At 43.1% G+C, this 72,089-nt stretch overlaps 1 protein-coding gene across 1 annotated transcript; it reads right to left on the bottom strand.

Moving 5' to 3' along the window:
• Nucleotides 1-13,738: 13,738 nt before the first annotated feature.
• LOC139388387 (neuropeptide Y receptor Y8a) lies at nucleotides 13,739-42,546 on the bottom strand. The gene is made up of 6 exons (XM_071135021.1): nucleotides 42,503-42,546; nucleotides 15,921-16,539; nucleotides 15,548-15,789; nucleotides 15,312-15,458; nucleotides 14,715-14,931; nucleotides 13,739-14,538 (listed from the first exon to the last, which is right to left on the bottom strand). Exons 2-6 carry the CDS (start codon nucleotides 16,227-16,229, stop codon nucleotides 14,323-14,325), a joined length of 1,131 nt encoding a protein of 376 aa, XP_070991122.1. The 5' UTR covers nucleotides 16,230-16,539; nucleotides 42,503-42,546; the 3' UTR covers nucleotides 13,739-14,322.
• Nucleotides 42,547-72,089: the final 29,543 nt, after the last annotated feature.

Raw genomic sequence — 72,089 nt, 5'->3', positions numbered from 1 at the left:
TGTTGGAAGCCATTTTGTAGGTTGTCACACATGATTGCCAATTTTTCTTCTTCCTCACTATAACAGGAAGCAGAAGCGGAAGTCACACTCTGGTTGTAAACATTCGAGCTCTCTGCTTTAAATCCCGTAGGTGTTCTTTTTTGCATTTGTGAATATAAGCAATCTGTTGAAAGGAGAGTCTTGATTTTGTTTTACACTTGACTGAGTTTCCAACTTTTGCAAATCCAATCACTTTTCCAAGTTGATTCAACGTCATCAAAGATTTGGGGGGGTTGAAATTACATCGAAACTACTTTGATTCAACCATTTTTCCCCCAGTGGGGGGTTGGTTTTATTTTAGCCCTGACTTTTCCGGCGTGTCAACTTGACACACCCTGCTCATAAAGAATTTGTTGCTAAATATCCCCAAAATATCTCAAATTTATCGAAACAATTTCAACGACTTTTGGAGAATTGGAGAACTACAGCAATGTTCTGGTGAGAAAATATGGAAATATGGAAAGAAATGTTTCGATGCAGCATAAAACCAGGAAGGGATTTGGAGGGGAACACAAACACTATTTGTGTATTAATGAGCAGGCATGACATCACACATCACTCCAATAATCCAATCCATTTATAGTGTTTGATTGTTTGCACTTTTCAGAACCTACATCAACATAACTATGAAACTAAGTCAAACTATTATATTGTGAGGTTATTATTATATTGACCAACAGCATGCCACCCTGCATCTCACTGCTGGCTTGTGTCTGAAGCTAAGCAGGGTTGGTCCCTGAATGGGAGACCAGATGCTGCTCGATTTGGTGTTGGAGGGCCAGTAGGAGGAAAAATATTCCAATGCCCCAGGGCGACATTGCCCTGTTTAGGGTGCCATCTTATGGATGGCACGTTAAACGGGTGTCCTCACTCTCTGTGGTCACTAAAGATCCCATGGCACTTATTGTAAGAGTAGGGGTGTTCACCCCGGTGTCCTGGCTAAATTCCTAATCTGGTCCTCATACCATCATGGGCGCCTAATCATCCCCAGCTTCCAATTGGTTCATTTATCCCCCCCTCCTCTCCCCTGTAACTATTCCCCAGGTTGTTGCTGTAAATAAGTATGTGTTCTAAGTCCACTCACCTGGTAAAATAATGGTTAAATAAAATCAAATTTTGTCCAAACATGATATATTTAAGCAATACCAAACCCCCGAGGTGCCTTATTGCTATTATAAACTGGTTACCAACGTAATTAGAGCAGTAAAAATAAATGTTTTGTCGTACCAGTTGTATACGGTCTGATATACCACGGCTGTCAGCCAATCAGTATTCAGGGCTCGAACCACCCAGTTTATAATTCAATGTAAATGACAATTGGTGTTGGTGGACACTCCAGACTGAATCTGCCCTGGACTCTCTCTGGAGGATATGAGACAGGATGTGTGGCTCTGTGTCAGTCTGTCTGCCCCGGGACCCCAGGCCTTCCTCCTGGTCCTACCAGTAGAGCATTGTGCAGAGTCTCCAAGCAGGGAGCTAGGACCTCCAGCAGCTTGTAGAGAAATGTGGAAGCAGGTGCCATGTTTTCAACATTAAGGACAGGGCCCGTGGCACTCAGGTCTCAGAGTTCTTGGAGCAGGTAGTGGAGATGTAGGCAGGAAACAGAAAGAGCTTCTACAGCAGTCAGATATACTAGGAGGCAGAGGCCCAGGTCAGAGATATGGAAGTAATAATACACACAGAGAGAGGAAAGAGATGAGACAGAGGGTTGAGAGGGAGCTGCAGGACTCTAAAGTTGAGGGGTGATATATGAGGAAGATACCAGAACACTCAGAGAAAGGCCCACTGAACTGGAGAGACAGGTGAAAGAAGATAGAGAGGAAAAGAGCTGGAGACGGAGCTGAAGAGAGAGAGTCTGATAGTAGGGAGGATATGGAGAGATTTAGAGAGAATGAGAGGAGGGAGAGGAAGGAGAGACGCAGACAGGAGATTGAGGAGATCATGAAGAACCATGAAGGAGAGGCCAGAGATGAAGCAGAGAGAAACCTGCTGAAGATCGTTCTACCTGAGTTACAGAGGAACGTCATGATCTCACAGACAAAGATGCTGAGGGAGTTCAGCAGACAGATGGAGGATAAAGATAGACTGGTGAAGGAGAAGGATAGATAGACAGAGAGACTGAAACAGAACTCGGGAAGATGTCTATATTACAAGTGTGAGAGCAAGGTAGGAGTGTCATTAGCTTTATTTTGCCAACCCTTCAGCGATCAAAGTTCACCGGCATACTGCTGTAAATGTTGAAGCCTTAAACATATAGTATCTCTACAGCAGTCTGATTGTGTACAGACGTGCAGCATGCCGCTCACGTGAGATTTGGTTCCCAGTTTCGGAGACTACTCTACAGTGAAGGATTAATGAGTGATGCATGTGTATATTATGTGCTTGTTCGTTGAATCCATTAGTAATCAGTGATATGAATGAAGCTTACATTTAGCACTGTGTTGTCTCCCATTGATGCGGGGACTCTATCCTAATGGGACACTGACAATCACCACCTGAGACTGATATTGTTTAAAAAAGAAAAAAATAAAGTGTTTATTTTGGAAGACATTTCCTGTTTTTTTGAAGCGTTCTCTACAGTACAGAGCTGACGTGCTGCTTTCATCAGTGAGCTCGTCTAGCAATGGGTCTCTCACCACCAGGTGTCTCTGTTACAACAGGGGCTGGAGGAACTGTGAGGAGTAACGAGCAGCAGTAAGCCAGACTTACCAGTGGCAGTCTGTGGGGGTTCTTCTCTGAGGGATATATCAAACCTGATTTATTTATTATGCACACAAACACCGATCTATGGTATGTCCAAGCGGACAGCTATTAGAACAAGTATGAGTGGAGGGCCATCGTAGTGTCGGGGACAGTTCAAGTGTGCATTGTGTTAACGGTGTTAACACAGTTGCTATGCAGTTATCTTTGCTGTGGCGTTGTGCGTGTGTGTGTGTGTGTGTGTGTGTGCGCTGGTGACTGTGCAAACGTCTCATGCCCAGTTCGCCCAGTCACCACCACACAGAGAGACAGACAAGGTTATAAAAGAGTATGCTTCAATGTTTTAAAGCAAGTGGTTGGCATACACTCAGACCTGGCAGTGTGTTTCCGTGAGTGTGTGGGTGTGTGTGTCTGTCTCACCATGGTGTTGTCATGGTATTTATGGAGGGGACGACAGAGAGAGAGAGGGGGAGGAACAGAGAGGGGATGGGAGAGACAGGGGGGAACAGAGAGAAAGAGTATAAATAAAATAAAATAAATTGTCTGGCACGTCTCTGATGTTCTGTCTTTATTTTGAAGGAAAATAACATGATGAATTATGGATGAGTTATCAAGAGATAAATGAGGAGAGAACAGAGTGTGGGGCCCGGGGAACGACAAGGGGGAGCAGGAAGAAAGTGAAGTCAGGGAAACTGCATTGCATCAGTAATTGCTAGCCTCTCTCTCTTGCTCATCATGTTCAACACACCAGTGAGGTGAGAGACCTGTTCCTGCAGCCATCCATGAAATCTTCCGCCATGCGAGAGGGAGGAAAGAACCACTGAAATATTAGGGACAGACTACAGAAATAGGAGAGAGTAACACCCTAACACAAACACATTTACTCTCTGTCACAAACGCGCACGCAAGCAGGCCCATATGTGCGAGAAAAAAACCCCACACAGATTTACTCCACAGCCACTGTAATCTGCTCCATGGAGACTCAGATCTGCAAGAATTACAGAGGAAGGGAAAGGAATACTAGCAGGAGGCAACAAGCTCTCTTCGAACATGATGATCCTGTTTCTCTAAGCCCTGACTCCTATCCATCCCTCTCTCAACATGACGATCCTGTTTCTCTAAGCCCTGACTCCTATCCATCCCTCTCTCAAGCCGAGTATCCTCACCTGACTTGTGACATTCCAGCAAAACCAAAAAATGACATTTTCAGCTATGAATCCTTGAAGAAACACAAAACCACAGAGATACAGGTTGGACTCTTGTATTCAAACACATTTACAGAACATTTCAGCCTCATAAAAATCTAAAATGGAAAGTATATTAGAAATCAATGAAGACATCTAAAAGGAAAGCTTGGCTCAGAGGCTACATCTGCGTGAGGCTCTGTTACGTTCATCAGAAAACAGAAGAAAAAGAAAGATAAACATTCTTTTTTTGGTTTAAAGTGCATTTGAAAATAATCTCAGTCCACTTCAACATAATAAACTGCTCTCTCTGAAAGTTACGGTACACGGACACACTCAAAAGCACACACATCAATTGTCCAGATGTCTTGTAGTCATGTCCAGCACACTGTAGTGTCATTAAATGTCTGTGTTTGCTGTACCTGCAATCTATGTCAAGGTCCCTGTATGTATGAGTGTGTGATCATTAGTGAGGGCAAACACACTTAGGGTGGTGATTATGCAACACACAAACACACACACACACACGATGATTATGTTTATGTTGTTGTGACTCATACAGCCTTAACCGCCTGTTATCTATCTTTTAACTAATGTCTTTGAGTGAGTATGTGTGTGTGCATGCGCACGTGTCTTAAATTAACCAGCAACATGCATCAGCCTACCAAACACTCCTCCACAACATACAGAGTGATGCACCATGGGGCACCAAGGCAAGGGGGAGATCGTCATATCACAGATAGAAACACAACGTAACATATCTAGAGTTGGCGCCTCTTCTTTTCAGATGAATTAAAAAGGATTGGAAACAAAACCATAAATAACCTGTGATTCTCTCCTCACCTAGGTGTGAGGAGCAAAATGGCTATGTGCATGTATGTGTCACTGTGTGAGTGTCACTGTGTGAGTGTGTGTGCGTGCGTGGGTGTTTAGCCCTTGGAGTTGATGGTTTAAACAGTATATTCTTGGCAAGGAAATCATCCAGAGATGCTGAGTCAAATGTGTCTTGTCAAATTGTTGTGTGCGATTTGAACGGCTGGTGATGGCAGTCTTAACTCCTCTGTGTGTGTGTGTGTGTGTGTGTGTGTGTGTTTGTGTTCGCGTGTTGTGCACACACTGTTGTGCATGTGTGTCGTGTTTCTTTTCCATGGCATGTTTTGTACTCTGACTCGGTGAAGTGTGTTGGAAGTGCCTACACCATAATTACATCTATTCTGAAACAGGAATTCAAATTCAGGATTTCTTATTTCAATGTATGAACATCTACAACAAGTATGAGGCAGGGTTATTCCCAACACTTCAGGATAAGAATGCTCGGTTTCTCAGTACCATATTTCTCAGTACAGTATTTTTACAGCAGCACAGTAATTTGTCAGAATACAGGAAGTGAGTAAAGCATGCAAGTACAGTGGAGAGATACAGTGGAGAGAAAGGATGACAGTTCAAGTCTGGGAGGTAGAGTACAGAAGCTTCCCTCTATCTAACCCTCTTCCATCTGATCCAGGACCTGTTATCCTTTTATCCCCTCTGATCTACAGCCTGATCGTTTCTGCTTAAGACAACTCCTTGTGGATGTCATACCAACCAGTCTGACTAACAGTACTTTACAGTAGTATTCTTTTCATCATTCTGTCTCTCTGTAAACATTTAATCTCTCGCCAATACATTCAGATTCCAATCTATTATCCTCCATGCCCGAATAACCATGAGAACTGGAGCTATATCAATATGTGATACAGGAGTATCAACAGCATGACCAGATAGACTGTGGAATAGAAACATCGTCAATATTATATGACCCTCTGTAGAACGCCTACAGATGTCGGATCTTAAATTTGACCCCTTTTTGTCGCAGAAGGAGAATAATCCTGCAGCAAAAGGGGATTTGAAAGTCTGAAGAAATATTTAGAATCGCCGCCAGGGGACAACTGGAAGCGCCGTTTGTTTATTTGTCACGTTCACTGAATACAACAGGTATTCATTCACCCTAGGGTGAAATGCTTACTTACAGGCTCTAACCAATAGTGCTAAAAAGGTATTAGGTGAACAATCGGTAAGTAAAGAAATAAAACAACAGTAAAAATACAGGCTATATACAGTAGCGAGGCTATAAAAGTAGCAGGGCTACATACATTGTACCTTAGACTGCAGTTCCGCTGGGCACCAGTTCAAGTAGCCTATGTAGGCTACCTGCAGGATACAGCACGTCTCGTGTGAATTCTTATGTGGATTATAATAAATGTGTATTTTATTTTGTCAGGGAAAATCTTTATTTTTTATTTTTAAATATCAATTGTTTTATTATATGTTCAAGGTAAACAATACAGTACATTTCCACTTCCCTTTCACTCCCCCAGCTTCCCCGTCTTCCCAACACTGTTCTATCTCTACAATAAAAGCTACAAAATTACGAACATGTAAAAAAAATACCTTTTAGAAAGAATAAATCATTGGACAATAACAATTTGATTGTGAGCACACGTCCAACATAAAACCTGATTAGGCTAAATACAAGGTAGGCTAAACTGATTCATAGAACATGAACAAATCTAGCAAGCAACAATATATGCTATGTTCCACCTTTGAAAGAGAAAACCAACAAAGAAATAGAAAATAAACTCTGTATGCTGGAATTCAGGTCGAAGATTTTGGAGTAGGAAATGAAACACTTCCGAGGACTTTTAAGTCTTTGATACATTGAACGTTTTCCCTTTGACTTTCGATTCACACACTGACTGAGTGGAAAAGTTTCACGATTGGATCGTTCATTTTTCCAATTCATTTAGGCACACGAGTTAATGAACAAAAAAATAATATTCAAGAAGTAAAACGAACACATCAAAGAAAACTGTCTCAGCTCAACAACATTTTCTTTGGATAGGCTCAAATGCATACGCAACATCTTGACACCTTGACGGAACGAAATGTTAAAGCCACACAATACAGGCTTTAAAATCCACGAGAAGGATGACTTCAAATGCCGGCATCAAACTGAAAGTACAGTAGGCTTATGCTACTGTAGGCGGACTGCTTAGCAAATGGAAATCTCACTAAAAGTAAGGGATATCCACACCAGACCATAACTATATTGTCTTCAGAAAGTATTCACACCCCATGACTTTTTCCACATTTTGTTGCGTTCAATTGAGATTTTGTGTCACAGGCCTATACACAATACGTCACATTATGTCAAAGTGGAATTATGTTTTTAGAAATGTTTACAAATTAATAACAAAATGAAAAGCTGAAATGTCTTGAGTCAATAAAGTATTTAACCCCTTTGTTATGGCAAGCCTAAATAAGTTGAGGTGTAAAAATGTGCTTTACAAGTCACATAAGAAGTTGCATGGACTGACTGTGTGTGCAATAATAGCATTTAACATGATTTTTAAAGGACTACCTCATCTCTGTAACCCACACATACAGATAATTGTAAGGTCCCTCAGTTGAGCAGTGAATTTCAAACAGATTCAACCACAAAGACCAGGGAGGTTTTCCAATGCCTCACAAAGAAGGGCAGATATTGGTAGATGGTATAAAAATAAAAAAAAACAGACATGGAATATCCGTTTGAGCATGGTAGTTATTAATTACACTTTGGATGATGTATCAATACACCCAGTCACTACAAAGATACAGGCGTCCTTCCTAACTCAGTTGCCGGAGAGGAAGGAAACTACCCCGGGATTAAAACATTTAGAGTTTAATGGCTTGTGATAGGAGAAAACTGAGAATAGATCAACAACATTGTAGTTACTCCACAATAATAACCTAAATGAAAGAATGAAAAGAAGGAAGCCTGTACAGAATACAAATATTCCAAAACATGCATCCTGTTTACAATAAGGCACTAAAGTAAAACTGCAAAAAATTTGGCAGAGAAATTAATTTTATGTCTTGAATACAAAGCATTATGTTTGGGGGAAATCCAACACAACACATCACTGAGTACCACTCTTCATATTTTCAAGCATAGTGGTGGTTGCATCATGTTATGGGTATGTTTGTCATCGGGAAGGATACAAAATAAATGAACTGGAGCTAAGCACAGGTAAAATCCTGTAGGAAAACCTGGTTCAGTTTACAATCCAAAAGACACGAGGAGACACATTCACTTTTCTGCAGGACAATAGCCTGAAACACATGGCCAAATATACACTGGGGTTTCTCACCAGGAACATTGAATGTTCCTGAGATGCAAAGTTACAGTTGTAATCACTGCCAAAGGTGACTCTAACATGTATTGACTCAGGGGTGTAAATACTTGTGTATATTAAATGTTTCTGTATTTAATTTTCAATACATTTTCTAACATTTCTAAAAACATGTTGTTTTCTCTTTGTCATTATGGGGTATTGTGTGTAGATAGGTGAGAGAGAAAAACAAAATCTATGTAATAAATTTTGAATTCAGCCTGTAAAACAACAAAATGTGGAACAAGTCAAGGGGTATGAACACCTTCTGAAGGTACTGTAAATAGCCTAACTATAAAACATGGGCGAGCATCCACACTGGAGGAAGGTTTATCGCTCTACAGTAGGCCTACATCTGTCAATCAACCGATGGCTCAAGTCAGCTCATCAACTCAGCCAGGGAAACACAAACAGTAGGCTATTATCGGTTCTCACACCTTTCATTACAGTATGTAACAATGGACAGGCTAACGGGTAGCATAAAGAGTGTATTAGAATATAAATCAAAAAACAAGAGGCCTATTGCAAACCATTGATGGCACCAGATTATCGTCAGTTGATGTCTCGTTAAACCATCAATAACAGCTAAATTAACCCGCACAGCTGATCTCAATTGCAACCATATTGGTTACCTCATTATTGCGCCCTAAAAGATGTCTGTGTTACCTTAGTCCTTCTTACAACCAAAGTCTTTCAAGAGCAACTGCCCCTAAAAAATAACTAATCCCTTTGAAAACAGCCTCTGTGGCATCAAAATGAGTCAGAAACATTTATTCTAGTGACAACATTGACTACAAACTGTAAATAGGATCATTTTTGACATAAAGTTAGTCTCATCTAAAAAGGAGTTTGGAACCTGGATGAGTCACAACGAGTAAATGTTGGGTTGGGTTTGGATGACAATGTCCACGTTTACATGCACACCAATATCCCGTTATTATTCAGGATACTCAAGTATTCTGTTTTCTAAGTTGACGGATATAAACATCATATCCCGTTAACAATAACCCGAAAAAGCTTGTATCCGGACATGAGAAACCCATATAAGTGATATGCTGATCTTAGACGGGATACTGTGGCATGTAAACTTCTTATCCCGCTTACTGTTGTTTTTCACAGTCTGCGCAGGTTCAGTTTCACATATCATGGGTGTTGTGTGATGATGTTTTCATCTGAATATTATAATTTCCGACATTTGGTAAGCCATTTGTATGTCGGACTATAGTTAGATAGGACAGAAGAAAAGCTGCATGTAAGCCTAACTTGTTTCCCCAGAAGTCTCTACTAAATAAAGTAGTCCTCACCAGAATAATGTTTTACATTGATATAATGAATGCATCAGTAATCTAGTTAACACAGGTCAAATTGTCTGTTTCATTTAGGGACCTGGGAGAAATAACAAGAATTTCAAAACAGTGGAAAGATTGGTCCTGTGCAAAATGTCCAATGTCATCAGTTTGACTGGTTTTATGAAAATGAAAAAGCTGAGAAAATGATGAAAGACTTCAGTTCATCTTGGGTGCATATTTTATGTGGTCGAAATACTGTCTGCTTGCATAACAGTGTGAAAGATAACACATTACATGCGCATTTCCATTTTCTCAAGAGACGCTGAAAAGAATCATATTTCTCCTCTCTTGTTCCCAAGACAAAATTAGCATTTGCTGTATAATTTTTCTGCAAGAAGTGCATAATTATATTATATATTATATGCGTGAGAGGTTATAGGCCTATAGTCAGTGTCCATATTTCAGTTGCTATTCCATTTAACCCATACAGTATGAACTTAAATGAGGAATATTCTGTTTTATTCATGGTAATACACGTTCAAAGGATCACGGCCTTGTGAGACTGAAAAGCCCTATATTGATGGACCATGCCTTCAGGATTAGGTTGGACAATGCATGCTTCCAGCAGGATGCACAGCCGAACCAACTATGGTTTGCAAGCCCTACCGAAGGGACCCTAGTATCCTGCTGCCTAGTCACCTTACCCCTACCTATACGTACACATATATAGCGCATTCGGAAAGTACTCAAACCCCTTGACTTTTTCCACATTTTGTTACGTTACAGCCTTATTCTAAAATTGATTAAATATTTTTTTTGTTCTCATAATACCCCATAATGACAAAGCAAAAACTGATTTGTAGAATTTTACGACATTTACCTAAGTATTCAGACCCTTTACTCAGTACTTTGCTGAAGCAGCTTCGGCAGCGATGACAGCCTCAAGTCTTCTTGGGTATGACGCTACAAGCTTGGCACACCTATATTTGATGATTTTCTCCCATTCTTCTCTGCAGATCCTCTCAAGCTCTGTCAAGTTGGATGGGGAGTGTCACTGCACAGCTATTTTCAGGTCCCTCCAGAGATGTTCGATTGGGTTCAAGTCCGGGCTCTGGCTGGGGCACTCAAGGATATTCAGAGACTTGTCCCGAAGCCACTCCTGCGTTGTCTTGGCTGTGTGCTTAGGGTCGTTGTCCTGTTGGAAGGTGAACCTTAGCCCCAGTCTGAGGTACCGAGCGCTGTGGAACAACTTTTCATCAAGGATTTCTTTGTACTTTGCTCATCTTTGCCTCGATCCTGGCTAGTCTCCCAGTCCCTGTCGCTGAAAAACATCCCCACCACCATGGTTCACAGTAGGAATGGTGCCAGGTTTTCTCCAGATGTCACAATTGGCAGTCAGGCCAAAGAGTTTCATCAGACCAGAGAATCTTGTTTCGTTATAATCATTGAACAGTGCAGAGAATTAAGTAAAACCACAAGTCCAAATCCCTATCTCCATCCATGGCTAATTTAGGAAAATTACAATTTTAGCTAGACGGCTAGCTAGTCACCGGAGGACAACACAACGAGATGCAACAATTCAAGTTTTTCTGTCAATGACGTATGCTCTCAATGGGATTTGATAGGAGTGACGATTTCCCGATTGACTGACCATGTCTTAAAGTAATGATGGACTGTCATTTCTCTTTTCTTATTTGAGCTGTTCTTGCCATAATATGGACTTGGTCTTTTACCAAATAGGGCTATCTACCTTGTCATAACACAACTGATTGAATCAAACTCATTGAGAAGGAAATTAATTCCACAATTTAACTTTTAACAAGGCAGACCTGTTAATTGAAATGCATTCCAGTTGACTACCTCATGAATCTGGTTGAGAGAATGCAAGTGTGCGCAAAGATGTCATCGAGGCAAAAGGGTGGCTACTTTGAAGAATCTCAAAAATATTTTGATTTGTTTAACACTTTTTTTGGTTACTTCCATATGTGTTATTTCATAGTTTTCATGTCTTCACTATTATTCTACAATGTAGAAAATAGTACAAATAAAGAAAAACTATGGAATGAGTAAGTGGGCCCAAACTTTAGACTGGTACTATATATTTCGGGAAGCATGGCTTCCCTTGGCACCCATGAATAGACACCACTGATTATACCTAAAGCGGACATTGCCATTGGCTGCACGGAGTCGCATTAACAGAAATCCCATGCAGCCTTGTTTACAAGTTGGAACACTGGAATTTGAGATGTACTATACATCTCGATGAGGATGATAGAAAGCCTCATTATTTCGTTTCATGATTTTCAATTATTTCTATATAGCGTACACTTCCTCGTTCTGAATTTCATAATTCAAGGGTGGCAGGTGTGGCTTCATGACAATGATTGCAAGAGCAGCTGCTCACCATTTGATGGCTCGGGTGCAGTTCCATCTCCAACAACGCCAAAGCATTGGCTATGCGGGTGTCTGCTTTCTCTGGTTAACGATTGATCCGATTGAACCCAGGCCTCTGTCCTTTTCGAACAGACTAAGGGTGAGTTATGTGTTTAACAAATATTCAGTACAATTGAAATCAAGTGTTTCCTCATTTACCACGGCAAATCGACTGTGGCATTTTACCCCCAACACTTTGTACGAATGGAAACTAATGTTGGCGTAGCCTACTGTTATTATTTGATATTCATATTCACATTCACAATTCCTATTTATGTTACCCATTAAATACAAAAGTCTTTCAAATATTAGTGTCTGGTATGGTCTCTTTAAAAATTAAAAAAAGTCAATGTGTCTTTGAAATGTGTCACTAAATCAAGTCAATCGGGTGGTTTGAATGATATGTGTCAGAAGGATGTGGGTGTCAGAAGGACGTGGGTGTCAGAAGGGTGTGTGCCAGAACCAAGCCCGCGCCTACACGGCACTGAAGGTAGCAACCCTGACTGCTAGACCACCCCATGCCACAATTGAACTACATTTCGATAGTTGACTCGTAACCTCTTTGCCTATGTATTCGTTATCAGTCGCTCTCTTACACAGCATAACGTTCCGTAGGCTACCTCACTACCCTCAATTTCACCTTAACATCTCATGTTGTAGGCCTATGTGTGCAATTCATTTAGGCTATAGTTTGGGTGTAGCCTACTGTACGGCTGCATTTCGGATACACTTGTATGTCGTAGTGGACCAATTTCTATTTTTGTTATTAATTATATAAAACTACATTTTTTCACATGTATAGGTTCATTTCAGATACATTTTTGTACATTTGAATGTTGGAGTAATAGGACCTATTACTACAGTAGCAGTAGGGGGGAAAAATATTGTCTGGTGCTTCAGTGTTTGAGCAAGCGAGAGAGGGACAAAAGAGTGATCAAATTCAAATCCGACATCTGTACTACAGTGGTGAGTTCATATCTGCACTAGGATCCTGTTCTAGTTCAGCACTCAAGGCCCAGGAGTTAGGGGCCAGGATTGTTTCTGGACCGGCCAAAGCTAACACATTAGCATGTAGCAGCAGTTACATGTTAACACATGATTGGCTCTAGTGAAGCAGGAAACTGCCTGACGTTAAGATCCAAACAGGCCTCAATGTCTGGAGCAGGAGCCAATGAGAAGGGCTGAGGTGATTATATCCTGAACACACACCTAAGAGGGTTTACACACACACACACACACACACACACACACACACACACACACACACACACACACACACACACCAAAGCTAATACTAATTTTATACATGAGCGATATGGTTGGATCATTAAAATCAGAGCTAACAAAAACAATAACAAAAACACTCCATATATAAAATTACAGATGCACAACATCAAGCTGGAGCCTTGGCACTTTCACCACAAATGGAAAGAAGTGGAATTTTGTTTTACTTTTAGACAAAAATATAAAAATCATGATATATATTTTTTTACATCCATTTCCACTGTTCTGTACAATCATAATTATTGATGAAGATCTACAGTAAGCTAGCCAGCCAATCAGCCAGTCGGCCACCCAGACAGATAGACAGTAGACCAGCCAGACAGTCAGTAGACCAGACAGCCAGTCCGGTCAGCCAGCTCTGTGTATGTACGATCTGTCTGCAATGCGTAAGCAACATCAGGGACTCTCTCTCTCTCCTCCCCTCTTTCGTCAGCATGTCTCAGACTGATCTCTCTGATTACTGAACAGCTCACAGGGAGACAGCGACTAAGAGGGAGGGCTGTCAGTGTCAACAGGGTTATTCTGATGTTAGACAGACAGCTGTCATATCAGCTCAAGGCAGCCCTGAGTTCGGAATTGTCTGACTGACTGACTGACCGTCTGTCCATCCATCCATCTGACTGGCGTGACAGCAGCTTAACACCCTAGGATGATGTCAAACTCTGGTGACGACAATTCTTCTGGGAACAAACTGACTTAGTTCAGAAATACCCCATCACCATGGAAACAGAGCCCACACGTCCCTGGGTCTGTCACTCTGTCGCAGTCTCTCCAGCTGTGTGCTACCTAGCGTAGCTGCATGTGTGCACTCTGTCCACGAGCTGCTCCGTTGATTAGCTGTATGGATCTGTTCGTTCATTTTTATTTTAGCTAAGTGCATACATCAGTCCTGCGTAGTCTGCTCGGCCTGCAATGCTTTATAGGAATTCAGAAATGGATTGAACCTCATGGAAACTGGGGCCAACTAGCTCTGTCTGTCCTGTCTGTCCAGCTGCTTATTTCCACTCTGTCTCTCTTTAGCATCAGCCGCTAGCTCTGTCCATTAGCGTTAGCTGCTCTATGCCAGCTCTGTTCATTTGAGGGTTTGTCTGTTTGCTGCTTACTTGATATGAACTGTATCCTTGTTGTTTACACCCTGTCTGACAGCTGTACACGCCACACTACTCATCCATTAGCATTAGCCACTCTGTTGGCTAGACGTTAGCTGCGTATGCTAACACTGGGCTCGGCCCGTGGAGGCAGCGCGGTGCTCATTGACCCTGCCCGGTTCAGCGTTGACATCTTGGTTATCCCCTCGCTGCCGACGGTAGAGAGCGGGAAATTCTCGTAGCTCTCTGGCGCCCCCAAGCCACAGTGGCAGCGCTGCAGCTGAACCTTCAACTCCTTTTGAAAGTTACTGTTCAGGAAGCCGTACACCTGTGTGTGTGTGTGTGTGTGTGTGTTTGCAGAAAAGGTGTTAATGTACAGCACCAGCACATGTTTGTAATGACATTTCCATTTCCAAAATTTGTATCAATACAGTTGAGTTGAATAAAAATTAAGTTAATTTAATTTCAATTCAGTTAAGTTCAATTCTAGTCCAGTCCACTCACCACAGGGTTGACACAGGTGGAGGCCATTGCAGTGAGGTGGCAGGCAGAGAACAAAGCATCGTGCTGGCAGGCGGGCAGCGCCTGGTGGTGCCAGTCGAATATCGTGTTGAACACGTTGAGCGGCAGCCAGCAGAGGGCGAAGGCAGCTACGATGGCCGCCAGCATAGCATTGATCCTCTGGGCTCCTCGGGCGTTCCGGATCCGCTCCACCATGTCCCTGGATGGGAGAAACAAAGGAACGGACTAGATGGATGGGATTTATACCACACTATACCAGGTACTCATGAACTTCATTAACATTTACTCAACTGTTCACTGTCTATCCTCTTTGATAATCATTGGACTACTACTGCAACTCATTGATTTATTTCATTCTCCAATTCACCATTGGTAATTAATTGACTACCATTCATTGAATCCTGTCCTGATGTATTACCTGCGTCTGAGTAAGCAGACTCATTCGTCTTCAACTTTTCTTCACAATGACTCCATTGACTATGAACGACTCATTCATTTGCCAATTCTTTGACTGTCCTGTGTGTGTGTCTGTGTGTGTGTGTGTGCCTGCTTGCGTGTGTACGTGCATGTGTGGGTCACCTGCGTCGACGTAGGCGTAGGAAAATGCGGAGGTAGCAGAGCAGCACTAATAGCAGGGGGACGCAGTACTGGAACAGCAGCAGGAAGGTGGTGTAGGCCAGACGGTGTCTATCTGTCGGCCATTTCTCCATACAGATCACATGGTCTCTGAGGAGAGAGAGAGAGAGAAAGTGCTACATCTGGCATGCACTATCAAACACACACACACATACACACACACACACACACACACTAACCTGAAGGGGTTGGCAGGCAGTGTGAGGTTCTGGAAGGGATCGTCAGTCAGAATGTTGTAGGATAGGAAGGGGAGGGATATTAAGCAGGCGACCAACCAGGTGAGACCTACGGCCAGGTAGGAGTGGCCTGCTGCTGGGGACCAGCCAGTAGGGTGCAGGATCAACTGATGGCGCTCCAACGCAATCAACACCAGGGAGAATATAGACACCGTCACTGACACACACTGTACAAACGGAGTGACCTGAGAGGGAAGAGAGGAGATATGAGGGAGAAGAGAGGGATCGGGAGAGGGGGAAAAAAAGACCGATTACAGACAAACAAACACGGAACGGTTATCCAACAAACATACAGACGCAGGAACTGTGTTCTCACCTTGCAGAGTGCCTCCCCCAATACCCAGCGGTCCATCAGAGTGTAGATGACGGTGACTGGCAGACACACCACACACATCAGGATGTCCGAGCAGGACAGGTTGGCGATCAGAATGTTGGTGACGTTACGCAGCTCCTTCTGCCGCCCAATGATGAACACCAGGCCCACGTTGCCTAGTAACCCCACCGCGATCACCGTGCTGTAGGCCACAATAAGGAATGTGGCCCCGCACACCGAGGGCGGGCACTGGCCTGACTCGGACCAATCAGTGGTCTCCCAGATGCCAGGGGAGCTGCTGTTATTGGTCATGGTGGAAGAAGGGCTTTGGAGGCTGTTAGAGGGTGCTTACTAAACTCCCTCTGAGGGGGTAGTGACTGGGAGTTGATGGGGGGCTCGAGAGAGTTCAAGGCGGTGTAGAGGGGTACAGGGTGATGGGGTAGACAGGCAGTTATAGTCTTTCTATACCCTTCTCAGTTGGCCACAGCTGGTTGGTCGTCATGTTGCTAGAGTCGCCGTGATTGGCTGTCCGAGTCTGCTAATCACTTTGATTGGCTGAGCCCACTCCCTCGGTCTGCTGGAGACACTGTGACTGGTTTGGCTCAGGATCAGCTCAAAGTCTCTATATGTAAAACAGGGAAGACAATAGAAGATAATCTCAGTCTATTTACTGTGTAAGAGTAGAGAATAATCTACAAATAAAAACTAAAGGCATGGGGATGGAGGAAAAGAGAATATAGCATTCGAAAAGACCATAAAAAGGAGAATGTAGAGAAGATGAGAGAACATTTGAAAAGAGAACAGGAGATGAGAAGAGACTAGAAGAGAGGAGAGGACAAGAGGATGATGAAAAAGGAAATGAGAAAAAGGAAAAGAGAGTTTAGATGAAGACAGGGAAGATATGAGAAGGGTTGAGATTCGAAAAAAGGAGTTGAAAAAAGTTGAACAGAAAAAGAGAGAAGAGGGGGATAACTAATAAGAAGTGAAGAAGAAAATAAGAGGGAGGAAAGGCTTTCATTGTCCACTATATATAAAAATGTCCACTTAATATGCATAAAATGTATTAAGTCTCTAGCCAGTGTTGAAGAGCTCAGGGATAGATATTAAAAGAGGAGAAAGTAGAGGGGAGACTATAATTATGTCGGTCTATCTTCCCTCAAGAAAGCAGGTCTCTGTTTAACGCTGTGTGACTGACAATTACTACAGATTCTCTCTCACTGTCTCTCTTTTCCCCTCTCATTCTCTCATCTTTATTTCTTTGTCTCCTTTGTCTGTCTCCCTCTCCCCACTGTAACCATCTTATCATCTCTCTTTCCTCAGAACATCTTTCATGTCTTTTGTTTCTTTCTTTTTTTCCCAGCAGGTTGCACACACACACACACACACACACACACCACACACACACACACACACACGCATGCGCAAGCAAACACAAAGCTAAATGCTGAACAACAACAGTAATTTCTGGCTCATTTGAGTGAAAGAGAGAATGCAGCTCAGATGAGGCATGTAGTCATGCAATCATACATACACTACCCATTAGGACAGGAAACAAGCACACACTCACAGGAGAGGAGAGATGTGGGCAACTATAGCTAGACTGGGAACACACACAGATGCAAAAACGAACACAGACACACACACACTGCCCTCAGGTTAATGGTGTTAGTTACTGGCTCCTCTGATGAGATTAAACACTAGAGACAAATGGTTTAATATGACCCTAAAATAAGTGTATGTGTGTGTGTCTGTATGTGTGTGTGCATGCGTGCACACATGCACGCCCGTGTGTCTCCTTCGATTAGTCTAGAAAGTTGTAGTAGATACATACAACAGTATAGCTATGGCTCGACAACATAAACATAGAGTAGGCTGTAGAACAGAGATAAACTCTAGTAGAATGTTCCCTGATCTGAAATCCCTGGCCTCTCTAAAAATACCAATGCGCTCCCAGACACATTTAATAAACACACGCATGCATGCTCGGATGCACACAAACACACGTGCATATAAAACACACGCGCGCGCAAGTATGAACACTCACAAATATGCACGTGCACACACGCGCTGTACGTACGCAAACACAGTGAGCGTTTCTCCCCTCTACTTTATCTGGTTCATGCTTTACGCTCTCCCTCAGGCCAGCGGTGTCCTGGTTAGAGAAAGCTGTTTAATTAAACCTACTTTGAAAAGACAATACATCATGTTTATGACACCGCCTCATTAACTCAGACACTTATCGCTAACACTAATCAGGAAAAACAACGTTAATATCTCTCTTCTGTTTTGCTAGCTACTCTACTGGGTCTTTTACTGTGCTGTGAATATTTTGCTCGCAAATGACCAGTCGCTTTCATCAAGAATTAACACTCCCCCGCCTCTTCCCTCACTCCCTCCCTCCTGTCGTCCACTGTCTCCCCTCTCTTTTACCGCCAATTCCTTTTTTTTCCTGTCTCTCTTTAACTCCCTCCTGCTTCTCTCTCTCCCTCTCCGCTCTCTCTTCCTAACCCTTCTCTCTCTCTCTCTCCCCATTCTATTTCTGTCTGACGATATTGTTCAGTCATTAAAGCAGCAGGTAGGGGTTGATGAGCAGCATACGGCTGGTTTATTATAGAAGGTAGAAAACAAAATGCTACAGGACCAGTGATTTCAATCGGATTTATCTGTCTGAAGAACACGTCTCAGTCTCGCCAAGCGTCTTTCTTAATGTGTGTGCAAGACAAGAGTCTTGAGTCACTCGGTGGAAACAATTTATCCAGCGGAAGATAATAATCAAGCAAATATCCTCCATCCAACATCCCCCAGAACTCCCTGCTTGGATAAAACAACGAACTCTGTCACACAGACACACACATTAGCGTTTGTGTCTCCATAGGTGTTCTAGTGGAATAGGACATGGAGGGCTCTATTTAAACAAACCTATCTGAGTAGGTAATTCTAAGCGCAGGCGGTAGTGTCACGTTCTGACCTTAGTTCTTTTGTTATGTCTTTGTTTTAGTATGGTCAGGGCGTGAGTTGGGTGGGTTGTCTATGCTAGTTTTTCTATGATTAGCTATTTCTGTGTTTGGCCTGGTATGGTTCTCAATCAGAGGCAGCTGTCAATCGTTGTCCCTGATTGAGAACCATATTTAGGGAGCCTGTTTTCTATTGTGTTTCGTGGGTGATTATTTTCCGTCTCTGTGTATGTCACCAGACAGGACTGTTTCATATCATTCTCGTTATTTTTGTTTTAGTGTTCTGAGTTGAATAAACATCGTCATGAACATGTACCCCGCTGCGCTTTGGTCCGATCCTTGCTACTCCTCGTCAGAGGAAGAGGACGAGCGTTATAGGTAGCACTATACAGTGGGGAGAACAAGTATTTGATCACTGCCGATTTTGCAGGTTTTCCTACTTACAAAGCATGTAGAGGTCTGTCATTTTATCATAGGTACACTTCAACTGTGAGAGACGGAATCTAAAACAAAAATCCAGAAAATCACATTATGATTTTTAAGTAATTCATTTGCATTTCCTTGCATGACATAAGTATTTGATACATCAGAAAAGCAGAACTTAATATTTGGTACGGAAACATTTGTTTGCAATTACAGAGATCATACGTTTCCTGTAGTTCTTGACCAGGTTTGCACACACTGCAGCAGGGATTTTGGCCCACTCCTCCATACAGACCTTCTCCAGATCCTTCAGGTTTCGGGGCTGTCGCTGGGCAATACGGACTTTCAGCTCCCTCCAAAGATTATCTATTGGGTTCAGGTCTGGAGACTGGTTAGGCCACTCCAGGACCTTGAGATGCTTCTTACGGAGCCACTCCTTAGTTGCCCTGGCTGTGTGTTTCGGGTCGTTGTCATGCTGGAAGACCCAGCCACGACCCATCTTCAATGCTCTTACTGAGGGAAGGAGGTTGTTGGCCAAGATCTCGTGATACATGGCCCCATCCATCCTCCCCTCAATACGGTGCAGTCGTCCTGTCCCCTTTGCAGAAAAGCATCCCCAAAGAATGATGTTTCCACCTCCATGCTTCACGGTTGGGATGGTGTTCTTGGGGTTGTACTCATCCTTCTTCTTCCTCCAAACACAGAGTTTAGACCAAAAAGCTCAATTTTTGTCTCATCAGACCACATGACCTTCTCTCATTCCTCCTCTGGATCATCCAGATGGTCAATGGCAAACTTCAGACGGGCCTGGTCATGCGCTGGCTTGAGCAGGGGGACCTTGCGTGCGCTGCAGGATTTGAATCCATGACGGCGTAGTGTGTTACTAATGGTTTTCTTTGAGACTGTGGTCCCAGCTCTCTCCAGGTCATTGACCAGGTCCTGCCGTGTAGTTCTGGGCTGATCCCTCACCTTCCTCATGATCATTGATGCCCCACGAGGTGAGATCTTGCATGGAGCCCCAGACCAAGGGTGATTGACCGTCATCTTGAACTTCTTCCATTTTCTAATAATTGCGCCAACAGTTGTTGCCTTCTCACCAAGCTGCTTGCCTATTGTCCTGTAGCCCATCCCAGCCTTGTGCAGGTGCAGTTAATACAGGTAATGAGTGGAGAACAGGAGGGCTTCTTAAAGAAAAACTAACAGGTCCGTGAGAGCTGGAATTCTAACTGGTTGGTAGGTGATCAAATACTTATGTCATGCAATAAAATGCAAATTAATTACTTAAAAATCATACAATGTGATTTTCTGGATTTTTGTTTTAGATTTATGTCTCTCACAGTTTAAGTGTACCTATGATAACAATTACAGACCTCTACATGCTTTGTAAGTGGGAAAACCTGCAAAATCGGCAGTGTAGGTTCAGGAGTGTGTCAGAAATATTTGAGAAAGTGCTCCATGGCGAAATATGTGTTGTGAATGTATGGTATTTTATGTATTGTCTTGGAATCAACTCCAAATCCAACGTTAGTGCGTTATAGTTAGTTAAATTGCTTACAGAAACAAAATAACAAAAATGTAGACCTATCTATGCTAAATATGTTCACTTGAACCCATTTACAGTCCACATTGTTCTAAGTCATTGCATGGCCTCAATAGCATTCACACTGATATAGAGACTACTGTAAATTACATTCACACTGATATAGGGGCCTACTGTAAATTACATTCACACTGATATAGGGGCCTACTGTAAATTACATTCACACTGATATAGGGGCCTACTGTACATTACATTCACACTGATATAGGGGCCTACTGTACATTACATTCACACTGATATAGGGGCCTACTGTACATTACATTCACACTAATATAGGGGCCTACTGTACATTACATTCACACTGATATAGGGGCCTACTGTACATTACATTCACACTGATATAGGGGCCTACTGTACATTACATTCACACTGATATAGGGGCCTACTGTAAATTACATTCACACTGATATAGGGGCCTACTGTAAATTACATTCACACTGATATAGGGGCCTACTGTAAATTACATTCACACTGATATAGGGGCCTACTGTAAATTGCATTATGGTTGAGCATGGACATGCGAAACATTGTCAATAAGCAAGATTCAATTAATTATTGATAAGGCATAAAAAAATAACAAATAATTCCCAATCAAATTCTAAACAACACCACTTGTTTTAAATAGGCTATGACACACTTACAGGCATCATCATTTCTCCCCGTGGGCATACAATATTACCTTTTTTATGCATATCCAAAATGTTCACAGTAGCTGGACAAAGATCCAATATAAAGAGAAAGGGAGAATGTCCACTCACCGTTATACCGCTCCCAAATAAGCCTGTGTTTTATGAACATAATTGCAACCATTTTACAGATCAGATCGCATTCACACACCTCCAGAAGTTGCATTGCAAGTGTGCCACGGATGTTGTCACCATAAAACCAGGAAGGTGAATCCTAATAGGTTTGGTTGTAATAACATTAGACGAAAAACAAGCAGTTTTTTTAAAAATAAATGTAAAATGTAATGATAAAAAATACACACATTACTGTTGAACCAGCCTTTGTTATAATAGGCCTAATAACATACTGACCAGACCGGAAACGTGGCGTGCGCGAGCGTCGCAAAATAATTTTAGAAATCCATGTTATTCAATTATTGCACCCACACTGCTTGTGCGTGCCAACGAGAATCTGAGTTTCCAAGGGCTAAAATAGAAGTCATTCCTATTTCTGACGCAGATCACGCTGCAAGTCCTGCCTCTCCCATCTCCTCATTGGTTTATAGAAATAGGTTATACCCATTGGTTATACCCACGTGGGTGATTGAAATACAAACTTTGTTGCCGGTTGTGGTGGTAACACAATGAAAGTTTAGATGGATCACCATGTAAGTTCAAAGATGAAAAAACCTGGAAGGAGGAGAGATGACTAGAAACGATTCGGTTGGCCATTTTATGTGTGGATTAATTGTCGGAGTAGAGGTCCATGTGCATTTTAGGTAAAATAACAACTTAATGTTTATATCCCAGGACAAATTAGCATGCAACAGAAAGCTAGCTAAATAGGACAAATTAGTTAGCAAGTGCAAGCTAGCTAGCTAAATTGCCATACATGTTTAATGCTTTTCGACCTGTCCCCAAATGAATGTCATTGGTTCAGAGTTTGTTTTGATATTTTGACCTGCGTGTCGTGATCGTGTTTGGTGTCGGGGGGGGGGGGGGGCAAAATAAATTTGTGCACGTGCTCTATCAGCCTGTTTGGGTTCCGTGTTACAGATAACTTCTAAATACGAGGTTCACCGGTATTCACCAAGGTACTACATCATGGAGTTTTTTTTTACGCACGTCCAAAACGGGAACTGCATGGCTAAAATATTGTGGGCCTACCGCTCCTTTCAAACTTAAGCGGTCTTCGGAGCCAAACCCATTATCGACAGTCTTGATTACTATGAGATTGCAGAAAAAAAGGATTCATTGTGACAAGGGGAGGCTATGCTTGGATTTTAATCAAATAAAACATTATTTTTATTTTTATGTAGGTTTCTAAATACGAAGTATACAGGCACCAAAAGCACATTGGGCTACTCTTGTTTCATGCGCATATGGGCAGTGTGCTTCACAGCCGAATAGTCTGCGTTTCTGCAGTCAAAATTCATGCCATAACCAACTGTTACCGCTAAAACCAGCTTTTGGTTGGTCTAATATATTAGATCAGCGCTGCCTGAAATTAGTACTTTTGAACATGCTTTTAAGGACACACCTCAAATATTTCCACCACACCTATCTGAGCACAAGCGAGCTGATATGAGACAGGTAAATTACTGAACCTGGCGTTAGGGCTGGAAAATATTAGGGCTGGAAAATGCCAGTGCACCAGTTTTTACATTACAAAATTACAAACTAACATGCGTTTGACACTAGCGCCGCCTTAACCCCAGCCGAAAATGTAGCCAGGAGTATTCTCTCTCAAACGGTAGAAACTGACTCACCTCCCCTCTTTTCTCCTTCCATCTCCTCTCATAACCCCTATTCTCTCCTCTCCTAACCCCTCTTCTCATACATTTTAGTCACTGGGCGAAAACGGTCCATTACAGGGGATATCTTTACATGACATGTTTTTTATATTCTAAAGAATACAGACCATTTCCAAAGCATATTTTTAGTTTTGTGGATATGCACCATATCCTGAAAAAATCTCAAACCAGATATGTCCTTTAAACATATATGATATTGGGATCACTCCGAATATCACAGATGGTCATTTCCTACAGCTGGATATGGACTCATTCAATATTCTGTGTCATGACTGTACTGTGAGGATCCGAATGGGTCAGATCAATTTGCTGGTGGATGGGATTATTTAAGATACTATTTGAAGTGGTAGGATTTCAGATGTTTTCGGAAGATGGGCAGGGACTCTGTTGTCCTAGCTTCAGGGGGAAGCTGGTTCCACCATTGGGGTGCCAGAACAGAGAAGAGCTTGGACTGGCGTGAGCAGAATCTGGGGTGGGAGGGCCAAGAGACCAGAGGTGGTAGATGAAGTGCTCGGATTGGGGTGTAGGGTTTGAGCATAGCCTGAAGGTAGGGATGGGGCTATGATCCTCTTCCTAACCCCTTCTTCTCTCCTAACCCCATTTATTTCCTCTCCTAACCCCATTTATCTCCTAACCCCTCTCCCCTCCCCCACCTTTTCTTTCCCACTACATCCCTAATGACTTGAGTATCTCACAGCAGGCTGCCTCAGGGCTGGATTAATGCAGGGGTTTACCGGGGCTGAAGCCCCTGGGCCCAGGCCTTGTGGGGGGCCTGTCATTCCAAATAGTGTCCACCTGCCAAAAGGTGTCTCCCCATGCCTCACAATGGGATTCAATGAGTTCTAGCTTCTGTTGCTAGGGCTGTTGCTAGAACTTGCAAAATTCTGACCGGTCCACGTAATAAACCAAAGCATCCGTTGCTCTGCTGGTTGCTTGGCTCCATTTTACCTAGCGGTCATGGAGGACAGAGGACGCGGGCAGTTCTAGTTCTATTTCACCTCATCAGCGCTCGCTCAGTCTGTGCAAAATTATTAGCTCAGAATTGCTCCCGAAGGACAGTGTTTTTGACAGCGACTAACTGTTACCTGCTACCTACTGCTTCGGAGGACCGAGAAGACTGGAAAGAGAACACTCTTTCTTTACCATATAAATGTCTTTATATAAGAAAATATTGTTAAATAGGAAGAAATAATTTTAGCTGTTTTCAGATTGACGTTGCTAGCTAATGTACTTATTTAGCTCAGCCTGCCTAGTCAGCTAGCTAGCCAGACAGTTTTATTTAGCTAATGTTAGCTAGCTAACTAACTGTTATTGTAGCTTTCTGTTTGTATGTAACTTGCACCTCAATTATTTTATTTTATCTTTCCAACCAGGCGAAGTACTATGAAGACACCCCTGATCTTGACAACAGAAATTCACAATTCAGGGTAACGTTAAGAAGTTGACTTCTATTAGATAACCGGAAGGATTTAGCTACGTACAACCATTTTTCAACAACCATTTTCCATCTAGCTAGTTGGTCATCTACATGTTGCTAGCTATACATGCAGTTAGTTATATGTCTGTCATATTGTGGTATCGAGTTATAAGTTAAACCTGATCAAACAAATGGATAGGTGGAAGCAATTATGGTAATTCCAACTGCCCTTAACTAGGTCTCTTAGCTAGACTACACAAACAGAGAGAGGTGGGGGGGTGAGAAAGGATGAAAGTGGGAGAGAGAGAGCGAGGTGGGAAGAGAGTGGAAGACAGAGAAAGAAGGAGAGAGAAACAGAGTGTGAAAGACAGCAGTGCAAATGTACTTAGACTTGAGTATTTCAACAACTCTTCTCTTCCAATTTGTTAGGCAATCACATGTACGGGGGAAGGATGGCCAGCCACACAGGAGGCTGATTTTCACTAAGGACTAGAAGGAGGCTGTGCTGACCGAAATGCATGCTTGCCATTTTGGAGTGAAGCGCATGATTGCCAAAATAAACCTACGCTTCTTCTGTTGTGGGATTGTCAAGGATGTGGACAGCTGGGCAAGTGAAGTAACAATCACATTCTACTATATCTGAAATTATTATGATTTCAATGACTGTCATAATCAAAGAACACACAATGTTTAAATTTGTCACTTTGTGCTTAAAAGGTCAGTACCCCGTCTAGCCTACCAGAAGTTTGAGAGGGTGAAGACTGTGGCGCTGGAGTTGAAGCCCATCAGTTGTTTCACCATGGCACATGATCGGTAAGTGGCACAATTAAGTTGTTTTGTAATGGTTGCTTTATTTGACCACAGGAGATGTCAATACTATAGAATGGGTGTGTGTCAGTATCCTTACAAATATGAACATCTGTATACTGTACGACACAGATATGGGTAAGAATGATGTAATCTTCTATCTAATACTTTAAATATTAGGGCGTGGACCTCATCGGACACTTCATGGAATCCAGGAGTGGCAACAGCTGGTGTCTGACGACGACCGACCACTTTACCAAGTGGGTGGAAGCAATACACATTAAGGCCAGTAAAGAAAGAGAATGTGCTTAACTCTAAATTCCTTTCTGTAACCCATTAAGGGTGCTTGGAACCAAAAATGTTTTCTCGTTTTGTATGATACCTATCAAGGATGAGACTGGCGAGGCCACCTCCAAAGCGACGATGGACATCTTCAACACCCACGGTTTTAGGCTGAGTTCATCTTGAGTGACCGAGGTCGTGAACTCTGGAACAAGGCACAGATGTTATAGGTTATATTCTGTCACCAATGGTTTGTTTTGTTTCTCTTTTTAAATTTGTTTTTCTAATGGTACATAGTCAGACATACACTACATGACCAGACAGACGTATGTGGACACCTGCTTGTTGAACATCTCATTCCAAAATCATATGCATTAATATGGAGTTTGTCCCCCCTTTGTTGCTATAACAGCCTCCACTCTTCTGGGAAGACTTTCCACTAGATGTTGGAACATTGCTGCGGGGACTTAATTCCATTCAGCCACCTGAGACGTAGTGAGGTCGGGCACTGATGTTGGCCGATTAGGCCTGGCTCGCAGTCGGCGTTCCATTTCAAATCAAAGGTGTTCGATGGGGTTGAAGTCAGGGCTCTGTGCAGGCCAGTCAAGTTCTTCCACACTGATCTTGACAAACCATTTCTCTATGGACCTCGCTTTGTGCTCGGTGGCATTGTCATTCTGAAACAGGAAAGGGCCTTCCCCAAACTGTTGCCACAAGGTTGGAAGCACAGAATCATCTAGAATGCCATTGCATGCTGTAGCGTTAAGAAGCCGGTTGGATGTACTGCCAAATTCTCTAAAACGACGTTGGAAGCGGCTTATGGTAGAAAAATGTACATTCAATTCTTTGGCAACACCTCTGGTGGACATTCCTGCAGTCAGCATGCCAATTGCACGCTCCCTCAAAACTTGAGACATCTGCACATTTTAGAATGGCCTTTTATTGTCCCCAGCACAAGGTGCATCTGTGTAATGACCATTTCAGGGATTTTATTTATTTTTACTATTTCCTACATTGTAGAATAATAGTGAAGACATCAAAACTATGAAATAACACATGGAATCATGTAGTAAACAAAAAAGTGTTCTTCAAATTAGCCACCCTTTGCCTTGATGACAGCTTTAAACACTCTTGGCATTCCCTCAACCAGCTTCATGAGGTAGTCACCTGGAATTCCTTTCAATTAACAGGTGTGCCTTGTTAAAATATAATTTGTGGAATTTCTTTCCTTAATGCGTTTGAGCAAATTTGTGTTGTGACAAGGTAGGGGTGGTTATACAAAAGAAGCCCTATTTGGTAAAAAAATAAAAAATAATCCATATGACGACAAGAACAGCTCAAATAAGAAAAGAGAAACGACAGTTCATCATTACTTTAAGACAAAGAAAATTTCAAGAACTTTGAAAGTTTTTTCAAGTGCAGTCGCAAAAACCATCAAGCGCTATGATGAAACTGGCTCTCATGAGGAACGCCACAGGAAAGGAAGACCCAGAATTACCTCTGCTGCAGAGTTTAAGTTCATTGGAGTTACCAACCTCAGAAATTGCAGCCCAAATAAATGCTTCAAGTAACAGACACACCTCAACATCAACTGTTGGAGACTGTGAATCAGGCCTTCATGGTCGAATTGCTGTAAAGAAACCACAACTAAAGGACACCAACACGAAGAAGAGACATGCTTGGGCCAAGAAACACGAGCAAAGGAAATTTCCGGTGGAAATCTTTCTTTTTTTTTGGTTCCAACCGCCGTGTCTTTGTGAGATGCAGAGTAGGTGAATGGATCTCCGCATGTGTATTTCCCACCGTGAAGCATGGAGGAGGAGGTGTCATGGTGTGGGGGTGCTTTACTGGTGACACTGTCAGTGATTTATTTAGAATTCAAGACACACTTAACCAGCATGGCCACCACAGCATTCTGAGCGATACGCCATCCCATCTGGTTTGCTTTTCAACAGGACAATGACCCAACATACCTCCAGACTGTGTAAGGGCTATTTGACCAAGAAGGAGAGTGATGGAGTGCTGCATCAGATGACCTGGCCTCCACACTCACACGACCTCATCCCAATTGAGATGGTTTGGGATGAGTCGGACCGCAGAGTGAAGTAAAAACAGCCAACAAGTGCTTAACATACAGTGGGGCAAAAAAGTATTTAGTCAGCCACCAATTGTGCAAGTTCTCCCACTTAAAAAGATGAGGGAGGCCTGTAATTTATCATAGGTACACTTCAACTATGACAGACAAAATGAGAAAAGAAAATCCAGAAAATCACATTGTAGGATTTTTAATGAATTTATTTGTAAATTATGGTGGAAAATAAGTATTTTGTCAATAACAAAAGTTTCTCAATACTTTATTATATACCCTTTGTTGGCAATGACAGAGGTCAAACGTTTTCTGTAAGTCTTCACAAGGTTTTCACACACTGTTGCTGGTATTTTGGCCCATTCCTCCATGCAGATCTCCTCTAGAGCAATGATGTTTTTGGGGCTGTTGCTGGGCAACACAGACTTTCAACTCCCTCCAAAGATCTTGAATGCCCTTGCTGATGGAAGGAGGTTTTCACTCAAAATCTCACGATACATGGCCCCATTCATTTCCTTTACACTGATCAGTCGTCCTGGTCCCTTTGCAGAAAAACAGCCCCAAAGCATGATGTTTCCACCCCCATGCTTCACAGTAGGTATGGTGTTCTTTGGATGCAACACAGCAGTCTTTGTCCTCCAAAACACGATGAGTTGACTTTACCAAAAAGTTATATTTTGGTTTCATCTGACCATATGACATTCTCCCAATCTTCTTCTGGATCATCCAAATGCTCTCTAGCAAACTTCAGAAGGCCTGGACATGTGTCCCCCTGCGTAAGCCAGTACGTCTGGCACTGCAGGATTTGAGTCCCTGGCGGCGTAGTGTGTTACTGATGGTAGGCTTTGTTACTTTGGTCCCAGCTCTCTGCAGGTCATTCACTAGGTCCCCCCGTGTGGTTCTGGGATTTTTGCTCACTGTTCTTGTGATCATTTTGACCCCACGGGGTGAGATATTGCGTGGAGCCCCAGATCGAGGGAGATTATCAGTGGTCTTGTATGTCTTCCATTTCCTAATAATTGCTCCCACAGTTGATTTCTTCAAACCAAGCTGCTTACCTATTGCAGATTCAGTCTTCCCAGCCTGGTGTAGGTCTACAATTTTGTTTCTGGTGTCCTTTGACAGCTCTTTGGTCTTGGCCATAGTGGAGTTTGGAGTGTGACTGTTTGAGGTTGTGGACAGGTGTCTTTTATACTGATAACAAGTTCAAACAGGTGCCATTAATACAGGTAACGAGTGGAGGACAGATGAGCCTCTTAAAGAAGAAGTTACAGGTCTGTGAGACACAGAGAGACTGCACGAAAAGAAACAGTTGACAGAAACGGGTGATCTTTCTATAGATTATAAAAGGACTGCCAACAGTTTGTCATAGTTGAAGTGTACATGTGATGAAAATTACAGGCCTCTCTCATCTTTTTAAGTGGGAGAACTTGCACAATTGGTGGCTGACTAAATACTTTTTTGCCCCACTTATGTGGGAACTCCTTTGAGACTGTAGGAAAAGTGTTCCAGGTGAAGATGTTTGAGAGAATGCCAAGTGTGCAAAGCCGTCATCAAGGCAAAGGGAGGCTACTTCGAAGAATCTCAAATCAAAAATACATGTTGATTTGCTTAACACTGTTTTGGTTACTACATGACTCCATATGTGTTATTTCATCTTTTTGATGTCTTTACTATTATTCTACAATGTAGAAAATAGTAAAAAGAAAAAAAAAGCAGGTGTGTCAACTTTTGACTGGAACTGTATGTACTTGTTTTGTTGCCTGTTTTGCATGTTATTTCGGCATTCATTTGTGTCACAAATCAGTGTCCAAACAATGTAAAAAAAAACATTTAAAAAAAGTTTAAAAGGTAATAAAGCCACATAAAAACATGGTCGTTTTTTTGCTTTCTTGAGTAAGGCAGCTCCAAAATAAAAGAGATTCAGCCTAGCTCAGTGCTTTCTGTGGTGGTGGGGCAGGCCACGGAAAATACAGAGTGTAGGGGTTGGTAATGTTCTTTAGTTGCGCCGTGATTGGCTCAGTGTTCTGTCAGTCATGGGGACAATACACCACCCCAAAATCCATGGAGAGAGCTCAAAAATTCAAGCCCCTTGGGTGCTGCCATAGGTTTACGTTAGAAGTGCCTATCCAAGGTAATTTGCCACATAAAATGACGTCAAATCACATATCTACCATAGCTTTGATTGGACTGATCATGTCAAGATCATACTTTCAAAATGTTAGCTAGCAAGCTAGACAAGCAGTCGTCGTGAATCAAGTCGGCAAATCATTTTCAATCCTTGTCATTTGAAGAGATGTTATAGGTGCTCATCGGCCACTGGAAATAAACATTACACAACAAGTTGGAAATCGCAAAATTCAATAACGAGTGGTTTGGAAGGAATCAGTGGCTAATATATCCCCCCTTTATTTATTCTGACTTGGTGTACAGGGAGAATACTGTAAGAACGGCCCATGTTCTGAATTCTGTCGCTGTACATTTCAAAAGTGCTGAAGAAATAGTTATATTGACTACGTCCGTCTTAGGTCGCACATTAATGTCTCCATTGAAATTACGCATTGACTCTTATCCGCTCATCGTTCCCTTATGCCATAGTTTGTACATCTCAATTGTCAGTAGAAACCACATTTATTTAAGGAAGTCAACCATATCAGCTATGTTTTTTTTAAAGGCAGTAAAATGAGGCTGAATGAACTGTTTCGCTGCCAGACAAGGCTCCGCTGATAACCAGGTGTAGCGGTGGTAAGGATTCACTCCATGGTGCTGAAAAGAAACCTCTGCTGTTGCGACAGCTTTATGTAGGCCCTAACAGTTTGTGGGCACCATTTGTCACCAATATAGTACAATTAATTAATGTGTAGTTGCTTTGCTGACATGCATTAAAAAAATATTGTCGGGGGGGGGGGGGGGGGGGGGGGTTCCCCACCAGGATTTACATGCTAAATGTAATCAGCTTCTCATGCCACACCTGTCAGGTGGATGGATTATATTGTCAAAGAAGAAATGCTCACTAACAGGGATGTAAACAAATTTATGCACAACATTTGTGAGAAATAAGCTTTTTGTGTGTATGGATAATTTCTGGTATCTTTTATTTCAGCTCATGAAACATTGGATCAACACTTTACATGTTGTGTTTATATTTTTGTTCAGTGTATAAAAGGGTTTTGGAACCTCTTACCCTTTCAATTTGACTATTAAAGTCATGGGTACACTAGATATGGCTACCAGTCCTGACTTGAATGGGAACTGCCATCTATGGATTTTATTTCAATGGTTGGTTGTGGCTCTTTGTCTTTTTTAAATTTCAATATACAATCGCAGGAAAAACAGACAGTTTGGAGAGAAAATGCCTACTGTTGAACAGAGATGACTAATCTGTCTGTAAAGCCAATAGAAAAAAATATTTCTCAACAACTCACAATTTTTAGTGAACAGCGGCACTGTTTTTTAAATTAAGTACAAATGCATTTTTAAAGGCCAATTCTTCTCCGGGCCCTGCTAACAAATGTTCCCCATGGGTGGATATCCTAAAATTGCCTCTGCTCAACTCGACTCAACTTTTTCTTCAACAATACATTCATCACACATCATGCACCTTGTTGCCGGGAAGTGGGCAGCCTAACAGTACAGTTCAAGATTGCCAGTAGAGCATTCCCTCCCTGAATTAAAGCCTTAGCTCCCATCACATGTTGCTTCATTCACAGTGTACTCATCTATATGACAAAATGAGATGCAACCGCTTTGCGTTTCAAGAGAGAGATCTTGTTCTCCTCTCACTGTTTTCTACAAGGACGAGTCTCAAGACAATCTCATATACACACACACACACACACACACAGCTGTGTTTTCAGAAAATCTCAGGACTTTTTGGAGTGTACCTTCTTTCTTTTTACAATAAAAACAAATATATTTGACCTAACCCCTAACCATAAACCTTAATCTAACCCCAAAAAACTCTAACCCTAAACCCAACCCTAACCCCCAAATCCTAAACCTAACTCTTAAGTTTAAAATAGCATTTTAACAAATTCAGGACCTGAAAAAAGTCCAAACTTTTCAAAAAGGTTATTGATTACAGACCTTTTCATGACATTAAGGTGAAATGTTAGGACATTGGGGTCCTGATAATGTAGGAAAACAAGTGCAAATACACACACACACAGAGAGACACGCAGACACACACTACAGTCTGATGACAACCATCAGGAGTCCTAAATGGTTTATTATTCATATCAGCTCATAAAGTTACAGCTCCCAGAATAGAATCTAATATCAATTGGCTTAGGTTGATAATTAACTGAGAACATCACTGTGAGTTCTGAACAACAGTAAAGAAACAGAATGACATTAGTTATGACCTGACACATACAGAGGCTTTGGCTTAGACTGAAATGCAGTCCCAAATGACACGCCATTCCACATGCAGTATAGTGCTTTCCACTTGAGCCTTATTCCCCATATAGTGCACTACCTTTTTACTATATCGACCAGGCAGTTCCTACAGGTCCTAGTTTTGACGCACCTGGACTACTGCCCAGTTGTGTGGTCATGTGCAGCAAAAAAAGGACATAGGAAAGATGCAGTTGGTCCAGAACAGAGCAGCACGTATTGCACTTAGATGTACACGGAGGGGGAATGTCAATGACACGCATGTCAATCTCTCCTGGCTCACAGTTGAGGTGAGATTGACTGCATCACTATTGGTCTTTGTGCGAGGTGCTGATGGGTTAAAGGTACTGAACTGTCTGTTCAAGCAGTTGGCACACAGTTCAGACACTCATCGGTACCACACAAGACATGCAGCCAGAGGTCTCTTCACAGGCCCCAGGTCCAGAACAGAGGCTGGGAAACACACAGTATTAAATAGAGCCAAGACTACATGGAGGTCTCTTCCACCCCAGGTAAATCAAGCTAGCAATAGAACCAGATGATAAAAGAACACCTTATGGCACAACAGGGACTGTGAAGACACAACCATCTTTATATATTTTCTACTGTATTTTGTACTGCAATATGTATTGTATTATCTATATTAATGTATTTTATTTGTTTTGTTTCCTGTTTTGACCCCAGGAAGAGTAGCCACTGCCTTGGTAGTGGCTAATTGGGGATCCTAATAAAATACTAAATATGGGGCAATAGACCATGAGTACTTCCTGGTACTTATTGGTACTCTCCACCTCCAGTATGATGTAAACCTTCTAACGCTTCTTTATGTTAATCCAGTATAGTCTCTAGTGACCCTCCCGGTATGTACTTCCAAAAAAATGTCTAAATAATAATTTACAAGCGACCGAAAAAATGGCTATTTGACAACTCCAATGTAAATCACTCGTTACTGCCATACACAGATTGGAAGTCTACAATAGCCGGAGAGGCATTTTTTCAGTTGCTTGTACATATTTATGTGGAAGTATATATTGTCAGTAAAGGAAGTAAATACTGTAGTTGCTCAGCAAAACCCAATATATGGTGAGTAACGAACGTATTTTGACATTATAACACTTGCAGAGCTGTCTAGTGGGAGTTTGAATCAGAGCTTCCTGAGCGTTAGAGAAGTGACACGTCATACTCATCGTCGACATCTCTAATGCACAGATATTGGACCCGGCTGGAACTAAAGCCTGTAGCTCTCCAGGACCAGGGGTTTAGACAGCAACAGCTGCAGACCCATCTGACTTCTGCTCACTACAATAATCCACAAGCCATAGTCCCTCAGTGGCACTTCATGAGAAAGCTTAAAACAGAAAGTGTGGTAGCAGAGAGAACAGTCTAGGACTGGGTGACTGGAGTATTTGGCAATTCTTTGGGCCTTCGTCTGACACAGATAGGTCCTGGATGGCAGGAAGCTTGGCCCCAGTGATATACTGGGCTGTACGCACTACCCTCTGTAGTGCCTTACGGTCAAATGTCGAGCAGTTGCCATTCCAGGCGGTGATGCAACCGGTCAGGACGCTCTTGATGTTGCAGCTGTAGAACTTTTTGAGGATCTAGGGACCCATGCCAAATGGGTCCAGAGAGGGGGAAAAGGCATTGTCGTGCCCTCTTCACAACTTTCTTGGTGTGTTTAGACCATGATAGTTTGAGGACACCAAGGAACTTGAAACTCTCGTCCCGCTCCACTACAGCCCCGTCGATGTGAATGTGGCCATGCACGGCCCTCCTTTTCCTGTAGTTCACGATCTTCTCCTTTGTCTTGCTCACGTTGTGGGAGAGGTTGTTTTTCTGGCACCACACAATGTGTGTGTGTGTGTGTGTGTCTGTGTGTAGCCAGGTCACACCAGAACCAAGTTCCCAGGATGTCGAGAGGTGCCTTCAATACAGGCCACTAGGGGCAACAGTGAGCGCTATTACTATCAAGTAGGCTTGCAGCTTGCAAGGGTGCTGTGGATGGGAGTAATCCAGCTCTGAGGATTGCAGGTTCAATCCCAGTGCTAGGCACTAGTTTTTATTTGTTTTGTTTTAACCCTATCCCAAACCTAAGGTAAGGGTTAACTAGTCAGAATGAATGCCTAAACTTAACTTCTTCAATATAGGGGGCGCTCTTTTAATTTTTGGATGAAAAACGTTCACGTTTTAAACAAGATATTTTGTCACAAAAAGATGCTCGACTATGCATACAATTGACAGCTTTGGAAAGAAAACTGACATTTCCAAAACTGCAAAGATATTGTCTGTGAGTGCCACAGAACTGATGTTACAGGCGAAACCCAGATAAAAATCCAATCAGGAAGTGCCGCATTTTTTGAAATCACCTCATGGCAATGACTCCTTATATGGCTGTGAAGGAGCTAGAAGTCAGCTTACGTTTTCCACGTTTTCCCCAAGGTGTCTACAGCATTGTGACGTATTTGTAGGCATATCATTGGAAGATTGACCATAAGAGACTACATCTACCAGGTGGTCGCTTGGTGTCCTCCGTTGCAATTATTGCGTAATCTCCAGCTGCAGTATTTTTCCGTTTGTTTCTGATGAGAAGCCAGCTGCCACCACTGATAGATTATCGAATAGATATGTGAAAAACACCTTGAGGATTGATTCTAAACAACGTTTGCCATGTTTCTGTCGATATTATGGAGCTAATTTGGAAAAAAGTTTGCCGTTGTAAGTGACTGCATTTTCCGGTATTTTTCTTAGCCAAACGTGATGAACAAAACTATTTCGTCTACACAAATAATATTTTGGGAAAAAATGAACATTTTCTATCTAACTAAGAGTCTCGTCATTGAAAACATCCGAAGTTCTTCAAAGGTAAAGGATTTTATTTGAATGCTTTTCTTGTTTTTGTGAAAATGTTGCCTGCTGAATGCTAGGCTTAACTGTCAAGTTGTTTCTGTTTTAACCCTATCCCTAACATTAACCATTAACTTAAAGGGGCATTTTTAAAATTCATATTCATCATCTCCAGCACCAACCCAACATCAACATATGTGAAAGTTGCACGTTTCTATGTTTCTCTGTTCATCCTCAGCCAGTAGAAGCAACAGTCTCTCTCGAGGAGCAAGCACTGGAGGAGCAGCACCAACAAAACCGCAGACTGGCAGTGGAGGTAGCCCATTTGAAGGTTGGGAGGGCTCAGGAGTCTGACCCGAATCCGTTCCTGGTTCAGTTAAGGGAGGAAGGTGGAGTCGTGGAGTCGTATTTGTGCACCTTCGAGAGGACGGCACAGAGGGAAGGATGGCCCAAGCCCAAGTGGGCCAGCCTGTTGGTACCCTACCTCTCTGGGAAGGCCCAGAAGGCCTACTTTGATTTGAATGTTGACCAGGCCGCGAATTGTGAGGGACTCAAACGGGAGATCCTGAGCCGTTATGGGTTCAATCTCGCACGCTGTGCACAACTGGTTCACGACTGGGACTTTGACCCGACCCTTTCCCCTCGTGCTCAGATGAGCGACCTGGTGCGCCTGGCCACGGGCTGGCTACTGATGGAAGTACCCTCCCTCCCGATGCTTGACAAGCTCGTCCTGTATAAATACTTTCGGGCCCTGCCATACGAGATGAAGAAGACTGAACATGCAGAACCCCCAGAGCCTGGAGGAATTGCTGACCGCGGTGGAAATTCACCAGAACACCCAGGACCTGCTGAGAGGGGCCCGAGCGGAGAGAGGCGACGCAGCGGGGGGAAGAACAACACAAAGAGGCGCGAGCGGCTGAAGGGGGCCCGGACGGAACCAGCTGAGGCTGTGAAGCGGGAGGGTGACCCAAACTGACGACGTCGGTGGCTGCTGGACCCAGATCAGAGACGCTGCTATGAGTGCGGTGAGCCGGGGCACCTCACCTGGAGCTGTCCGCACTCTGCTGGACTCCGGCAGCATGGTAACCCTGGCCCACCCGCAGTGGCTCACACGAGAGGGGAAGGAGGAACTGGGGGACGAGGAGGTGACAGTGTCCTGTGTACACGAGGACATGAAGAAGTACCCAAAGGTGCCAGTGAGGATAACCACCCCAAGGGGGAATGCCAGATGCGCGTGTGACCTGCCCATGTCCATTCTCCTCGGTCGAGACTGCCCTCTCTTCCAGGCGCTGTGGAGGAGGGACCTGGGGAGGCACGCAAGGGAGGTAGGAAGAAAAGGAAAAAGGACATTAGCCTGTGCAACCCAACCCACTGGGCCGAGTCGGACCAGGAGGCTCGCTCCGACAAGCGAGCCACCGTGCGAGGAAGACCTCAGGCTGCCCTTTATGGAGATGCAGGACCTAGATGGACCTCCCAACACGGGAATCTTCACGGGTCAGGTCGGGACTGCCCAGTTATAAGACCCCAAACGCTAGGGGCCAGGTGATTGCGGTGGATGGTGTACTGTGTCTTGGGGTTGGCGCTACCCCCACTGGCGTTACCCCCACTTTGCCATCAAGCATAATTTATTGTATCAGGTAATAAAGCGTAATGGGGAGACAAAAGACTTGTTACTCATACCCAGCCAGTATGTTAAGACTGTGTTGCAGCTTGCCCACACCCACCTGCTTGGGGCACACATGGGGATGGAGACAACCAGGGAGCGTTTTGGGAACCGGTTCCACTGGCCCGGAGTCAAGCGAGCCGTGGAGGACTACTGCCGTAGTTGCCCGGAGTGCCAGATCACAGCTCCGAGGGTGCATTATAGAAACCCTTTGGTTCCCTTGCCCATTATAGGAGTGCCATTCAAGCAGGTGGCAATGGATCTAGTGGGTCCGTTGGTGAAAACCGCGAGGGAACACCAATATATCCTTGTAATCGTGGATTACGCCACCCGGTATCCTGAGGCAATCCCGCTACGCACGGTGGCAGCCAAAGGTATCACACGGGAGCTCTTCCATTTATTTAGCCGGGTGGGTATTACGTGGGAAATTCTGATGGACCAGGGCACCACATTCATGTCTCGTGTGATGAAAGATGTCTGCAATCTGTTACGAATAAAACAGGTGAGGACCAGTGTGTACCATCCACAAACGGACGGGCTGGTGGAACGCTTCAATAAGACCCTAAAACAGATGCTGAAGAAGGACATAGAGAGAGACGGGAGGAACTGGGACCAGCTGCTGCCCCAACTGATGTTTTCAGTGCGTGAGGTACCCCAAGCATCCACAGGGTTCTCCCCCTTTGAGCTCCTGTATGGCCGTTGGCCCCCGCGGGCTGATGGACCTAGCCAAGGAGGTCTGGGAAGAGCAGCCTACCCCTCTTTCGCAGCGTAGTAGAACATGTGGAGGAGATGAGGGAGAGGATAATGGCGATTTTCCAGTGGTGAGAGAGCACATGGCCCAGGCACAACGTGCCCGGGAGCATGTCTACAACCGGTGGGCCAACCACGAGAGTTCCAACCAGGTGAGGTCTTAGTGTTGATCCCTACAGCGGAGAGTAAATTCCTGGCTACGTGGCATGGGCCCTACGACATTGTTGAGCGGGTAGGCTACGACAACTATAAGGTCCTCCAAACGGGGCAGAGGAAACGCCTCCAGCTTTACCATGTGAAGAAATGGCACGCACGTGAGGCGCTGTGTGTAACCTGGACCCGGCCACAGCAGGGCCCGCCCTCGGTCGAAGTTGCAATGGGGGGAGACCTCAGCCCGACCCAACGACAAGAGCTCAGAGAGTTGGTCCAGCGGAATACGGACGTGTTCTCTGAGGTGCCGGTGTGCACGGATCTCGTGGAACATCATATCCACACACGTCCGGGAGAAAAAGTGCGCAAATGCTAGAAATGGGGGTACGGGAGGAGTCACACAGTGAGTGGTCTAGCCCCATAGTGCTGGTTCCGAAACCGGATGGAACCGTCTGCTTCTGTACTGACTTCTGGGGCCTGAATGAGGTCAGTAAGTTCAATGCCTACCCCATGCTCCGGGTGGACGAACTGATCCACCGCTTGGGAATGACGAGATGCATCAGCACCTTGGACCTGACGAAGGGGTACGGCAAGGTGCCACTGGCAGTGGCCTCCCGGGAGAAGAATGCCTTCTCCACCCCGGGGGGGCTATACCACTACCGGGTTCTGCCTTTCGGGCTCCACAGGGCACCAGCGACCTTTCAGCGACTCATGGACCGTGTCCTGCGGTGAGTACGCAGCTGCTTATCTGGATGACATAATTGTGCACAGTGACAGTTGGGAGTCACATCTTTGTAGGTTGCAGGCCGTGGTTGATGCACTAAGGGATGTTGGCCTGACCGCCTTCCCCCACAAGTGCAAGCTGGGCTACGCCGAGGTGGAGTACCTGGAATATCAGATCGGGAGGGAAAATTTGAAAAAAAATGTGTTGCCATTAGGGGATGCCCGGTCCCTTGAAACAAGAGGCAGGTGAAGTCATTCCTGGGGTTAGCAGGGTACTACGGTAGATTTGTACCCCAATTTGCCGCAATAGCTTCTCCCCTCACAGACTTAAAGAAGGCACGACTACACTAGACGGTCCGATGGACGGAGGACACAGAGGCGGAGTTCCAGGCCCTGAAGGATGCACTATGTTCGCATCCGGTACTCGTCACCCCGGACTTTCCTAAAATACCTCCTGGTCCAGTCAGACGCGTCTGACACAGGGGTAGGGGCTGTTTTGTCCAAAGAGGAGGAAGCACCCAATCATGTATGTCAGCAGGCATCTCCTCCCGAGGGAGAAGAAACACTGGATTGTCAAGAAGGAGTGCCTTGCCGTGAAGAGAGCACTGGACACCCTCAAGTATTACCTCCTCGGGAGGAAGTTCACCCTGATCACTGACCATGCCCCCCTTGTGTGGATGGCAAGAGGTAAGGACACGAATGACCGTGTCACCCACCAGCAATTCTCTTTTTCTGTAATCCACAGGTCGGGGGCCCAGCGCGGCAATGCGGATGCCCTCTCCAGGAGGGATGCAAACCTAGCCCTGAGTATGCCTCCCTCCCAGTCAGGGCTTGGGGGGGGGGTATCCCAGGAGGTCTACCCTGGGGGAGGGTAATAGAGGGGAGGTACGTGAGGCGACGTTGGCTCACTCTGCTGGGAATACGGGAGCTGGGCACCCCGACACGGACAGCTCCAGGTGGAGGTATTTAGCGGAAAGTGCCAACCAGCCGTGGAGGCCAAATAAAAGGAGCACTGTGGCACACCGTGAGAGAGAACGGGGAGAGACCGACACAAAGCAAAAGTAGAGGAGAAGGACCGCGCCAAACCTAAGTGATTTTCTTTGTTTTTTTTCTGTCCTAGTAAAGTTGTTTTGCGGACTAAAACCTCCCTGTCTCTGTATCAATCTCTGCATGCTCAACCCAACACCCCACGGTTTACCACAACACATACCAACAAACAGGTGTGATCATTCTACAGTGGTCCCTGCAGTGTACCCTCAAACCGGTGTGATTAGAATGCTTATTTAGAACATACAGTTTCGATTGAGGCAACAGTCAGCATTTGAGCTAGCCATACTGTTTTTTTGGGGGGATGCAATGTTCAGACATTCACAGAAGAAGTGATGGCATACACAATCATCCAAACCGGAATATGTAGGCTACATTAGTCTTAGCACTAACTGAGGGGAATTTTTAGATAACTCTCTGCTGTCAGAAACCACAATATAAATTAGCTAATAGCAATTACTGTTTATAATTCAACACAATACAGGTAACCTTGACATTGATCAAAATAATTGAGTAAAATACTTTCTAGAAAATAAAAGTAATCCGACGATGGCTAGTTTGTGCGCGCCGCCATGATTGTTTTTTTGTATCAACCAAAGATAATAAGAGGAGACAAGATGAGTTTGGTCTGTTTGCAGTGTGCATGTTGAAGGGGGTGTGTCGTCTACGATCATTCACGTCCCTTCATTCACTTCCGGGAAGTTTACTTGAGAGATGATTGACACATTCCTTCACCTCATAATAATATCTTTGGAAAGAGCGACATTTACGTGACACCCAGAATACATTGTATAATGTCAACAAACATGGCTCCACACATACCTGGCAAATAGCTTAACATTAGCTCATTATAATCAGTACAACCTTCAAAAAAGTATTTTACACAAATCACGTGTCCATTACAATCGAAGCAATAATCAGAATGCATTACTTGTCACCAGTACTTGAAAACGTGAATAAAACTGTAAATACATTTAGCTAAACACATACTCGGTCTTCTGAAAGTATTCAGACCCCTTGACTTATTCCACATTTTGTTAAGATTACAGCCTTACTCTAAAATGTTATAAATTGTTTTTTTTCCCTCATCAAGCTACACACAATAGCCCATAATTGCAAAGCAAAAACTGTTTTATAGAAGTGTTTGCTAATTTAAATATATGTTTTTACTGAAATATCACATTTTCCATAAGTATTCAGAACCTTTACTCAGCACTTTGTTGAAGCACCTTTGACAGTGACAGCCTCGAGTCTTCTTGGGTATGACGCTACAAGCTTGGCACGCCTGTCTCTGCAGATCCTCTCAAATTATGTCAGGTTAGATGGGGAGCGTTGCTGCACAGCTATTTTCAGGTCTCTCCAGAGATATTTGATCGGGTTCAAGTCCAGGCTCTGGCTGGTTCACTCAAGGACATTCAGAGACTTGTCCCGAAGCCACTCCCGCGTTGTCATGACAACTATTAGCTAATTTGTGCTTAGGGTCGTTGTCCTGTTGGAAGGTGGACCTTCGCCCTAGTCTGAGGTTCTGAGTGCTCTGGAGCAGGTTTTCATCAAGGATCTCTCTGTACTTGGCTTCGTTCATCTTTGCCTCGATCTTGACTAGTCTCCCAGTCCCTGCCTCTGAAAAACATCCTGACAGCATGATGCTGCCACCACCATGTTTCACCGTAGGGATGGTGCCAGGTTTCCTCCAGATGTGACGCTTGGCATTTAGGCCAAAGAGTTCAATCTCACCTCCCTGACCAAGGCCCTTCTCCCCCAATTGCTCAGTTTGGCCGGGTGGCCAGCTCTAGGAAGAGTCTTGGTAGTTCCAAACTTCTTCCATTTAAGAATGATTGAGGGCACTATGTTCTTGGGGACCTTCAATGCTCCAGAAATGTTTTGGTACCCTTCCCCAGATTTGTACCCTGACACAATCATGTCTCGAACCTCTACGGACAACTCCTTCGACCTCATGGCTTGGTTTTTGCTGTGACATGCATATTTTATAGACAGTTCTGTGCCTTTCCAAATAATGTCCAATCAATTGAATTTACCATAGGTGGACTCCAATCAAGTTGTAGAAACATCTCAACAATGATCAATGGAAACAGGATACACCTGAGCTCAAATTCGAGTTTCATAGCAAAGGGTCTGAATACTTATGTAAATAAGGTATTTCTATTTTTTTTATTTTTTTTAAACTTTTAACACATTTGCAAAAAAACTATTTTCACTGTCATTATGGGGTATTGTGTGTAGATTGATTAGGAAAACATTATATTTATTAATCCATTTTAGAATAAGGCTGAAATGTGCAGGGGTCTGAATACTTTCCAAATTCACTTTATTGTGGTCTGACTCTATGACTAATGGCATAGCTGCCACACACACACACACACACACACACACATACAGTGATTCCCACTGCAGTCATGCCCTCCATATTCAGTGTCCTATTCTGCAGTGTTAGCTGCTGTGTTATTGTGTAAGACTTCATGGTGTATGTTTTTGGCCTGCTCTGGTAAATGTGTTGTTTGTTTACACTACCATGTGTTTTACTGAAAATGGTCTGTCTTCAACACTGTACATGTTATAACACACACATGCACACACAGACAAAGAGTTACACGATGTCTGGTATTGATCCTTTCTCAGGAGTAGCCTGGGTAAACAGCACGCCTGGAACTCTCTCTCTCTCTTGCTCTCTATACTTCATTAGCTATCAGTAAATCAGATCACTGTACTTGAGTGAGAACCATTCACGCTTTATCAGTGTCAGTATGGTTCCCTCGTGCTGAAACAGCTGTCTACCCGAAACCAAGTGATTGACAACATCTTAAAAAACACAAGATTTCAAGAAGACAACAACTACACTCATAAATAAACGGTAGCATCGGAGAATACAGGCGCATCAGAGCTGGACAACACAAATCTCGGTGAAGAATGAAACCAAATGTCTGAATGAGATTGAGAGGACATTTACCTTGTGTCTATCTCCGAATGCTCAGCCAAGTCACCTGCTGTAGGCTACACGGACAGAACAGATGCGTTCTCTCTCGTGTGTGTGATATATCGGTGCTTCTCTGCTGCCGCCTCTGGGCTGTGCTGTGTGGAGGGACTCACTGCGCGTAAACGCGGCTTTATAACGAGAGGAGCATGGGGAGAAACAGGGGAGGGGAGAGACAAGTAGGGGGCAGTCGGCAGCGAGTCTTATGATAAGAGAGAGAGAGGGGTAATAAGGTAACTTCTTGGGAAAAACGTGCATTTCTTCTAAGACATTTAAACAGATTATTAAATCAAGAGGAAGATCATTTTGGTGTGAATATGTCTAATAATCTCAAATTACATATGAAGGCATGAGTCATCATATTTGTGCATATTCTTCTTTTATCTAGAAGAGACTGTCAAACGTAGTTAATAGTCAGACGCGTCTTATTTAGCCGATTGTCATTGGATACTCTTAGAGAGGGACAAACATAGGCCTAGACTAGGGGAAAATAAAGAGTTTAGCGGGAATGGACACAGTATGCTTTGTTCTATAGCTGGATGACTCCTGATATCTAAGTATAATTGTTGTCTTCATTTGTTGTTGTCAAGTACCAATGGTGTAAAGTAAGTAGTATTTTGGGGTATCTGTATATTACTATTTATGTTTTAGAAAATGTTTACGTTTACTTCACGACATTCCGAAAGAAAATAATGTACTTTTTACTCCATAGATTTTCCCTGACACGCAAAGTACTTGTTACATTTTGAACGCTTAGCAGGACAATAAAAATTGTCCAATTCACGCACTTATCAAGAGAACATCCCTGGTCATCCCTACTGCCTCTGATCGCTAAACACAAATGCTTTGTTTGTAAATTATTTCTGAGTGTGTCCCTCTCTATCCGTAAATTAAAACATCTAGAAAATGGTTTGCTTGCTTAATATAAGGAATTTAAAATGATCACACCCTGATCTGTTTCACATGTCCTCGTGATTGTCTCCACCCCCTCCAGGTGTCACTTGTTTTCCCCTGTGTATTTATCCCTGTGTTTCCTGTCTCTCTGTACCAGTGTATTTATCCCTGTGTTTCCTGTCGCTCTGTGCCAGTTCATCTTGTATGTTCAAGCATACCAGCGGTTTTTCCTGCTTTGCCTTTTCTCCTTTTTTCTAGTGATCCCGGTTTTGACCCTTGCCTGTTCTGGACTCTGTACCCGCCTGCCTGACCATTCTGCCTGCCCTGACCTCCTGGACTCTGATCTAGTTAGATCAGATTTTGCATGTCCACTACCATTCTCTTGCCTATTCCCTTTGGATTTAATAAACATCTTAAACTCCAACCATCTGCCTCCTGTGTCTGCATTTGGGTCTCGTCTAGTGTCATGATAAATGCTTATGTCTATTTTAGCAGTTGCATTTACTTTTGATACCTAAGAATATTTAAAATCAAATACTTTTAGAATTTTACTCAAGTATTTTACTGGGGGATTTTCTATTAAGGTATCTTTACTTTTACTCAAGTTTGACAATTGGATACCTTTTCCACCTCTGTCTAGTACTATCTTTTTGCTAACTAGGACCATCTACTTTAAGTGCTGCCTGTCTTCGCAGTAGCCTACTTGGTGTGTGAACTGCTTACTGCTCATAACTTGCAGATGATTGTTGACACATCAACCAGGATTAAAGGGCAGTGCAATTTGACTGTTGTGGTTTTGGTAATACTGTCTGTGTCAACGGCGGTCTCATCAAAACTAAGACCGTCGCTGAAACAAAGATGGTTCTGCTGAGCTATTTAGTACCTAGTTATTTTCAGCTGATCTCATTTTGCTCTTTTGTAGCTTTGGCAACTACTCTCTACCTTCTATTCATCTGTATCTGCTGCTAGAGGCACTTTCTATCACTCTAAATTTCATGCTCTTGCCTCCACCATAGGAAACTCTTTTCCATCTGTGGAGACCTTCTCCCATTCCTCACTTCCCTCATCAACTCATCCCTGGCCACTGGCTACGTCCCCTCTGACTTCAACAGGCAGAAATTGCTCCCCACCTTCAGAAACCAAAACTCTGATGTCCAAAACGACAGACCGGTAATTCCTTTAATCTTTTCTTCCAAAACACTTGAGCGTGCTGTCTCCGACCGACTCTCTTGCTATCTCTCTCAGAACATTTTTCTTGTCCCTAGCCAGTCAGGCTTCAAGACAGGTCGCTCAGCTGAGCATGCTGTTCTCTGTGTCATGGAGCCTTTCCGTACTGCCAAAGCTGACACTCTCTCCTCTGTTCTCATCCTCCTAGATCAGGGACGGGCAACCGGCAGGCCACGGCCACAGTTTTGAAGGCCCTCGGATGCATGAAAGTAAAAAGTCAGTTGGAGTCTCGACCTTCTGTTGCAAGTTACAGCAGTAGAATACACAAGGTGCAATTTCAAAATGTGGCTGTGCATCAGCAGTTTTCTCTGGTTATGTCAGTCACTGATAGTCACTCAATTAGCCCATCAGCTAAATGTTTTTAGATTGGTAAGTTAGTCTAGCTGCCAACTATCTAAACTTAGTAATCATGGTCAACTTACCGGCTGGGGGGTCCCCATTGATTTTGTTAGTTAGTCTCACTCATATATCCTATTAATTTAAAACGGCAAACATTTCTCTTCACCTTATGGTCAAATGTGTAGAATTGCATGGAATTCGCTGTAAAACAGATGCATTGCAATGACTTCAGATTTTTGTTGTGGTCCTCACCGCCATCAAAGTTGCCCATCCCTGTCCTAGATCTATCCACTGCCTTCGACATCATGAATCTTCAGATCCTCCTCTCCACCCTCTCAGGGCTGGGCGTCTCATGCTCTGCACACTCTTGGATCGCATCCTGCCTGGCAGGCCACTCCTACCAGGTGACATAGAGACAGTGGTGTAAAGTACTTAAAGTTTTTTTAAAAAAATACTTTAAAGTACTACTTCAGTTGTTTTTGCGGTATCTGTACTTTACTATTTATATTTTTTACATACATTTTCCCTGACACCCAAAAGTACTCGTTACATTTTGAATGCTTAACAGGACAGGGAAATTGATCCAATTCACACACTTATTAGGAGAACATCCCTGGTCATCCCTACTACCTCTGATTTGGCGGACTCATTAAGACACAAATGCTTCGTTTGTCAATTATGTCTGAGTATTGCAGTGTGCCCCTGACTATCCGTAAAATACAAGAAAAAGAAAGTTGTGTCGTCTGGGTTGCCTAATATAAGGATTTTGAAATCCTTTTACTTGAGTCATTTTCTATTAAGGTATCTTTACTTTTTCTCAAGTATGGCAATTGGGTACTTTTTCCACCACTGCGTAGAGAGGATCTGTGTCTTTCATTACTGGTGTCCCACAGGGCTCTGCCACCTCTGGTCTCCTGGCCCTCCCACCCCTATGAGAGGGCAGCTCCCGCTCAGCGCAATCCAAGCTCTTCTCTGTCCTGGCACTCTAATGGTGGAGCCAGCTTCCTCCTGAAGCTAGGACAGCATACTCCCAGCCCATCTTTGAAGACAGTTGAAATCTTACCTCTTTAAAGTGTATAGTAAACAATCCCACCCCCCAAAAAGCATTTAGTGAACTAATACACCATTCAAACCAACCAAGACGTTTTCTTGCCTACTTTTCTTTATATATGAAAGGTATTGCCAGCGACCAAGCTTTTATAGCGCATTCGGAAAGTATTCAGACCCCTTCACTTTATCCATATTTTGTTATGTTAAAGCTGTATTCAGAAATAGGTAAAAAAATATATATATATCCTCATCAATCTACACAATACACCATAATGTCAAAGCAAAAACAGGTTTTTAGACATTTTTGCAAATTTATAATAAAACACAACATAAAAAACGTGTTTCCATAAGTATTCAGACCCTTTGCTATGAGACTCGAAATTGAGCTCAGGTGCATCCGGTTTCCATTGATCATCCTTGATGTTTCTACAACTTGATTGGAGTCCACCTGTAATAAATTCAATTGATTGGACATTATTTGGAAAGGCACACCTATATAAGCAAGTCAGAGAAAAAACAAACCAAGCCATGAGATAGGATTGTGTTGGGGCACAGATCTGCGGAAGGATACAACATTCTACAACATTCTTAAATGGAAGAAGCTTGGAACCACCAAGACTCTTCCTGGAGCTGGCTGCCTTGCCAAACTGAGCATTCGGTGGAGAAGGGCCTTGGTCAGGGAGGTGACCAAGGACCCAATGGTCACTCTGACAGAGCTTCAGAGTTCCTCTTTGGAGATGGGAGAACCTTCCAGAAGGACAACCATCTCTGCAGCACTCCACTAATCAGGCCTTTATGGCAGAGTGGCCAGATTGAAGCCACTCCTCAGTAAAAGGCACATGGTAGCCCGCTTGGACTTTGCCAAAAGGCACCTAAAGGACTCTCAGACCATGAGAAACAAGATTGTCTGATGGATCCAAGATTGAACACTTTGGCCTGAATGCCAAGCATCACGTCTGGAGGAAACCAGGCACCACTCATTACCTGGCCAATGCCATCCCTATGGTGAAGCATGGTGGTGGCAGCATCATGCTGTGGGGATGTTAATCAGTGGCAGGGACTGGGAGACTAGTCAGGATCGAGGGAAAGATGAACGAAGCAAAGTACAGAAAGATGCTTAATAAGAACCTGCTCCAAAGCTTGCAGGACCTCAGACTGGGGTGAAGGTTACAGGACAACGACCATAAGCAGACAGCCAGACAACACAGGAGTTGCTTCGGGACAGGTCTCTGAATGTCCTTGAGTGGCCCAGCCAGAGACCGGACTTGAAACCGATCAAACATCTCTGGAGAGCCCTATAAATAGCTGTACATCAACGCTCCCCATCCAACCTGACAGAGCTTGAGAGAGAAGAACAGGTGTGCCAAGCTTGTAGCGTCATTCCCAAGAAGACTCGAGGCTATAATCTCTGGCAAAGGTGCATCTCAAGAATGATCCATGGAAAGACAATGCACCCGAGCTCAATTTCGAGTCTCATAGTAGAGGGTCTCAACACTTATGTAAATGTGATATTGGAGTTATTTATTTTAATACATTTGCAAAACATTTCTAAAAAACGATTTTTTCTTTGTCATCATGGGGTATTGTGTGTAGATTGATGAGGAAGAAACCATTTAACCCATTAGAATAAGTCTGTAACGTAACAAAATGTGAAAAAAAGTGAAGGGATCTGAATACTTTCCGAATGCACTGTACTTTTATTTTCACCAAATGGCAAGTCATGATTGTGGCAACGCTCTTAAACTCTTGATGGTTGCTTGCAAATTTGGTTGCAAGTTTGCTTACATTCCTGTTAGTGGGCATTCATTCTTTAATAATCCACCTGACAGGTTTGGCATATCAAGAAGCTGGTTGAACATTGTCATTACACAGGTGAATCTTGTGCTGGGGATAATAAAAGGCCACTCTAAAATGTGCAGTTTTATCACGCAACACAATGCCACAGATGTCTCAAGTTTTGAGGGAGCGTGCAATTGCCATGCTGACCGCAGGAATGTCCACCAGAGCTGTTGCCAGAAAATTTTATTCCTGTCAGTAAAAGGAGCAGGTAGGTCCATATTTATCAAGTGTAAAAGGACAGAACGTCCCTCACCTCTCCTCTCAGATCAATCACCTCCCGTGGGACGCATTCCCTTGGTATCATGTCAACCTGTCAGCTAGCCACTCTCTCACCTAAGTAAATTTTTGTGATGTATCTGGCTGTATGTGGGTACACTACAAACCCTGACCAGAGGTCTACACCTTTATAGACCAGGGTTGGTTGCCCTATTCCTGGGGATGCTGGTTCAAGCCCAGCTGAACCCCAGGTGTCTTTTACAAACGCTACATTGAGGCAGATGTAAGTAGAGTTCCTGTCTGCCATGAGTAATTGGGAATCAGTGTGCGTGTGTCAGTGCTCAACAGGCCTCTTCTCTCTCTTTGAGGTGTCTGTATGGACACGATGCCTTACGTCTCTATGGGGGCCACATCATGTTGGGGGAGGGGGGGAAATCATTGCTAATATTCTATACAAGTTCCAGTGAAGCACCTTTCACTGTGCAATCTGAGTTTACACATTGTTCAGAATAAGTGCTGCCTATGCTGACAAAAAAGCCACTTTGGGAGAAATGAAACAAGCAGATTGTAGAGCTTCCTTTGTTCACAATTGTTCGCAATTTACTTTGATAATGAGTTTCTGATTCTCTGGATTGCATACTGAGAGAGAAATACAGAGAGAGAGAGGGGTGGAGGGAAACAGGGTGGGAGAGAGAGAGAGGGAGAGAGCGAGCGAGACACAAAGATCCCAGCTAACAACAAATGTTCCCACATCTTTCGAGAATGTTCCATTTAAGAGTGTCATTCGGTCATTACTTAATGTCTTTATGGGAATGTTCCAGTGATGTTCAAAGACGGTTTCCAAGAGACCATTCCGTTAATGTCAAACAGAACTTACCCATAAAGTGGTTACCATGTTCTCAGAATAATCAATATTAAGGTTCTGGACACGATTCATTGGAACTCTGCAAGACCATTCCTGTAACCAATGAAGTGCAAAACATAGGGCCTTCTGTTTTGTCTAGTTCCCAGCTTGCTCCGGGGCAGTTTAAGACGTTTATAGGATGTCCCCTGATGGTCCCAAAGAAACGTTTTCCACCATAAAATTTGTTTCTTTACATACCACCCCTTGTTACTTTTGCCGAGGCCATCAAGGCCCTGATTGTTAAACAGATCGTCTATTTACAGATTTTTGTCTTTGGCAACATTAGAGACAACCACACACAGTGCTCTTAACATACAATGCTTTCAACTTACATATTTGACACACCTGGTTACATAGTGCATGTTAATTTGTAGAGTAAATATTATTCAACATGTCCTCAACTGGGATTTGAACGCAAAACCTCTTGGGTCACGGCATTCCGATCGTCCTGCTATGCCACCATGTTTGTTTCTGTTATCCGTTAATCTAAATATTCTCTCATTATTGATTTGATTGACTTGTTTCAGCAATGCAGCCCGCTGTCCCTCTTTTGAAGACCCTCAAATCAATAAATTAAGTCAGGGGTGCACGCATGTGGGTACGCAGACCTATGAGCAACTGTGGCCCCTCATGATGAGTTCAGATATTTTTGTGGCCCCCACCCCCCATCAAAGTTACCCATTCCTGATGTATGTCAAATTGTGTCAAATATGTAAGTTGAAAAAGCTCTGTGTTGAAACACTGTTTGTGTATGCCTAACCTTGCCCACAGACAAAGAAATGTATGGGCTAGACAACATTTATTCGGGACCATGTCTTTAGGAACATCCCCGGAACAGGTCGGGAACTTGATTTTAAGTTTGAGATTCTGTTGTGGTCGATAGACACCCATTTCTGGAAATTTATTATTTCAGACTGAGTCAGAGTGAGAAGTCAGGCAGAGGAACATTTTAAAGTCTGTAGAGATTCTCAGAACGAGAGAGAGAAATAGAGAGAGAGAGTAAAAGAGAGCAAGTTACACTAGTCATATCTTATATTTTGAGAACATGGCGACCATATTCTGTGCATTTCTGGTGGGGAAAATACAGGCAAATATATTGATAAAAATCCCCTTGTCCTAGAGAGATTTACACAGTTATCAAAATGTCACGCCAGGGCAAACCCACAAGAAACACAGCCCTTATTTTAAGTGTTTCTAAAATCCCCCATGGGAAAAATGAATGGTGGAAAACAATTGGAACTATTTCCTTGTTTGACAACTAGATTTTATGGGTATTATGACTCGTACTGTGGTACTCTATAAGGGATCATAGCCTTCACCTGGATTCATGGAAAGAGCAGGAGTTCCTAATTTCTTGTACACTCATTGCATGTCCGAACTCAGAATCAAAGAAGGCTTCCCCAAAATAACATGGCTTCTGTGGTGGAACGTTTATTTTGATTGGCGATTTTACGCATTTATCAAAATCACAACAGGTAGGCTGATTTCAGATGTGTCATGTAAACAAGATTATTAGGGAAATCGTTCTTCTTGCACAGCATGTTAGTAATGTTTAAATTGAACTATTATATCAATCTGACCATTCACAATAATCATATTATTGTGTGCATACTCAGTGTGTTCCTATTGGTCAGTCACCGGGATCAGCTTGTAACACCAGCCATACACTACATGATAAAGGCCAAAAAATTCTGACACGACCAGAACTTTGTCTGAGCCTACGACCACACGTGGTGGTACTTAATCGGCGGACCTAAACCCTGTTACACTGAACGAGCCAAGATGTCCGACAATCGTTTACAACCAAGAATTTGCCCACGACATGGACATCTTGTCTTGGACAGCAAAATCCAGGCATAACATGGCTAAAATTGTACAGTCTGCAAAGGCTTTAACAGAGACAAGCCACAGTAATAGTCAGACTTTAAGAGATAATTTCAACAGATTATAATGGTTTGATCTTTTGACTGACTCACACAGAGGATGATTTATCTCATCAGAGGCCAGATGGCGTGAGGGTGTGTGTGTGTGTGTGTGTGTGTGTGTGTGTGTGTGTGTGTATGCGTGTGTGCGTCCGCTCTGTGACATCAGCCACTACTTTGGATGAAGGTGGGAGACGAACAGCACACACACACACAGGGCCATATCAGCGATGGGTGATGTCATATCAGGGTACAGAAATAACACACACATTCTCAATCATCTCCAGGTCCTATTCATATATGAAACAAACTGGCCATTAGTGCTGAGCAATTAACTGACATTTTGGTTATTTTTCATTTTTTAAACAACTAATTGACTGACATCTGTCGAATTATTTGAATTCCATTTTGTTTGTGTTTTTTTCCGTGAGCTCAATGTGCACATTTCACAATTTCTCTAGAGATGAATCAGATCAAGCCCGAACCGTGCAATGTAGTAGGGAGTTGTAGTTTCTAACAGTCCAATATTCAACATAGTTTAGCGCAGAAAACACAGTAATTAACTACAATGACCATAATCCATTGCCCGCCTACTTGTCCGGTCTATGTTTCTTTTATGCCTGCTACATAAAAGAGACAGAAAAATGCGTGATCAAGAGGGATAGAGAGCAGTTGCTTCATGAGGTATCTCTACCTGAAAATACATGGTCAAAATGATTGATAATTGGTATTCATTTACTTCATTTACTGGCTTATTTACTTTGAAGAACTGCTAAAATAGTGCATAGGCAGAAGCTATATAGAGATGAGATGATGACTTGGAATGAAATAATAAAGTCTTTAAATAAAAACAAATGTAATATATTATTAAAGGAAAGTAATGTGAATTATGTTTAATAAGTGATAAGCAGTAATGGGCAGTCACTACCATCAAATCATTTTTATTCATAGTTTTTATTCTGTGTTGTTACAGCATTCAACCCACATATTGAATAGCGCATTTAATGTTTTCAAAAATGATCGTGTGTGCGTGCGTGCCTTTGTGCGTGTGTGCGTGTGTGACGAGCGCAATTGCTCGCTTGCTCGTCGCAGCTTAGAGCCCTCAGAAACACCTGCAGCCGTGAGTGTGAAATCAAGCAGACAGGACTTCTGCAGCCAACCATCATCTCAACACACACACACACACACACACATCCTGTTCTCTGCTCATCAACACAACATCCACCCCAACCGTTTTCTCTCAGTGACATTAAAAAGACATCAGAAATTATTTGTGTTTTTTTATTAGCTGCATCTTCATCGATCTGAAGGACAGTCTCTATTGTCTCTTCTCTCCTCTGTCTTCCTCCCCTCTCTCCTTTCCCCCTCTCTCTCTCTCCTTCTCTCTCTTTGTAATACTCTCTCAGTACCAGCGCTCCACACAGGCTGGTTGATGGGTATCTGAGCCCCAGTTGGAGACCTCTAGGATGGGAAATCATCTTAGCTCCTTCCCCTGGGAGTGACACAGCCTGGAGCTCAACGCTCTATTATTACACAGCCAGAGGAGAGGAGAGATGGGATCATGGAGGGATAAGTAGGGGTGAGAGGGGGAGCAGGCGCACGAAATGTGATTTGATGTGAACCCAATCTTCTCCTGCCAGAAAAGCTTATCACACCCTGTTATCATCTCTTCTCTCCATTTGAATAATAGTTTCTCTCTCCATCCTTCATCATGAATGTTCTTCCATTGTTCCCGAGAAATGTGTCTAGAATGTTAATATTGAATATTCTGAGAACATGGTAAGCATGTTCTGGGTAAGTTCTGTTCTGACATTAAGGGGATGGTCTCTTGGAAACCATCCTTGCACGTCATTGGAACATTCCTTTGAAAACGTTAGGTAACGACCTAACGAGACTAAACACCTCCAACGTTCTCTCAAGTTGTGGGAACGTTGGTTGTTAGCTGGGAAGTTTTTGATGGGGTTTTATTCTTAAACGTTCCAATGTTTAAAACATACAGTTGTCCGCTGAGAGAGTGAGTGTCGCTGGGTGTCGTCTCTAATGAAATGGAATGAGAGAGAACACAAAACATTGACAGTTCTCCAAACACATGTTTGAATATTTCCTATTAAAAGAAGTTATGATTACTTGGCTCACTGCATATTTGCATTTAGAAGAGTTAAGTGTCACCAAATGTATGGTAATGTTCTGTGCAAGTTTGGTGGAATATTCTCCAAACCATCAGAAAACTGATTTGATGTGAACCCAATCTTCTACTGCCAGAGAAGCTTATCACACCTTGCTATCCTTCCATCTGAAAAATGTTATCTCCCCCTCTCTCTAACGCCATGAAACACGTCTGTCCTACCCATTACTTGAACTTCAGGTCGTTCTCATGTATGTGCATGCGTACATGCACTGCCTAGTCACACCTGATGAGATTGACAAAGCATGATCAGGGGTGTCAACTGTAAGCGTATGTGTGGGACAGATGTTATTACAATGTAAAGGTGAGGGGTCAGATGAATGAGATTTGGTTCCATAGGGAAATCATTGAATTAGATAAATGCACTAGTAGATGTGTGTGAGTTATCAGATATGAAGGTAAGACCCAGATGCAGACCACGTCGGATAACCAATAGTTGAATAATCCCAAAGGGGCAGGCAAATAGACAGGTCAAGGCAGGCAGGGGTCAATAGACCAGAGAAGAGGGGGAAAGGTACAGGACGGCAGACAGGCTCAGGGTCCGGTCAGGCAGAGGTTGGTTATCCAGAGGAAGGGCAAAGGTACAGGACAGCAGGCAGGCTCAGGGGCAGACAGAGTGGTCAGGCAGGCGGGCTCAGAGACAGGACAGGCAAGGGTCAAACCCAGGAAGATGAGAAAAGAGAGACTGGGGGAGAAAGCAGGAGCTGAGACAAAATGCTGGTTGGCTTGAACAAACAAGACGAACTGGCACAGACAGACGGAAAACACAGGTATAAATACCAAGGGGTTAATGGGGAAGATGGGCGACACCTGGAGGGGGTGGAGACAATCACAAAGCAAGGTGAAACAGATCAGGGTGTGCCATCAGTAGGCTGTAGGTATATGTAGGCATATGTGTGCCAGTGGAGGCTCCACAGAGGAGGAAGGGGATGACCATTCTACTCAGTGAATTTCATCTTGTCACGGATATCGTCCTCTTCGTCTGAAGAGGAGTAGCAAGGATCGGACCAATACGCAGTGTGGTAAGTGTCCATGTTTTAATAGCACAAAACTGAACACAACAGAAATACAAAATAACAAAGTGAATGGAAATGAAACAGTCCCGTGTGGCATAAACACTGACACAGGAAACAATCACCCACAAAATACCCAAAGCATATGGCTGCCTAAATATGGTTCCCAATCAGAGACAACGATAAACAGCTGCCTCTAATTGAGAACCAATCTAGGCAACCATAGACATACAAAACCCCCTAGACTGGTGCCAACCCCATAAACATACATAACCCCTAGACAGGTCAAACCCCTTAGACAGGACAAAAACATATAATCACCCATGTCACTCCCTGACCTAACCAAAAATATAAAGAAAACAAAGAATACTCAGGTCAGGGCGTCACACATCTAAATAAAATAGTGAACATTAACTAAATTATCCTTTTTAGATAAAACTATACTAAATATATTCACGTGTCACCAAATAATTGATTAAAACACACTGTTTTTCAATGAAGGTCTACAGTAGCCTCAGAAGCAGTCTGTAGGGTAGCACCATGGTGTAGCCGGAGGACAGCTAGCTTCTGTCCTCCTCTGGGTACATTGACTTCAATACAAAACCTAGAAGGCTCATGGTTCTCACACCCTTCAAAAGACTTACACAGTAATTATGACAACTTCCGGAGGATGTCCTCCAACCTATCAGAGTTCTAGCAGCTATCCACCCAATCAAAGGATTAGAGAATGATTCTAGTACTGAAAGCATAAGCTACAGCTAGCTAGCACTGCAGTGCATAAAATGTGGTGAGTAGTTGACTCAAAGAGAGAGAAAGACAATAGTTTAACAGTTTTGAACAAATTAATTTATTCCAAAATTGAGAGAGAGCTATTTGGTTGTATATTTTTTTTTAACTTTCACTTTAAAAATGCAGCTAGCTAGTTTAGCCTACTCAAACAACCGGCTCAAACAGAGAGGGATGCTATGTTCGCTAGCTGATTATGGTTAACCAACACTGGAACTCTTCCAAGGCAAGGTAAGCTTTTGGTTTCATTAATTTATCACCCCAGAGGCCCGTCGGTTAACTGCTAAACTGCTTTCTGACTGTACACTGTACTGCATGATTATAGCGGGTTTACTAACACGTTAGTTCTAGTAGGTATGTTGACTATGATGTGAACACAATGTATGCTGCGTGTAGTGGTTAGCGGTCATGATATGAAGGTTTGGCTTGGAAAGGTTTTTTCCCCTTGTCAAGGACAGCTGAAGTGTTGCGCACTGAAGTCCACAAGCGAAGGGAAAAGGTGAGAGGAGGAGAGCGCACAGATAGTTGCAAGCAGGAATTATACAGTACCAGTCAAGTACCAGTCAAAAGTACCTACACCTACTCATTCCAGGGTCTTTCTTTCTTTTTTATATTTTCTACATTGTAGAATAATAGTGAAGACATAAACTATGAAAAAACACATAAGGAATTATGTAGTAACAAAAAAGTGTTAAACAAATCAAAACATATTTTATATTTGAGATTCTTCAAAGTAGCCACCCTTTGCTATGTTGACAGCTTTGCACACTCTTGGCATTCTTTCAACCAGCTTCATGAGGTAATCATCTGAAATGCATTTCAATTAACAGGTGTGCCCTGTTAAAAGTTAATGTTCCTTCTTAATGCGTTTGAGTCAATCAGTGGTGTTGTGACAAGGTAGGGGTGGTAGACAGAAGACAGCCCTATTTGGTAAAAAAAACAAGTCTATATTATGGCAAGAACAACTCAAATAAGAAAAAGAAACGACAGTCCATCATTATTTTAATAAGACATGACGGTCAGTCAATACGAAATAATGCAAGAAGTTTGAAAGTTTCTCCAAATGCAGCCGCAAAAACTATCCAGCGCTATGATGAAACTGACTCTCATGAGGACCGCCACAGGAAAGGAATACAGAGAGTTACCTCTGCTGCAGAGGATAAGTTAATTAGAGTTACCAGCCTATGAAATTGCAGCCAAGAAACACGAGCAATGGACATTAAACCGGTGGAAATCTGTCCTTTTGGTCTGATGAGTCCAAATTTGAGATTTTTGGTTCCAACTGCCATGTCTTTGTGAGACGCAGAGTAGGTGAACGGATGATCTCCGCATGTGTGGTTCCCACCATGAAGCATGGAGGAGAAGGTGTGATGGTGGGATGAGGTGGACCACACAGTGAAGGAAAAGCAGCCAACAAGTGCTCAGCATATGTGGGAACTACTTCAAGACTGTTCAAAAAGCATTCCAAGAGTGTGCAAAGCTGTCATCAAGGCAAAGGGTGGTTACTTTGAATAATCGAAAATCTAAAATACATTTTTGGTTACTACATGATTCCATGTGTTTTTTCATAGTTTTGATGTCTTAACTACTATTCTAATAATACAAATAAAGAAAAACCTTTGAATGAGTAGATGTTTCCAAACTTTTGAATGGTACAGTGTATTTACAATGAGCAAAATGATCATGATGTTTATATTTGACTGCTATTAGAGTGAACGGTGTTTGCGTGTATTGGTATTTGTATTGATTATGGATCCCCACTAATTCCTGCAAAGGCAGCAGCTACTCTTCCTGGGGTCTGGCAAAATTAAGGCAGTTATACAATTTAAAAACATTACAATACATTCATAACATATTTCACAATATATCAGGGGTGTATTCATTCCGCCGATTCTGTTGAAAAATGTTTCTTAAATGGAAGCCAACGAAACGAAACGGGAATAAACATACCTGAATTAGTCCAATAGAAACTCTCATTTGCAAATATTGGACTAATGATTACACCCTAGATCAGCTAGATGCAGGCAAGAGTGTGCAAGGTGGTATTGAATGTGTCACTGTCTGTCACCTTTATTACAAAAAATTCTCGACCTGTGCACTTAAGTTGTAAACTTTCATTCATATGATAGGTTGTAGCAACCCCATGATGGGTACAGGGAACATTTTAGTGTCATGTAGTAGCCTAAACCTATCAATGTTACATTGAGCTGGGTGAATGGAATAGGAATGACCGTCATCCAATATGCTGTAATAGAAATAAGGCCATGCTCATAACAACAACAAGAAACGTTACCAACCGCCACTGCTGTGTGCATGTTGGTGAGTGAAATGAAGCGTGAAAATAATAAAAATAACTTGGTTTGATTTTCACATTGAGGTTCTGTGCTGGTCGATCACCCACTTCTGGAAATGGATTATTACAGAGTGAGTCAGAGTGAGAGTCAGGCAGATATCGAATCATACAGAGGAACATTATAAAGTCTACAAGAGATTCTCAGAGAGAGAGAGAGAAAGACAAAGAGAGAGAGAGAGAGAGAAACAGAGAGAGAAAAAACACTAGCCATCCAGGTCCATTTTACACTCCTAACAGAATAGAGATGGGGATACGGGTGAGATTAAGGTGAAGGGAAAAGTGGCCACCTCTCCCCCTCCATTCTACTGGCCAATATACAGTCACATGATAATAATAATGGATAATAATGGATGACCTCCAATTGCGGATTTTCCATCAACGGGACTCTCAAAACTGCAATTTTCTCTGATTTGCCCCCCCATAGCTTTCCAACTCAATGGATTCTCTATTCGCCGTGCGGACAGGACAGTGGAGTTAAGGAAATTGAGAGGAGGGGTTTGCCTCTTTATCAACAACAACTGGTGTGCTGAATCAAGCACAGTGGGAGTGTTGATCACCTGTCTTGGAATACCGGATGGTCAAATGCCGACCCGAGGGACTTTTCAGCTGTTATCGTGACTGCTGTATATATTCCACCCCAGGACAAGAAAAATAACACGCTGGCAAGAGCTGTACGAGGCTATAAACAAGCTAAACAAAATGTAGATCCGGAGGTTGCTTTTCTGGTTGCCTGCAATTTTAATTCCACATCACAAAATCCACGTCACAAAGACAAGTGATACCCAACTTCTATCAACACGTCTCCTTCGCCAATAGGCACAATACATTCCTAGACCAGTGTTATTCTGCCCACAAGCAAGCAAGGCCCTCCCTCATCCGCAATTTGGCAAATCAGATCATGACTGCTTACTCTGCGTAATAAGTACCCGTGATTCACTCCATGGAGAAATTGTCACCAGAATCAGAGAGTATACTACAGGACTGCTTGGCTAGCGCTGATTAGAATATGTTTCAATACCCCACCGATAACATTGACGAGCTAACCACCTCAATCGCCGGCTTCATTAGGAAATGCATAGGTGACGTTGTCCCCACAGTTAATGTTTGCTGCTTCTCCAATCAAAAGCCCTGGATTAACACAGAGGTTGGTGCTAAACTAAAGGACAGGGTTGCTACAGGCCTATCACAGACAACCCTGAGGCTACGGCTGAAGACAGGAACAGTACAAGAAGTCCCGCTACGACCTCCGCAGAGTCATCAAACGAGAAAAATAACAATATAGGAATAAGGTGGAATCATATTACACAGGCTCCGCCACCCACCGCAAGTTGCAGAGGCTACGGTCCATCACAGATAACAAAGGATGACCCAGCCGTGATCCGCCCAACGCTGCCTCTCTACCAGATGAACTCAATACAATTTATGCATGCTTCGACAATAACAGCATCGTGCAGAGTGTGAGGGCCGTCACCAACCCAGAGGACTGGGTGATCGAACGTGAGTAAGGCCTTTAATCAGATCAAACCGCGGGGCCCGACAGTATTCGAGGGCTCATTCTCAGAGCATGCGCAAAACAGCTGGCAGGCATATTCAGGGTCATTTTCAACCTCTCCTTGTCCCAGTCTGTCATCCCCATGTTTTAAGATGACCACCATCATTCCTGTTCCCAATAACGCTAAGGTTTCATGCCACAATAACTATCGCCCTGTAGCACTCACATCTGTAATCATTAAGTGCTTTGAGAGGCTGGTTATGGCACACATCACTCCATCATCCCAGACACCCGATACTAGTGATTCCCATCCAGGGATACTAGGACTAGGTACTTGGCCTATCCACAGGGGGTAATTGAGAAAACTCATGAGACTATAGGCTTTATGGTAAAATGCACATGAGGGGATACTTCAGGGGAACTTCGAGCAGAGCAAAGGTTGTAGGTACAATAACAAAAAAAAGGATGGGAATCACTGCCCTAGACCCACTCCAATTTACATACCGTCCCAACAGATCCATAGACGACGCAACCTCAATTGCACTTCACAAGGCCTTCACGGAACCTAGATAAGAAGAATACTTATGCGAGAATGTTGTTCATTGACTACAGCCTAGAGTTTAACATCATTTTTCCCTCCAAGTTCATCACCAAGCTTAGGACCCTGGGACTTAACACCTCCCTCTGCAACTGGATCCTGGACTTCCAGACGGGCCGACCCCAGGTGGTGAGGATAGACAATATCACCTCTGCCATGCTGACCCTCAACACGTGGGCCGCACAGGGGTGTGTGCTTGGTCCCCTCCTGTACTCCCTTTTTATCCATGACTGCATGGCCATGCACGACTCCAAAGCCATCAACAAGTTTGCTGACGACACGACAGTGTTCACCGGCAACGATGAGACAGCCTACAGGGAGGAAGGAGGTCAGTGACCTGGCAATGTGGTGACGGAAAAACAATCTCTCCCTCAACGTCAGTAAGACCAAGGAGCTGATCGTGGACTACAAGAAATGGGAGGGGCGAGCACGCCCCATCCACATCGACGGGTCTGTAGTGGAGGAGATCGAAAGCTTCAAGTTTCTCTGTGTCCAAATCAATAAGGACTTAAAAAAGTCGACACACGCACAGTTGTGAAAATGGAGCAACAATGCCTCTTCCCCCTCAGGAGGTTGAAAAGGTTTGGCATGGGCCCTCAAATCCTCAACAACATATACAGCTGGTACCGTAGAGAGCATCTTGACTGGCTGCATCACTACTTGGCATGGCAATAGCACCGCTCTCAAAAACGTGGCGCTACAGAGGGTGGTGTAGACAGCCAAGTCCATCACTTGGCCAAGCTCCCTGCCATCAGGGACTTCTATATCAGGCGGTGTGAAAGGAAGGCCCAGAACATTGTTAAAGACTCCAGCCACCCAATCCATAGAATGTTCTCTCTGCTTCCACACGGAAAGCGGTAATGGTGACACCAACAGGCTCCTTTACAGCTTCGATCTCTAAGCCATAAGACTGATAAATAGATGATATCCATGCTCATAAAAAATAATCCTCTAAACATTACCAACCACCACTGCTGTGTGCATGTCGGTGAGTGAAATGAACCCGGGAGAAAAGAAACATTAAACTGAACACACTTCAAACATTTGGTTTGATTTTCACATTGAGATTCTGTTGTGGTCGATAGCCACCCGTTTCTGGAAATTGACTTTTACAGAGTGAGTCAGAGTGAGAGTCAGGCAGATTTCGAATCATACAGAGGAACATTATAAAGTCTACAAGAGATTCTCAGAGAGAGAGAGAGAAAGACAAAGAGCGAGAGAGAGACACAATCATCATATACTCTGCTGCTACTCTGTTTATCATATATCCTGATGCCTAGTCACCTTACATATACTGTTGAAGTCAGAAGTTTACATACACCTTAGACAAATACATTTAAACTCCAGTTTTTCACGATTCATGACATTTAATCCTAGTTAAAATCCCCTGTTGTAGGTCAGTTAGGATCACCACTTTATTTTAAGAATGTGAAATGTCAGAGTAATAGTAGAAAGAATGATTTATTTCAGCTTTCATGTCTTTCATCACATTCCCAGTGGGTCAGAAGTTTACGTACACTCAATTAGTATTTGGTAGCATTGCCTTTAAAATGTTTAACTTGAGTCAAATGTTTTGGGTAGCCTTCCACAAGCTTCCCACAAAAAGTTGGGTGAATTTTGGCCCATTCCTCCTGACAGAGCTGGTGTAACTGAGTCAGGTGTGTAGGCCTCAATGCTCGCACACGCTTTTTCAGTTCTGCCCACAAATTGCCTATGGGATTGAGGGGTTTTGTAATGGCAACTCCAATACCTTGACTTTGTTGTCCTTAAGCCATTTTGCCACAACTTTGGAAGTATGCTTGGGGTAATTGTTAATTTGGAAGACCCATTTGCGACCAAGCTTTAACTTCCTGACTGATGTCTTGAGATTTTGCTTCAATATATCCACATAATTTTCCTGCCTCATGATGCCATCTATTTTGTGAAGTGCACCAGTCCCTCCTGCAGCAAAGCACCCCCACAACATGATGCTACTACCCCCGTGCTTCACAGTTGGGATGCTGTTCTTTGGCTTGCAAGCCTCCCCATTTTTCCTCCAAACACAACGATGGTCATTTTGACCAAACAGTTCTATTTTTGTTTCATCAGACCAGAGGACATTTCTCCAAAAAGTACAATCTTCGTCCCCATGTGCAGTTGCAAACCGTAGTCTGGCTTTTTTAATGGCAGTTTTGGAGCAGTGGCTTCTTCCTTGCTGAGCGGCCTTTCAGGTTATGTAGATATAGGACTCATTTTACTGTGGATATAGATACTTTTGTACCTGTTTCCTCCAGCATCTTCACAAGGTCCTTTGCTGTTGTTCAGGGATTGATTTGCACTTTTCGCACCAAAATATGTTAATCTCTAGGAGACAGAACGTATCTCCTTCCTGAGCGGTATGACGGCTGCGTGGTCCCATGGTGTTTATACTTGCGTACTATTGTTTATACAGATGAATGTGGTACATTCAGGCGTTTGGAAATTGCTCCCAAGGACGAACCAGATTTGTGGAGGTCTGCCATTTTTTTCTGAGGTCTTGGCTGATTTCTTTTGATTTTCCCATGATGTCAAGCAAAGAGGCACTGACTTTGAAGGTAGGCCTTGAAATACATCCACAGGTACACCTCCAATTGACTCAAATGATGTCAATTAGCCTATCAGAAGCTTCTAAAGCCATGACATAATTTTCTGGACTTTTCCAAGCTGTTTAAAGGCACAGTCAACTTAGTGTATGTACATTTCTGACCCACTGGAATTGTGATACAGTGAATTATAAGTGAAATAATCTGTCTGTAAACAATTGTTGGAAAAATGACTTGTGACATGCACAAAGTAAATGTCCTAACTGACTTGTCAAAACTATAGTTTGTTAACAAGAAATTTGTGGAGTGGTTGAAAAACAAGTTTTAATGACTCCAACCAAAGTGTATGTAAACCTCCGACTTCAACTGTAGTATCTACCTCTATCACCGCAGTATCCCTGCACACTGTAAATTTGGTACTGGAATTGACTGATTCTGTATATAGTATGCTTACTTACTTTCTCGTGTTCATATTTCTATTTCTCATGTGTTTTTGTTCTACCTTGTGTTATGTTTAGTATTACATTGTTATTGATTACTGCATTGTTGGGTTTAGAGTTGACAAGAAAGGCATTTCACTGTGCTTGTGCATGTGACATTCAAACTTGAAACTTGAATAGAGAACATATAAGAGGTACAATATCTAAGATATCCAGTATCTAAGATGTACAGTATCTAAGATGTACAGTATGCTATATTTGATGATTCTTTATCCAAGCTCAAAGCAGTTCATAAAGGTATCTGTGATAACTTTTCACACATTCAAATGTCAAACATACAGCGCATTCGGAAAGTAATCAAAGCTCTTCCCTTTTTACACATTTTGTTACGTTACAGCCTTATTCTAAAATGTATGAAATGAATTGCTTTTCTCATCAATCTACACGCAATACCCCATGATGACAAAGCAAAAACAGGTGTTTAGACATTTTTGCTCATTTATTAAAAATGAAAAACAGATGCCTACGGTGAAGCATGGTGGTGGCAGCATCATGCTGTGGGGATGTTTTTCAGTGGCAGGGACTGGGGGACTAGTCAGGCTTGAGGGAAAGATGAACGGAGCAAAGTACAGAGAAATCCTTGATGAAAACCTGCTCCAGAGCGCTCAGTACCACAGACTGGGGGCGAAGGTTCCCTTTCCAACAGGTCAACGACCCTAAGCACTCAGCCAAGACAATGCAGGAGTGGCTTCGGGACAAGTCTCTGAATGTCCTTGAGTGGCCCAGCCAGAGCCCAGACTTGAACACGATCTAATATCTTTGGAGAGACCTGAAAACAGCTGTGCAGCAACACTCCCCATCTAACCTGACAGAGTTTGAGAGGATCTGCAAAGAAGAATGAGAGAAACTCCCCAAATACAGGCGTGCCAAGCTTGTTGCGTCATACCCAAGAAGACTCGAGGCTGTAGTCGCTGCCAAAGGTTCCTCAACAATGTACTGAGGAAAGGGTCTGAAGACTTATGTAAATGTGATATTTCTGTATTTATTTGTAATACATTTGCGAAAATTATCGTTTGAAGATTAATAAGTAACTATTTTTTTTAAATAATAATAATAATAATAATAAAATAATAATTTTGCACGCCCAATTTTTCAGTTTTTGATTTATAAAAAAAGTTTGAAATATCCAATAAATGTCGTTCCACTTCATGATTGTGTCCCACTTGTTGTTGATTCTTCACAAAAAAATACAGTTTTATATCTTTATGTTTGAAGCCTGAAATGTGGCAAAAGGTCGCAAAGTTCAAGGGGGCCGAATACTTTCGCAAGGCACTGTATATATATATATGCATAGCACTGCTATGCTGTACAGATTTGCTGGTACACCCATTTCAGGTAAGCAGGCTTCTGTCAAATTGAATAGTGTGAGTTGGCTGTGCATATATATATATATATATATATATATATATATAAGTGATATGGGTATATACAGTGAGTGTACAAAACATTAAGAACAACTTCCAAATATTGAGTTGCAGTTGCACACCCCCCTTCTGAACCCACCCCTGACCATACTGATCCACATGGAGGAATCCCAGAGCTCTGCATAGTGCACGCTTTCATCTCCCAGTCAGTTTGATTTGGGTGAATTCACCAACCATGGAAGAAAGTGCATGGAGGAGAGAGCTTCAAGGAAGCTGTAAAACTTCCCAATCCCTCCTGGACCGACTGAAGCCTGAGAAAACTCCTGCAGACAGTCACAGCTCACAGCAGGGGAGGGCCAGCTAGGATGGGGAAATAGGGTACAGAGTTTGGATGTAGAGTTAAGACGTAGAGTAAGAGAGCTGCAGCGTCAGGGTGAAGACAGAGGGTGCAGAGTTAGGTGGAGAGTTAGTAGGTTGGAGAAAAAGGGTGGAGAGTTAGTGAAAGTGCACAGTGTTAAGGGCGTCGACTTTTAACTAACAGTGAAGGTAGATTGAGTAGAGTGTGAAGTTAGCAATCATGGGACCTGGGGCTACCACTTTCTCCAGGCCTGAGGTTAAATGGTTTGTTTTAGCTTGAACATGAGCATCTACAGATATCCAAACTCAAAAAGGAGAAAGGAGTAATAACACTGTAACGGAGATGCTGGGAGTCGAGAAGCAAGTGGAGGGGGGTGAGTTTAATAATACAATAAACATGGAACGATACAAAACAAGAGTAGCGTCTGGACATGAAAGACATGGCTAATCATCCCTGGGGAATGAACCAAAGGGAGTGACAGATATAGGGGAGGTAATCAGTGAAGTGAGTCCAGGTGAGGCACATAATGAGGCGCAGGTGCGCGTAACGATGTTGCCAGGTGTGCGTAATGATGAGAGTAAGAACCATTGATTAGTAAACCGGCGACGTCGAGCTCCGGAGAGGGGGAGCGGGGGTAGACGTGACAAACACGCTCTTAAACATAACACACGTGTCACAACATTTGCTCGTTAGCAGACACACCCTCTCCACTGCAATTAGGGAACCGCAGGGGCTCGTTTTCCACGACAACCACTCTGTCACTTTCATCCTCCAATGAAGTAAATGGTGGCATCCGGCTCCTGATCACAGGGCGTGTGTGCTTGTGTAACAGACGTCAAGCTGCTTGCTTCTATGCCTGCATGGCTTACTGTTTGGGGTTTTAGGCTGGGTTTCTGTACAGCACTTTGATATATCAGCTGAAGGGCATTATAAATACATTTGATTTGATTTGCTTAGCAAGTACCGCTTCCTCCTGATTCGGCTCACACGGAGGCTCGAACACAGGACCTCTGCCTTGCTGGCACACCCTCCTGAAAGCATTTTACCAGTCGTGCCATGCAAAAAGCCACCTATTCACCAATGCAAGTGGGTACATTTCAGGCTGAGGAGTGTGTTTCACACATCCAAATGCTACAAATTTGTGTGTGTCTGTGTTTGTGCCTTATTTTGCTGTAAGATTCCGACAGGCTAGAGACTACCCCTTTGTGTGTGTCTGTGTTTGTGCCTTATTTTGCTGTAAGATTCCGACAGGCTAGAGACTACCCCTTTGTGTGTGTCTGTGTTTGTGCCTTATTTTGCTGTAAGATTCCGACAGGCTAGAGACTACCCCTTTGTGTGTGTCTGTGTTTGTGCCTTATTTTGCTGTAAGATTCCGACAGGCTAGAGACTACCCCTTTGTGTGTGTCTGTGTTTGTGCCTTATTTTGCTGTAAGATTCCGACAGGCTAGAGACTACCCCTTTGTGTGTGTGTGCTAATACAGTATGCACAATGCATTCGTAAAATATTCAAACAGCTAGACTTTTTCCACATTTTGTTATGTTGCAAAATAGATCAAAACATTGTTTTTTTCTCATTAATCTACACACAATACCCCATAATGACAAAGCAAAAACATGTTTTTAGACATTTTTGCACATTTGTTCAAAATTCAAAACTCAAATATCACATTTTCAAAAGTACCTTTTACTCAACTTTGTTAAAGCGTCTTTGGCAGCGATTTACGCCTTGAGTCTGAGTATGACGCTACAAGCTTGGCACACCTGTACTTGGAGTTTCTGCCATTAAGTTATTTATTTTTTTACCCCTTTTTCTCCCCAATTTCGTGGTATCCAATTGTTGTAGTAGCTACTATCTTGTCTCATTGCTACAACTCCCGTATGGGCTCGGGAGAGACGAAGGCTGAATGTCATGCGTCCTCCGATACACAACCCAACCAGCCGTACTGCTTCTTAACACAACCCGGAAGCCAGCCGCACCGTGCACCTGGCAGCCTTGGCTAGCACGCACTGCGCGCGGCCCGCCACAGGAGTAACTGGTGCGCGATGAGACAAGGAGATCCCTACCGACCAATCCCTCCCTAACCCGGACGACGCTAGGCCAATTGTGCGTCGCCCCACGGACCTCCCGGTCGTGGCCGGTTACGACAGAGCCTGGGCGCGAACCCAGGGACTCTGATGGCACAGAGTCACCCGGGAGGCCTTCTGCAGATACTCTCAAGCTCTGTCAGGTTGGATTGGGAGCATCGCAGCACAGCAATTTTCAGGTCTCTCCAGATATGTTCGATCGGTTTCCAAGTCCAGGCTCTGGCTGGGCCACTCAAGGATATTCAGACACTTGTCCAGAAGCCAATCCTGCGTTGTCTTGGCTGTGTGCTTAGGGTCGTTGTCCTGTTGGAAGGTGAACCGAGGTCGAGAGCTTTCTGGAGCAGGTTTTCATCAAGCATCTCTCTGTACTTTGCTCAGTTAATCTTTTCCTCAATCCTGACAAGTCTCACTGAAAAATATCCCCACAGCATGATGCGGCCACCACCATGCTTCCCTTTAGGGATGGTGCCAGGTTTCCTCCAGATATTACGCTTGGCATTCAGGCCATAGAGTTCAATCTTGGTTTCATCAGACCAGATAATCTTGTTTCTCATGGTCTGAGAGTCCTTTAGGTGCCTTTTGGCTAACTCCAAGCTGGCTGTCATGTGCCTTTTACAGAGGAGCTGCTTCCGTCTGGCCCTTCTACCATTTAGGGCTGATTGGTGGAGTGCTGCAGAGATGGTTGTCCTTCTGGAAGGTTCTCCCATCTCCACAGAGGAACTTTGTTACAGTGACCTTTGGGTTCTTGGTCACCTCCCTGACCAAGGCTTTTCTGCCTCGATAGCTCAGTTTGGCCAGGCAGCCAGCTCTAGGAAGAGTCTGGATGGTTCCAGATTTATTCCATTTGAGGATGATGGAGGCCACTGTTTTCTTGGGGACCTTCAATGCTGCAGACAATTTTTGGTACCCTTCCCCAGATCTGTGCCTCGACACCAAATCAAGTCCAATCTATTGAATTCTATTGACTCCAATCAAGTTGTAGAAACATCTCAACAATGATCAATGGAAACAGGATGCACCTGAGCTCAATTTTGAGTCTCATAGCAAAGGGTCGGGATACTTACAGTTGGAAGTTTACATACACTTAGTTTGGAGTCATTAAAACTCGTTTTTCAACCACTCCACAAATTTCTTGTTAACAAACTATAGTTTTGGAAAGTCGGTGAGGACATATACTTTGTGCATGACACAAATAATTTTTCCAACAATTGTTTACAGGCAGATTATTTCACTTATAAATCACTTTATCACAATTCCAGTGGGTCAGACATTTACATACACTAAATTGACTGTGCCTTTAACCAGCTTGGAAAATTCCTGAAAATTATGTCATGGCTTTAGAAGCTTCTGATAAATTATGTAAATTAGCCTGAGTTAATTGGAGGTGTACCTGTGGATGTATTTCAAGGTCTACCTTCAAACTCAGTGCCTCTTTGTTTGACAGCATGGTTAAATCTAAATCTAAATAAATCAGCCAAGACGTTCATCTGTACAACCAATAGTACGCAAGTATAATCACCATGGGACCACGCAGTCGTCATACCGCTCAGGAAGGAAACGCGTTCTGTCTCCTAGAGATGAGCGTACTTTGGTGCGAAAAGTGCAAATCAATCCCAGAACAACAGCAAAGGACCTTGTGAAGATGCTTGAGGAAACGGGTACAAAAGTATCTATATCCACAGTAAAACGAGTCCTATATCAACATAACCTGAAAGGCCGCTCAGCAAGGAAGAAGCCATTGCTCCAAAACTGCTATAAAAAAGCCAGACTACAGTTTGCAACTGCACATGGGGACAAAGATCGTACTTTTTGGAGAAATGTCCTCTGGTCTGATGAAAGAAAAATATAACTGTTTGGCCATAATGACCATCTTTATTTTTGGAGGAAAAATGGGGAGGCTTTCAAGCCGAAGAACACCATCCCAACTGTGAAGCACGGGGGTTGCAGCATCATGTTGTGGGGTTGCTTTGCTGCTGGAGGGACAGGTGCACTTCACAAAATAGATGGCATCATGGGCAGGAAAATTACGTGGATATATTGAAGCAACATCTCAAGACATCAGTCAGGAAGTTAAAGCTTGGTCGCAAATGGGTCTTCCAAATGGACAATGACCCCAAGCATACTTCCAAAGTTGTGGCAAAATGGCAAAGGACAACAAAGTCAAGGTATTGGAGTGGCCATTACAAAGCCCTGACCTCAATCCTATAGAAAATGTGTGGGCAGAACTGAAAAAGCGTGTGCGAGCATTGAGGCCTACAAACCTGACTCAGTTACAGCAGCACTGTCAGGAGGAATGAGCCAAAATTCACCCAACTTATTATGGAAAGCTTGTGGAAGGCTACCCAAAACATTTGACTCAAGTTAAACAATGTAAAGACAATGCTACCAAATACTAATTTAGTATATGTAAACTTCTGACCCACTGGGAATGTGATGAAAGAATTAAAAGCTGAAGTAAAAAATTCTCCCTACTATTATTCTGACATTTCACATTCTTAAAATAAATTGGTGATTCTAACTGAACTAAGACTGTCACGACTTCTCCTGGGCAGTGCTCGGCGGTCGACGTCACCGGTCTTCTAGCCATCATTGATCCATTTTTCATTGGTTTTGTCTTGTCTTCCTTAACACCTGGTTTCAATCCCAGTCATTACCTGTTGTGTATTTAACCCTCATGTCTTTGTCAGAGATTGTTTGTTATTCAGTGTTTTGTTGGTTTTTGCATTGGTGCGCGACGGGTCCTCGTACCCACTTTATTTATTGTTACATTTACTGTCTGGAGTATGTTTAGTTTATTTATTATTAAATACTCCATTACACTCCGTTTGATTCTCCTGCGCCTGACTTCCCTGCCACCTATACACACGACTCTGGCAAAGACAGAGAATTTAATAATACATTAATAATAATACGTAATACATTTGCAGAAATGTCTAAAACCTGTTTTCTCTTTGTCATTATGGGGTATTGGGTATTGTGTGTAGATTGATGAGAGAAAATGTATATTGAATCAATTTTAGAATAAGGCTGTAATGTAACAAAATGTGGAAAATAGGGTAAGGGTCTGAATACTTTCCGAATGCACAGTATGTGTTGCAATCCTAGGGTCATGCATTGAGTTTTATTATTCAAAAACACAATATACCGTCAATTACCGTCATACCGACTATGATATGATATTTTGGCCATAGCACCCAGTCCTAGGCGTGGCTAATGGTGCTGTCGGGGACCCAACATTTTAGAGGCCCTTCGGTTGGCCGCAGCGATTAAAATTAGCTACATTTTTAAAGTTAATATCTGGCAATTCTACACATTCTGTGTGTAGAACGCGCCTCAATGATCATTGGACTCACTTGTCCTCAATCGCCTCTGTTATTATAGCCCCTATATCTGTCTGGTTCCCCGCTCTGTTCCCTGCTTCAGCATTAATTGTCGTTTGTCGTTGTTTACCCGTGTGCTGATGCAGTTCCTGTTTTGTTACCTGTCTGCTCCTGAATAAATGTTGACTCCCCGTACCTGCTTCTCATCTCCAGCATCGTTCCTTACGCTAGCTTTTATTTAGGTGATTGTTTGTTCTCAAAGATAATATGGGTCCATTACCTTTTCTACATAATTTATATGTATTGTTTTAGTATACACTGAAAACATTTTTCCATCGTGAAAATTATACAATATAGTTAAGAATTTGCAAAACATTTGATATGTGACAAATTCCAATTTGTTGTGGCTAATGTAAGCTAGGTGGCGTTGTGGAAATCTCTATCCAAAGAGAAGGCAGAGACTATTGGAGTACAATTATTAACTTTTAATCAAGTAGCTGCAGGCGAGATCTATTTCTGAGCATAGTCAGGGAAGCAACTCACCTGGGAGATGGTTGCATGTCCTTCATACAGAGGGAGTTGCTAATACAACCATATTGTTTACACAACAGGGTCAATTATACAAGCAAAGCAACCGTTCCAGAACACAATGGCCTTGTGTTAGGGTGCAGACATAACAGGAGTCTATGAAATGCAGTTTCATGGTACAACAGCTTAAGTCAAATTCTGCCACCACAGTGGCTAACACAAATGTTAGCTAGGTGGCTAACGTTAGCTAGGCTATGGGTTAGGGTTAGAGGTTAAGGTTATGGTTAAGGTTAAAGGGTTAAGGTTAGGGTTAGCTAGCATGCTTAGTAGAAGCTAAAAAGTAACAGAAAAGTTGCTAATGAACTAAAATGCTAAAGTTGTCCATGATGAGATTAAAAAACGCTTCCTTTGGGTTGCTAGATGTTCGCGTTGTACACCCACCCATCCACCCTGACCAACCACCCTACTTTTGTTTTTGCCTCATGTATCCTTCTGTATTATGTAGGCTATGTATACCAAATGTAACATATCATACTCATTTGAGTGTCCCCGATACGTTTACTGTGTTACGTCTAGTCTATGAGACCAGGCTGGTGTGTTTGTGTGCAATAATAGGCTAATGAGCAAAAGCTTGAAATCTCCCCAGTGTGTACAGTACCAGTCAAAAGTTAGGACACACCTACTCATTCAATGGTTTTTCATTATTTTTTACTATTTTCTGCATTCCTATTGGTGTCCTTTAGTAGGGGTTTCTTTGCAGCAATTCGACCATCAAAGCTTGATTCACGCAGTCTCCTCTGAACAGTTGATGTTGAGATGTGTCTGTTACTTGAACTCTGTGAAGCATTTACTTGGGTTGCAATGTCTGAGGCTGGTAACTCTAATGAACTTAACCTCTACAGAAGGTACTGCATGTGTCTGGGAATAAGTTATTAAACAGGCCGTCAGATACCCTTCACAATCAATCACAGCCAAATGTCAATGTAGTGGCCAAGGCGTCGAGGGACAACTTTAGATTAGAAATCTCCTTTATTAAAGATGGGCTGAAAATGAAGGATAGTGTGTGTTAAAGCAGAAATTAAGCAATCGGACATCCTTTACCTCCAGTGTCCATTGCAGACTGACAAGTTGACAGTTAGCCTGTGGGTAATGGCTTGAGATTGTGATGGAGATGGTCGTCTGTGGGAGTTTGGGCAGCAGAGATCTGAGAGTGAACAGCTCGGATACAGTTAGTCAGAGCTATGCAGTACTTCATCATAGTGTCATCCAACCGATGCAGATTTGGGACAGCACATGGAGGGGATGCTGGGGTTCTCATAGGCCACTTATCCTGCAACCGGCACTCAGCCACTGTCTTTGCTTCCTCATTTGTGGTGGGAAAGCTTCAGTCCATTTTGAGTAGCTATCCACCATTACCAACATGTATTTCTTTCTCTTACAGGTGGGCATATGTACAAAAACAATTAGCATTTTTACAAATGGGCCCCTGGCAGTCGAGACAAAGAAGTGGGTACTTGTTTTCCTGCGTTGTGTTCTTGGCAAATTAAACATGATGCACAAGTGTGTGCTGCAATTGTAGTAAATATCAGTGCGCACCATTCTTTTCTGCATGCACTGACCATTCACCCTTTGGACACATGACTCATACCGTGATGCATGCGTCCAAGGTAACCGAACAGTGCCGGTGGCTAATCGTTCAAGGGTTGTTTGTTCTCCAGTAAAACCCTATCCCTCTCCATATGTAGCCAACGGAGTATGAAATTGCAATAAATAGTTACAGTAATCAACCAGCAGCCACTGACGCAGAGTAGATTGTTATTGGCTGGAGTACACAACAGGGCCTTCTCGCTAGACCTTTTGAGGAAACACTCCCAGAAACCAGGGAGCTCAATGGATTCGTACATGAAACCGCCTGCAGGATAACATTTCCAAGTCAAAAATCATGACATAATTGCACAAAATATGAAGGAGGGCACAGGAACGTATACGAGTAGCTTAACCACCTCTCTACATCTCCCCTCTTGTGTAA

The sequence above is a fragment of the Oncorhynchus clarkii genome, chromosome 29, assembly GCF_045791955.1.
Source record: "Oncorhynchus clarkii lewisi isolate Uvic-CL-2024 chromosome 29, UVic_Ocla_1.0, whole genome shotgun sequence".
NCBI classification, from domain to species: Eukaryota; Metazoa; Chordata; class Actinopteri; order Salmoniformes; family Salmonidae; genus Oncorhynchus; species Oncorhynchus clarkii.
This window is presented reverse-complemented; position numbering and strand designations above follow the sequence as displayed.

Bases quoted from the DNA above. Each gene is read 5' to 3' on its own strand.
- LOC139388387 (XM_071135021.1), bottom strand. From the start codon at position 16,229: ATGACCAATAACAGCAGCTCCCCTGGCATCTGGGAGACCACTGATTGG. The intron at 15,459-15,547 runs GTTAGTGTGTGT...CTCTCTCCTCAG, and splicing joins CTGCCTGCCAACCCCTTCAG to AGACCATGTGATCTGTATGG. The intron at 14,932-15,311 runs GTGACCCACACA...TCTCCCATCCAG, and splicing joins CTACGCCTACGTCGACGCAG to GGACATGGTGGAGCGGATCC.